The sequence below is a fragment of the Abrus precatorius genome, unplaced genomic scaffold (genome assembly GCF_003935025.1).
Source record: "Abrus precatorius isolate BTA unplaced genomic scaffold, Abrus_2018 Scaffold2, whole genome shotgun sequence".
Lineage (NCBI taxonomy): Eukaryota > Viridiplantae > Streptophyta > Magnoliopsida > Fabales > Fabaceae > Abrus > Abrus precatorius.
In genome coordinates, this window is record NW_020874362.1 from 262,597 (window position 1) to 334,685 (window position 72,089).

General features: G+C 28.4%; 1 protein-coding gene across 1 annotated transcript; it reads left to right on the top strand.

Annotated features, from left to right (window-relative positions):
- The first annotated feature begins 31,332 nt into the window (after positions 1 to 31,332).
- On the top strand, positions 31,333 to 32,058 carry LOC113860223 (probable transcriptional regulator RABBIT EARS). The gene has a single exon (XM_027492919.1). The coding sequence runs from the start codon at positions 31,333 to 31,335 to the stop codon at positions 32,056 to 32,058; it is 726 nt and encodes a 241-aa protein (XP_027348720.1).
- The last annotated feature ends 40,031 nt before the right edge of the window (positions 32,059 to 72,089 follow it).

A 72,089-nucleotide genomic window follows, 5' to 3' on the forward strand; every position in this document is an offset into this window, starting at 1 on the left:
AACCATTTCTTTCTTTATTATTTTTTATGACCAATAATTTATTTTGATATTTTTATTTTTGTAATTTTCACTTTCATTTCATGTTCTTTAAAAAACTTAATATTTATTATCATATAGGATAACATGTTATATAATAATAAAATAATTTTAAACATATTTATGTAATTTAACTATTCAAGTTATATTTTATGAATAATATTTTTTATAATTTCTCCATCATTTTATAGATTCAAACTCAAATATTTAAGCTTAAAAATACATGATATTATGTTATCTTTAATTTTGAATTTTAATTTATGGTTATCATATTATTTTTATTAAAATTATGATCCTATATTATTTTTTAATTAAATAAAAATGTTTAAATTTCAAAATTTATCTCTAAAGCTTAAATTTAGAGTTATTTTATTTTGATTATTCAACCTTAAACAACTATAATACTATTTGAAAAAAAATAAATGCATTAAAGATAACTTTTGTAAATTTCTTTTACATAAATTTAAACTTTATAAACGCAATCTTAAAATTTTTTATAAGAGTCTATAGTAAAAACAAATATATGATCCAAAATATTAAAAAAAAAACAAATTTTAATCTAGTTTTCACATTTATGTTAGCCGAAAGTTTATTCTAAACATTATCCATTTAATAAATTTGGAGTTTATAAGGTGTTGTAGACCTTCTTCGATTTTGGAGAAAGTACTTTTGGTGATAATAAAAAAGGAAAAAGAGGAGTGAGAAAAAGAAAAGAAGGAGAGACGAGAAGAAACTACCACCGTTGACCTGGTGATTGGACGGAGGGGCCTGATTCCTCCTTGGAAGATACACCAACTCCATACACCTCTTTCTTTTCATATCATTCATATTTCATTGTCAACGTACATCGCACGTCACTCTCTTCCTCTCTCTTCTATTTGATTTGGTGGAAAAGAATTAAGAAAATCAATTTAAAAAATATTTCAACTTTTAATTATAATCAAACATATAAAATATATTATTGTTATATATTTTTTATTTTCTTTCCCCTGATGTAAAAGAAAGTGCTCACACTCTTTTTCGAATATAATGAAAATAGAATGAGAAAATAAAATAAAATTGTGATAAGATTATCTATATTATTTAAATGAACTAAGAAACATGCATATATGTTGCTTAACTTGAGCACTTGGCAAGCAGACCTAGGCCTAGCTGATTTCAAGCGGCAGGGCGCTCTCCCGGATTTCACGACTGCCAAGAGTTGCCGTGAGCCGTTCCACTATATATACTAATAGTTATAGGCCATGTAATGCATAAGTCTTTATTTTTAAATAAATGTGTATAATTAATAATAAAGAAGACTTAACTATGTTTTTTTTTTCTATAAAAGTAATAATCTTTGAAATTAGTCCTTAAAAGATTTATTAAAATTTATTAGAATTTATTTTCTGTCTGAAAATGTTTAAAATTAACTCCTACCATTAACTATTCTTTATTAAGTGATAAGTTAGATAAAGAAAAATCTAGCTCATTATTGTCAAATTATTATTACATCATAATTATTTTTAAAATTTTATTATTTAAATATTAATATTTATAAAAAAAATAAGTCCTTAAATATCTTTTACTCTTTTATTACTACCTTCTTCAACCTCCTCCTTATCTTTATAGTCACTGAACATCGTTAGTCTTACGATCTTTCAACAATAAGGCCAATGCCTTTGTTTAACATCAAAAGCAACAAATACTGAAGTTAAAGTTCGGGTCTTTTCCCACTATTGCTTATGTTGTTACACTTGAAGTTTCTCCAAATAGGAACTAATTCAATTTAAATTTCAACAGAAGGAATAACATAATGGTTCGACGAAAACTTGCATGTGAACCCCAATTTATGTTTACTTTAGTATTATTGGTTACAATTTTTATATTGAGTCTATGTTTATATATTTTTAAATTAAACTACACACTGAATTCATCATTTTATTTACTTGGATGAGCACATTGTTATTTACTTGGCATATACATGCACATTTATACTATAGTCAAATCCATTATACTTTCATCGTTGTATAATGGCATCAAGAACTCAATTTATGAACTAGAGAATTTTAAATTTTAATAAAAATTAAAAATACTTCATTCCTTCAATATCAAAACGTGCCATCAGTACGCTACGCGCTTATGTCCAAAGTTCATGCTTGCACAAATTTTTTATTAAATTTAAAGACGATGACAGTGGGTACAACTTGACACATTAAAAATTGATTATCTTCTTTTTTAATTGACTGGATAAATAATTGATCATTACACTAATCTCTCTCCATTTTTTCAAAGTAAATACTATTATGCGAGTCTAAATTAATGTGCAACCTTTGTCGCCTTTCTGAATAATTTAAAGTCAACAACATTTTTATTTTTATTATAATCAAAAGTCATGATCAGGTTTTCTCATTAGATTAGCACATCATCGGAAATCCAAGTCTGTCCCGTTTGCTCATTTTAAAAGTGACATGTTTTAATTATATTAATCGACACTATCATATAGCTATGAGACGACATTTTTGCAATCAAACATTGTCCTAACCTCTAATCTTTTGAGCAAGAAATGAAATATTTTAATGTTTATTATAATAAAAGTCTTATTAATTAGTATTTTAAAGATATTGGTTAAAAAGTTTAAAAATAAAATCTCTTTTTAAATTAAATATATTGAAAATAAAAGTAAATATAATGTTAATATTTTTAATAATTTTTATTTCTTAGTTATTGTTCTTAAGGATGATTGATATTTTCCTGATAATAATAGAACTTGAATGGCAATTAAAAAAAGAGACGCCCAAGCATTAGGTCATTAGCATCCTTGAGCGATCCAATAATCAAGGTGAAACTTCGATATGCAGCTCTGAGCTTACTCACTTTAATTGTTTATGAATTGAAAAACTTGTACATATCAAACATTAGAAAAACATGTACGTTAATGCTAATGATCACTTTCGTTTTCGCTATTCTAACATTTAAAAGAACTAATAGGTTGTATGATGGTATAAGTTGACGAAGGCTCGTAGCCCCTAAGATAAAATGTCTATATAATTAATTGTCGTTCAAATTATAAAATATACACACTTCCTTTAGTTTACAATGTTTCTGCTTTGATTTTGAAACAATTTTGTTATAATAATAATAATAATAATAACAAGAAAGTCAGAGCTGACTACTTGGATCTTTCAATGGCAAAAGTAACATAAAGAAAACAATTTGTTTAAATGTATAACATATGTTTTCCGAATATATTTTCAGTACGCCACCGTACTTTCCTTTTATGTGTACATATAAAAAATCTCAGAAAATTAAATTCATGCCAGCCATAAAGGAGTTCACCGTTATATATAATAATTCACTGAAACAATAGATGGATTATTATTTGAAAATTTTATCGATCAAATATTAAATTGTGTAAAAGGTGGGTTACCCAAAAGCAATTGCATTTTATCTATATGGAACATAAAAGATAGTATAATGTCGGTTTGTTGAAGTGTTTATAAATTAAAATTCTTATTAAACAGTGCAAAAGATTTGAGAAGGAAAACTCATACATCAATGATTTGTTTAGATGAAGGGTGAAATTAAAAAAACTAAAAAATAAAGTAAATAAAGTGTGTTGTTTATATAAGAAGAATATTAGAGAATAAAAAAATATTTATTCAGATAAATAAATAAAATAAATTATATTTAAAATAATTTTAAATTTTTATTATAAAATTTCTATACTATAAAAATATTTAATTAAAAAAATCACAACCCTCCTTCCCTTTACTTTTTTTTTTACCTTGGAAATATTTTTTAAAACAAAATTTCAAAATAGTCATTCTCAAAAATAGGATCCGATGTGTCATGTTATACTTCGTGTGTTAAACACAGTGTATATGAATAACACATAAGAGTGACATATGTCACGCTGTAAATCCGTGAGTATGACGTAGAATGATTTTTCTTGTTCTTATAACTGCCTTGCCTGAAGTAAACCAATTCTATGAAATTTCTTTTCTTTTTTTTGTTGTCATTTTAAAGTTGTTAGATTATTTCTTTTTTCTTCTATAATGATTATTATTTTTGTGATATTAATATTATAGTTGTTATTGTATGTTTAGTTGTTTTTAGTTTAAATTAGTAATTATAATTTATTTTGTTTGTTTAATTTGTTGAAGTAATTATTTTTATATTTAAAAAATTTGAAGATAATATTTAAAATGAGTTAAATTGTTATTATTATATTTTCAAATAATAGATATATGAAAAAATATAAGGTTGTTTTTTTGTTGAAATAACCTTACTTTATTCTTTTTCTAAGGTTAAAATTATATTGAAAAGATCATCTAAGAGAGTTATTTTTTAATAGAGTGGTCATCAGAATTATATTAATACTTTAATGTATGAAAGTAATAATAAATTAAATTCAAATTTTATTTGTTCAAGGATTCTTTGTTTATTTAAATTAAATATTGTTATTTCATTATTCATACCACATTATATATGGTATTGTTTGTTAACAAATTATTAATTTATAATAGAATAATATTTAATATTTTTTAATAGATGGTGAGTCCAGAATTAATAATGATCATTGCATTAATATATATAAAAAATATTAATTTATTTGGTTATAAAGGATCATATAAAAATGTATAAAAGGTAAAACAAAAGACAATTGTTCGTGTGTTTAGTGATTAGAATGAATTTTATGCAATTTTATCAAGATAGTTGCAGCATATGTAGTAGTTTACACCTGATTTAGTGTATAAACTTGAGACTAATAATTATGTTGTTCATAAGCAAATTAATTGTCAATTTCAAAAATTTGAACAAGTGTTTTGAACATTTAAACAATGTGCTTATCCTTTCAATTTTTGACAATCCATTATACATATTGATAAAACTTGCTTATATAGAAAATATCATTCTAATTGACACAACTTAAAATGGTAACAATTGTATTCATCCGATAGCATTTGATATTGTTGAAGGAAAGATATTGTCTATTTGGTCATGGTTCTTAGCTTTGATATGACCAAAGTTAAAATTTATCTTATATCAGACTAACACCAAAGTATAAAATTTGTTGTCGCAAATCCTCACTTGGTATGACAACCTCCACATACTTATCATGTGTTTTGCATATGCTACATTGTAAGTAATATTAGCCAAAAGTTCAAAAATTAAAAGTTACAGAAACAACTTTTGAGGCTAAGTAAAATTATGTTGTTATTATATTTTTTCTTTGAATATTTTATTTATTTATTTACTGTATTATGTGAGTTATACTCCCTTTTAAGATCATTTTTTAAGAAACTTCCAAAAGTTTCATGAGGTGAATCTAGATGGTCAAAGATGAGACAATTATGGTCATATTATACAATCACATAATTACAAACTTGTTAGATACAGTTAACAAAATTTAAAGAGTGCACAAAATTTGCAAATAACATCTTTCTTGAAGTGCACATATGGTAGATTCATTAAATACTTTGTACAACATGATGTTGAAGCAAATGCTCAAACAAATCAATATTAAAATTATTGCTCAAAGTTAATAGATGTCATGAGAAAAAATCAAGATGTTGCAAATTCATATTAAGTTTGCTAGTGTAACATATAATAAAAAAATTCAATAAGCATTTAACCTAGTAACACAAACTTGAGCTAATAAATGAGTTTTTACTTTGTCAAATCACTTTTTGTGAATGTGGCAAATTTATCAATTTATCGACCTTATTTATATGTTGAACCCATCATTAATAATGGATTCGTAATTTAAAAATGGGAGTGAATCAAATACAAGAAAATCACAATATATGTAAATCTTGTCTTTTTTCATTTTCTCAAATATGTATCTATAAAATGTTATATCTTACTTAACTATTTTGAAAGAACAACTTTCTAATCACCAACAAACTCATTAATAAACATATAATTAATAATTATTATAAATTAAAGTAATATTAAAATTATTATATTAAAATGTACCTTCTACCATATGTTTATCTTACCCGTAGAATCCTTAGAATTGTGGGTGTAATGTGTAAGAATATATCGCATGCCTATAATTAAATAAATTGTGTCAGCCTATATTGTCAATATAAATTTGCTAATGCAGTAAAGCACCAAGTTTATTCTCCAATTCATCCAGATCATCTAATTGATGCAAATATCTCATAGGTACTCTAGTACTAGAATGGTCAGTGAATATGATACCTTGAAATAATCTTAATATATATGCTTGAGTAAATCTTTCTAGTTGAATATCAGTGTGATGATTATCATTCACATTACTAAAATGACATAGTAACCAAGTCATCTTTATTGATCTACCATGCAATTCTTCTTTAGGAGGCGAGATCCCCAACATCTGTTCAACAAGTTCAGACTAATTTCGACTTGATGTGCTTCTAATAATTGGTCAACCATTGATGCATAAACTAACTTTAATAACATCTTGTAAAGTTATTGTACACTCTCCTAGAGACAAATGAAATGTATATCTCTCAAGTCTTCACCTCTCTACTAAGGTAAAGACAAGTCCAACCTCAGCTTTTTAAAAGGATAGTTATGCAGTACTTAAAACAATTTATTGCTACAAATGTGGAATAATTTGATGTGGCAAACTATTCATATTCTATCGTAGATGATGTGTTCGCCCAACTTTAGCACCCTATCATTAGCATTGTTTCAAAGGTGCTCAAAAGCATGCATATTATGATATTTCAATAATGATGAATTGTCTAGACTTGTCATAATATGACGTGATTAGAATGAAGAAGAAATCATAACTACAATGACATGACTAAATAAATTATTTAACATAATATTATCTTATTTTAAATATGTGTATGTGCGTTCATTAGAGGGATCAATTGATTTTTTTTTCCAGGTAAACTCCACCTTCAAAATCTTTCCCTCTGTCTAAAGGTTTTCAATCTTCCATTATTTCTACTTTTATCAATGAAAGAATTAGTATTTAACAGGGCATTGCTTTCTCTACATTTTGAGCGGTGTTTTAGTACCTCTTATTAGGTGTCTTACATAATAGGTTACTTAATTATTAATATCAAGTTATTATTTAAATATTTTAAATGATACTTTTTTATATTTTAGTTTTTTTATTAAATTTTGCAATAGAGTCCTTACATATCCTTAAATCTCTCATAACTCTCGTCTCTTCCACCATCTAGCATGGTGAACCTCAACCTTTACAACATTGTTTTCCATCTCACACCATGTTCATCTAAATTCCTTACCTCATCAACTTTTGATTCTTTGTCATCTGCCATCTTCACCATTGTTGTTATTGTTGCCATCTCATCGTCCACCTCAACATAAAGTAGCACTTCAACACTTACCATAACATGAACAACCCCGTCGCCACCCTCTAACTCTATCTTGAACATTGTTGCATTGTTGCGAATAAGCTTTGTGAAATTGAGATGAAGATTATTCGAGTGAACAATGATTATGTTGTAGAAGAATGCTATGGTAGCTCTCATGGCATAATCAAAGTCTGAAAAATGGTGAAGAAGGTCAATGACGATGTAAAATTGGCCATCATAGGAGATTAGAGCTCTGTAACGGAACTTATGGTTGAAGGATTAGGAATTAAGGAGCTTTTTAGCTTCTGGGGCAGGCAATGATAAAGATTTGAAAGCTATATTCAAAGAGGAAGACATCAATGTCATTCAAGGAGGGTTACAATCTTTCTTTCTTACGCTTCATATTTATGAACCTAATGTAATTTCTCTTTTCCATAGGCAAAGTAGGTTTCTCAACAACAATTTTACTCACTTTTAAAGCATTTGAATTAGCCACCACAATATTAACACCATGTTGTTGCTATTATTATTGTTATAATTAGACTTATGCTCTTCTTCACCAAACTCATCATCTTTTTGGGCTATGTTAGCCCAAGATATTCTTTGATTTGAACGCTCCATAATAGAATTCACCTCTATTCCATCTTTCCATCTTCCAAGAGAACATGTATCATATTTATTTTTACCATTGTGTACCTCATTGATGATATCGTTTTGAGGCCCTAAAGTGACTGAAGAGTGATTTGATGTAGCAAGTGCAGAGATCTTAGGAGAGGAAGGGGAGCCACATGGCAAGAAACTTCAAAGTTGTTCAAAAATTTAAAGTTGTGTAGTTAAAAAGAAAAAGATTAGCATTAGAAGTGTTAGGTTGAGGTTCTTCTTGCTCTTGGTATTTGTATATAGAGTTGAGTCAACTTGATTGCACAGTAAAAAAAGTAAAGATATAGTCATTGCAAAGTTTAATTTTAATTAAAAACTTTAACTGTAATTTTTAAATAATAAAATAAAAGAGAGTTACTAAACTCCTCTAATCATATGGATCTAAAAAAAATATTTTATTTAATATTTTATGACAATTGATGAAAAGAAAGAACATGTATGATAACTAACCATAATACTACTATCTTGACGCTTTCACGACCAAAAATATAATAATTTAACCATCGTCTTTCTCCACTTGATTCACTTTTATATCATCTTGACAATGAACAATTGATGAGACTTTTATATACATGTGGCATATTTAATAAATACAACAACTTTTAATATACAATTATATATAAATAGTTATAATTAATTTTATGTAAGTTTACTTCGTTATGAATAATTAAAACTAATTATTCTCCTAAAACATATTAAATAAAAATATTATTTATCAACAATAATAATAATTAAATCTTATTTCATTAAATAAGATTGATTACAAAGATTATATAATGTTATTGAATTTGGTTAAATATAAAATTTTAAAAAATATTATTTATATGTAAATAAAAAATATTATATTAACAAGTAAATACGTAAATAAACTTTTTATATGCAAATTTTTTGTCCCTTAACTTTAGGATAAAATTTACTTTAGTCCTCTAAGTTTTTTTTATTCAATTTAGTCCTCTAAGTTTTATTTTTTTTTTTCCACGTTAGTGCTTTACGTGACAACCGTTAGAGAACGTAACAATAGCGTCTTATTTGGCACTAACAACGTTTATGTTATCCTACCTGAACCTATAAAGGAAGCCTAACTTAGAAGCCATTTCACGTAGAGATTGTAGTTAAGTGAAATACACTTCAAGGAAGAGGGAAACAATCACTGTGTTATAGAGGAAATTTGAGATATTGAAATCGAAATATCAGTTCGGAAAGCAAAATATTGAACAGCTATCAAGGGTTATCAGACTTTCTTATTGAAAAAAGGTTAAAATTTTGAATTGGAACCGAACATCAAGGTTATAAGGTACGTTTCTATTTCTGAAACTTCTTCTCTACATGTGCTGGGTATATTATTTTGTTTTCTTATGTGAGATTATAAGAGTAGGACATTGTTGAATATTTGAAAGATTTCATCTTTTTAAAATTTAGGTTTTGTTGTTATTACCTTTTTTAGGTCATAAGAAATGGATAAATTCTGCGTAGGAGTTCACCATGGTGAGAAGTTTGAAAAGTCATGAAAGACTAAGTATATTGGAGGCCAGATAAGTATTTGGGACTGTGAAGAAGATTTCTAGAGTTATTTTGAGTGTTAGAATGGAGTACGTCAATAGGGATATGATGTAGTTGATAATATATGGTACAAGATTGGTGGAAAATGTCTTGATGTTGGATTGAAGGAACTAAAAGATAATAAAGGAGTAATGGAGCTAGCCACAGTATCGAAGTGTCATGGCAAAGTGGAGTTGTATGTAGTACATCCAGTTTCCCAAACTGAGATATGTATGGATGTTCCATTACTTGAATATCCCATGAATGTTGGTGGTGTTTAAGTTGGGGAGATGGGTGCTAGAGAACAAGTAGCAGAAGAAAATTTTAAAGTAGATAACATGGTTGAATTGGAATAAAAGGAGGTTCAAGTGAAAAAAGAAGAGGGGCATGTAGAAGAGGAAGAGCATCAAATGGAAGAGGAAGAGGTTCATATGGAATAGGGAGATAAGGAACAATTAAAGAAAGTTGATGGTTATGAAAAATCTTCTGCAAAAAGAAAAAAAATGAGTCAGAAAAAAGAAAAAAAAAGGCAAAGGAAATGCCTACCAAAACATCAAGAATAAGTGACAATACAAGGAACAAAACAACAAGATCAAATAAGAAGAAAATAAGTAAAACAATAACAATAAGTGAGAAGAAAACAAACAAAATAATAAGAACAAGTTAGGAAAAAACAAGCAAAACAACAAGAAAAAGTCAGGAAAAACAATCAAAACAACAAGATCAAATGAGAAAAAAAAGGAAGGCAACAACTTCATATGTTGAGTTTCATATTGATTCAAGTTTTGATTAAGACTTTGAAGTTGAATCTCAATTTGAGGTTGGTTCTACTTTTGCTAATCCAATGTCATTTGTTGTTAGTAATGAGGATTTTGATGTTAATGAGGATTATAGCACTGAGCGATTAGAAACTGATGTGGATTCTAATGAGGAGTAAGATAGAAATAACTTTAAATTGTTTAAATTGTCATAAAAAATGACTGATTACAAATGGAAAATAGGTACATTATTTGCACCCAGAGAAGATTTTAAAGAGGCTGTAAAGACATATGTTATTCACTCTGATAGAAACTTATAGATTTAAAAGAATGATGAAAAAGTAAGAGTGGTGTGTAAGGGTGAATACAAATGGATGGCATTCTGTGCCAAGTTACCAAGAGAAGACACTTGACAATTGAAAAAAATTATTGATGAACACACATGCAACAGAGAGTATAAGGTGAAGATGTTAAGTTCAACTTAGTTGAGTAAAAAATTACAAGATGGTGTAAGACAAAATCCCAACATAAAGGTTAATGACATTAAAGAAAAAGTGCAGAGAAAGTATAATATTGGAGTAAGTCCACAGCACAGAGAGCAAGGAGAAAAACAATTGACCTTATTGATGAGAGTTTTAAAGAGCAATATAAAAGGTTGTATGATTATTGTCATGAGACGTTAAGGTCAATTGGTTCATCTAATGGGCAAATGTTGCCATTAGCAATTACTATTGTCAAAAATGAAAATAAGGACTTATGGCAATGGTTTTTACACCTACTTATTTCTAATTTAGGAGGTGTGGGAGTATGCAACAACATGACCTTTATATCTGACCAACAGAAGGTATGACACAGAATAGTTCACATTTCAAGGATTATTACCAGTCATTGAGGAGTTGTTGTCTGAAGTATAACAAAGAATCTGTGTCAGGCACTTGTATAATAATTTCAGAAAGATATATCCAAGTAAACAATTAAAAGAGCTTATGTAGAAGGTAGCAAAAACAACTTATCCACAAGAATGAGAAAGACATATAAAGGAAATGAGGAACATTAATGAAGAAGCATTCAAGTATCTCCTCAAAATTCCTCCAAGATATTGGAGCAAGTCAAGGTTTTCTTTCCAATCTAAGACTGATGTGATGGTAAACAACATGTCTGAAACCTTTAATAGTATTATTCTTGAACCTAGAGCAAAGTCCATTGCTATTATGATAGAAGACATAAGGATTTATTTAATGGAAAGGTGGGGCTGCCAATAGAAAAAAGACAACATTGTTAACAAGAGATATACTGCCAAATATACTAAAAAGGCTACAAAAACATCAAGCTGAATCAAGATGATGGTTTGCAAGGTATAGCTTTCATGATAATTTAACTTTTTAATACAGTTCATTTTAGTCTTCTAAGATTTTAATTAGGCTCATTTCAGTCCTTGAATTATTTAAAATGAATCATTTTAGTCCTTTAACTATTTCAAATTGATTCATTTTAATCTCATATTACAACTTACACTTATTTTCATTTTTATAAGGTGGTCTGGATAACATATGTTTGAGGTCCAACATATTAATTTGAAGGGAGATAAGTTTGTGGTGAACCTTGAACTAAAAGAATGTTCTTGCAAAATATGGGTGCTTACTAGAATATCTTGCTATCATTCAATTGCTTCCATGAACAATGTTAATATCCATCCTGAAGACTATATTCGTATTTATTATAGGAAACAACATTATGCAGCAGTTTACAAGTCTATCATATATCCAGCAAATGGACCTAATTTGTGAAAATCTACCGACTACACGACATTTTACCCCCACTAATCAAGAAACAACTTGGAAGGCCAAAGAAGTCAAGAAATAAAGATGCATATGAGATGGTTGTCAAGGGAAACAAATTGAGAAGGAAAGGAATGACTGTTAAATGTAGCAAATGTGGAGTAAGTGGCCATAACAAAGCTACTTGCAAAGTAACACAACTAAGAAGAACAGAGGCATCAACAAGTCATACTCAAAGTTTAGGTACTTCTCACGTTTCAATTGATAGTCAAACAAGAAGGAAGATGTGTACTCTTTAACGTCCCAAATTTTGTAACAATAATATTTTGATTTATTAATTTAAGTGTATGTGAATTGTTATATGTTTGTGTGTTTAAGATATATGATAATGTGGATATATACATTTGACTGTCTGATGATACGAATACGTGTGTAGGAATATATGTAAATTGATTGAGAATGTTTGACCGGTAGCTGAGTTGAAATGATTGAGAGAATGGACTGAGTGTGTGTTGCAGAGGCATTCTTGTTGTAGCGAGAAGGCCCTAGCCAAGTTGGGTGATTACGTTGCGTTCTTGTTGTAGTGAGAAGGCAACTGAGAGGGTTGCAGTCTCGTTGTAGCGATATTCTACAGAAATCAGAGTGCAGTTTTCTCTGATCTTTTCGTTATAGCGAAAGAGGGTGTTGCTGCAACGAAGGGTTTGGAAATTTCATTTCTCATTCCTCTCTTTGAAATCTCTTATTCTCTCAACCCTCAACCATTTTTTACCGATTAAATTACCTCCAAAGTCATTTGTGAATAAGATTGAAAGATGAGATTGTGTTTGGAGCGTTCAGAGGTAAGTTTTATGGGTTAGGGTTTTTATTTTCTTCCTTCTTCCCTGTTTTCTCAATTTCTCATGAAGATTTTTCATGTGTTTAGGACGAAATCCATGTGAGGAGCATTTCTATTATTGAGTTTCGTGTTGGGTCTTCATTCCAAAGTAAAAGGGGACTTTATCCTATATCATTTTGTTTTGAATCTGTGTATTTACTATGAGTTGCAATGTCATTGAGATAGAATATAAGAATAAGCGTGTTTTGATAAAAGATTCTTAATTGAGCATGATGAAATGTGTAACGCCCTTGATTTTGGTAATATTAATTATTATTATTATTATTATTATTATATATTAACAGGTGTGTTGATTTATTTGATAATGATGTTTACGTGTATTAAGTATATGGATGTGTGTATATATGTATATGTATGACTGGATATGGCTGAAATGGGCTAAGTGCCTAAATGCAGGGCATAACACTGGGCTGTTCTCGTTGCAGCAAGAGGATTCTCGCTATAGCGAGAGGGCCCTAGGAGAAAAGACCAAAATTTTTGCCTTTTCACTATAGCAAGAGATCTCGCTGTAGCAACAAAGCGACAGTTTGGGGTGCATTTCTGGATGCAGTCTAGCTATAGCGAGAGTGTTGCGATCAGAAAAGGATTTAAAGGGGGTTAGGGTTAGGGGAGAGTTATTTCTCCCTCTTCCTTCGAAATCTCTTTGATCCTTTTGTCTCCAAAGCCGTTCAGAAGCTTGATTAAAGGTTGGAGTTGTGTGGAAAACGCTTAGAGGTGAGTTTTAATGGTTAGGGTTTCAATTTTTCGTTCCCTTTCTCTGTTTTCGTGATTTTCCTGGGTTCTCATGGAGTTTCTCCATGTGTTTAGAACAAAATCCGTGAGGAGGAGCATCTCTTGGTGGATTTAGCGTGTGGGTCTTCAATCCAAGGTAAAGGAGGGCTCTACCCTACTCCTTTATGTGTGATTTGCTGTTATTTTGTGTGATATTGTGATGTGGCTGAGTAGAGGATAGGAAATTGTTGAGATATGTGATGTGGGCACTTGTGCCGTTTATACATGTGTGTATATCTGAATGTATATTGTGAAAATGTGAGCCTGAAGGCCGTGTAATATGAATGGAAATAGGCTAGCCGTGTGTCTTGAATGAATTGTGGGCTATGTGCTGTGTGTGTTGTGAAAATGAAATGTGGGCCTAGTGTCGTAACTGTTAAATGTGGGCTCTGTGCCGTATACTAAAATGTGTGACTGGGGCGTGTAACGTCATTGTAATGTGTTGTAAATGGTTCAGCGATACACTGAAGGTGTGGGAGATTAGGACGGTAGAAATACCTTGGGGAAAGAGAGTGGTGGTGACACCGACTGTGGAACGGGTGCACCACAGGCCACACACTCTCTTCCTGACTAGATCTCTGACCAATACTTTTGCTGAGTGACCCGTGACTGCCCACGTAGTATCCGTGAGGCGGGGGTAACCAGCGACTATTTATGGTATAAATCTGTGATCACATTGTCAATGTGAGTGTGGCTGGCTTATGCATAGGTTCATGAATTGTACTTATGGATGTGATGATGTTGCCTGTACTCGTATTTGTTTAATGTATTGGAAATATGCTGAAAGTGAGACTCTATGCTTAATTGTATGTTTTGGTTGTGTAGAGTACTCACCCTTACATTCATTTTTCAGGTAATCAAGACGATTAGTACCAGAATCAGTGAAAGGGGCAGATGAAACTGCTATAGAACTAGGATTTTAATTTGAAACTAATGTATTTGAATGGGTCCTGTAGTAGTGACTTAATAGAGATTGTAACCCCTTTCCTTATTTTAAAATATTTGATGAAATTTGGATTAAAAATGGAAGTTTTATTGTTTAAAAAATTTGCGAAATTTCTTATTTATTTAAAATTAAATTTAAGGTATTTCAAAATGAATATTGGACATGTGTGTGGTGGAATGACTTGATTGTGGTAGGGTTTCTATGAAAATTTGGTGTTTGATTGTAATGTGTTTGAATGTAGGCATACGTGCCATATGTGAAAATGAATATTATGATGAAATTAACAATGTGGTTGAAATTGTGTGGACATGTCATTGGTTGATAATGAATAATGTGAAATGATTGAAATTACGTGTGAATGGCATGATGGTTGTGTTTGAATATGATTGTGTTCAAAATGTTAAAAAAACTATGGATAGTTTAGTGATACACCGGAATGTGGAAGATGATGGCGGTAGAAATACCTTCGAGAAGAGAGGGTGGTGGTGACACCAACAGTGAGCGTGGGTGCAGCACAAGCCACATATTCTCCTCCTAACTCGGCCTCTCACTAACACCATTACTTGGGAGGCTCAGTATCGCACATGTTGTATCAGGAATCTGTTATCACAGTGTTATAGTGAGCGTGGCTATGTGCAATGAGCGCACCTCTATATGAATTGATATGCAAATATGTGTGAGTAGTGTTGAAACGAATAGATTAATGTTTGTTTGAATATGATTTTATCATAGTAGTGATTGTTATGAAACATGCAAGGTGAGTCTCTGTGATTGTGTATGATAGTGTAAAGTACTCACCCTTATGTTTAATTTTCAGGTGACCAAGATGATCAGCACTGGGTTCAGTGAAGGAATGGATGAAACTGTTATAGGACTTATAAATTTATTTTGAGAACTTTGTTCTATTTAAATTAGCTATGTAGCAATAATTTGATTCAAACTTGTAATATATCCTTATTTTGAAATACTTTATTAAACTATGTATTGGTAACTGTTTGCATGAAAATTTTTATCATTCCCAATTTTATGAAATTTATTTATTTAAAAATTAAATTAAGATATTACATACTCAAAGACATCAACACAGTTAAATGTATTATGTAGGGACAATGTATTTTTTCATTTTTGCTTTACGTTTTGTGCAGTTTGGTTGGAAAACATATTATGTGTGACTTGTATTTTGTCATTGTTCTTTTGTTAATGTCATAACAGTATATGTTAATAAATTTTTATTCTCAGTCTCAGCAAAGATTTCTTATTCTTACATTTATATTTCAAGATAATATATATGTTGAAAATATTATTCCATTAAAGATAAAAGAATCCATAAAAAGCAATAACGTAACAGTAGGACCATGACTTAATCAAAATACTCTTTCACAATGCATTTACAAAAATTACATTCCTAAACAACAGTGATTTTCTGCTAAACAACCTGAAAAACAATAACATTACTACTAATGCATTAATAAACACATTAATACTTAAAATATAACTTAAAATCTTAAATTTTTTCTTGCTATTTTTTAGTAAGTTCTGAAGATGCACAATTCTTCTCCTTTGCTTCAGTACAACAATTTCATTATCTTCAACTTTATTGTCTTCCCTCTACTTGAAAAATTCACAACTCTCACCAAACTGAAAAATGATACAATAGATTAAGAACACAAATTGGTTGAACTTGTTTATACACAAATATAAAACTCAGGTATTTAATCTTACAAATTTACCTCATAGTTTCTACATTCCCAAAACTCCTTCCAATATTTGTTATTGTAATTGCTATGCGATAAACACTCTTCGCACCACAGTAACAAAATGGATGGCCAACCCTTCTGCGAGTAGACATCGTCGTCAATGATTATGAGTCCATCAAAGCTTCAACCTTTGTTTTGCTATTTCCAAGAGACGTAGAACCCTAATTCATAGGCCCTAACTCGATTGGAAGAAGAAGACACCAAATATAACATTTTTTTAATCAATTTTCAAATAAAAATTTTCAAGTAAGATTAAATAAACGTCGTTAGTGCCACATAGGATGCGTCTGTTATGTTCTCTAATAGTTGTCACAGAAAGGACTAATGTGAAAAAAAAAAATAAAACTTAAAGGACTACATTGAACAAAAAAAAAAGATAAGAACGAAAGTGAATTTTACCTTAGAGTTACGAGACAGAATGACTACTTTTGCCAAAACTTTAATTATAATTTTTAAATAATAAAATAAAAGAGAGTTACTAAACTCCTCTAATTATATGGATTTAAGAAAAATCTTTTATTTAATATTCTATGACAATTGATGAAAAGAAAAAACACTTATGATAACTAATCATAATACTACTATCTTAACGCTTTCATGACAAAAAATACAATAATTCAACTATTGTCTTTCTACACTTGATTCACTTTTATATACATGTGGCATATTTAATAAATACAATAACTTTTAATATACGATTATATATAAATAGTTATAATTAATTTTATGTAAGTTTACTTCTTTATGAATAATTAAAACTAATTATTCTCCTAAAACATATTAAAATTATTTATCAACAATAATAATAATTAAATCTTATTTCATTAAATAAGATTTATTACAAATATTATATAATGTTATTGAATTTGATTAAATATAAAATTTTAAAAAATTATTTATATGTAACTAAAAAATATTTTATTTACAAGTAAATACGTAAATAAACTTTTTATATGCAAACCCTAAACTTTTTATTCATATGTAAATAAATAATAATAATTTTTTTGGTAGAGAGAAATATTAATAATTAAATCTTATAATAAAATTATATTATAAAAAATAGACAAAATTAGTAGATTAATATTTTAAATCGTGGTTCTATCTCAAGTTGGTTCTCTAATCTCTTTTTTTGTTTTTTTCATTTTGAATCTTTAACTTTTAAAAGTATTTTAAATAAGTTATTTTTTTAAAAGAAATGTTAGTTGTTAAAAATTAATGTTCATTTTTTTTCTCCTTATAAACTTTAATGAATAATATTTTGGTGAATTTTTCAATGGCATTTTTGTTTTTTCCTTCTCTTTTTCTTCCTTCTCTTACCCTTATTGATTGACATTTCTACACCTATTTGTCTTCCTTTTCAAACTCTAATAAAAATTTTCTTTTTTTTCTTTTTCTTTTTACCCTATTCACACCTTCACAAATCATTCTTTAACCATTTGAACTTAAATCATTTTCTATTTTCTGATTGTTTTTTCAATTGGATCTTGGATTCATAGAAAAAGATGGAGAGTAAAGCAACAACAATGATTGGTACAATGTCACTATCATTGTCTAGCTGTTCTTCTTCTCTTATAAACTCAAGATCCAACTGAAAAATCTACCAAAATAAAATGAGATTTTTAAAGTTTAAAAAAAAAAATATGATATCAATGGTAAATAAGAGGACAAACAAAAACAGAAAAAAAAAAAAGAAGAAACATTTTTGCATTGTTTAAAAGGAGAGAAAAATGAGTTATGGATAAAAAGAGGAGAAAAAAAGACAAATAAAAAATTCATTAAAATATTTTTCGTCAATGTTTATAAAAAAAAATTAGATAAATATTTTTCAATTGAGTTAATATTTAACAAAAAAAAAAACTTATTTAGAATACTTTTATAAAGTAAAAGATCAAAATAAGAAAAAAAAAGGTTAAAAGACTAAAATTAAAATAAAACTAATAGTTAAATAACTAATATTCTAATTTAAGCTTAAGAAATATATATTTTTTAAGAAATTACATGACTTCAATTAACTTTTTATTTTAATTATTTCAAATAATTATATAATTTAAATTTATTCTTTAGATTATTATATAAAATTATAATTTTTATTATATATTTTATATATATACGTACGTGTCAAACCTATTCAGTGGTTAAGAAATATAAATTTGTGTTTTTTAAAATAACTTTTTACAACGTAGATTTGGATTGGCTAATTTTAACTGCGATGTATATGTAAAGAGATCACATACTTAGTCGTAGGAGGAAACATGTTAATTTGATTGGCCCTTTGTTAATATATAAATAATGAACTTGAATGAATGGTTATTTCTGAGGTTAGAAGAGGTGACCTTTTGAAAATATGAGGTATAGTATTAACTGGTAAGTTCAAAGGTCACTAATATATAGTAAGGTTAAGGCTATAGCGAAAGGGCAGGGATGCCTAGCTAGCTTTGTGAAACGAGGAAAATCCACCACAAAAGTCACCAATTTAAACATAGAGCGTATATTGACCATGCAAATACAATAAATAATTAAAGCAACATTTTAAAAAAAATGATTTCATTATTCAGGTATAATTTTTTAATTAAAATCAATTTTTTACACTATCATTATAATTTTGCAAAATTTTAAATAACTAATTTTATAACAATATTAACAGAATTAAAGAGAAAAAAATTATACTATAGTATGTTATATTACTTTTACATCATCAATATAAAAAATTATCAATAATTTTATATAGAATGTAATTTTTATGAATGTAACAACTATTAAATTATAATTATATGTTATTTTACTTATCCTTGTTAAATTTTGTTAAAATAGAATAACCATAATAATGTAATCAAATAGTTTTTATTTTAAAATGTTTCAAAAGTGTTTTTGCTGAGAATACACTATCTTCAGTAGTCTCTTCTTTTGTCTTGTAACTGTCCCTTAGGATATTTAAAGATTTTTCTTTTATATGACGTGGAAGAGTACCTGCAAAAAGTACTCTAATAATAAAATCAAGTGTCAATTTAGATAATAAATGATATTTAATACTCATAAGTCAATATTTTTATCTGTACCTCTTACCTTTCTTTTACAGGCAAGATATTTGACTAATAGGCTTCATGACTCAACCTTGTCTTAAACTTTTTGTTTAAATAAATAATTAATAATTATCTAATTTAATCTCTTTAATCATCTTTATTAATTTATTTTAATTTAACTGGAGGGATGTCTGTCCTTTAAATCAAAGAAATATTCAGATTCTTTTTTCTGTTGTAATGACTGAGTAGTGTCTTATCTAGTACAAAATATATATATATATATATATATATATATATATATTATATAACATTTTATTAATATAAAATTTTGCAAAAATAATTTATATGAATAAAATTTTTAATCAAATAGTTAATTTTAAATTTAAATTATTAAATAAAATATTATTTAACAGTATAAAGGTATATATTATACCCGTGTAATTTTGGGTAAAGAAATAAAATTATATTGATTTAAGTTTCCCCAAAAATTATGCCATCAATAATTTTATATAGAAGGTAATTTTTGTGAATTCAACAATTCAATTATAATTATATTATCGTAATTGATTATATTAAATTTAAACATTTATAATAATGTAATTAATGGAACACATTTTCATATATTTTAAAAATATTAGGACTTGTTTGAAAGAACACATGAACAATTATAAAAAAAAATAACATAATTTCAATAAGTATTTTGGTTTAAACTCATCAAAATAAATTATTTTTATTTTATTTCGATAAACTTTTACTTTAAATTTATGACATAAATTATTATTTTAAAAATTTTAACTTAAATAACAATAAAGTGAAAAAAATATAAATATCAATTATTTTTAAATCATATAAAATTTTATAAATATAATTTATTTTATAAAAATTTTAAACTTAATTACTAAATTAATAAAATTTATATTTTAAAAATATAATTTTACTAAATTTAATATATAATATCATCTAATCATACGTGCGTATGTACAGAAACTTTTAATATAAAAAGTAGAAGAAATAAATGTTAATTGTGTTATATAATTTAATATTTTAAGCTGAACTATTGATAACTAATAATTAAACTCGCTTTTAAAATTATATACATATATATTAGCTGTTCCAACTTGTAAAGAACTCCAAATAGGCCATCGAATTGACAATTACAGGCAAGTCTAGGCCATCATTTCGAAGAAAAGCCAGCTTTATAATACTAGTTAAAGGACAACTTGTGAACAACATAAAATTAATATTATAATTCAACACTAATAAATTAATATACTAAATGTTCGTTGTTCCTTAAAAGAGTGGCCTACACTAATAAAATTGTTTTGTCTAAATACACCGCCCTGTTCCAAGCATAGATTCTCTGTAGTTTTATTAAAGAAAACCGTGGGTTGATTAATAGTGGACCACGTGGTGAGAATGACCCAACACTGTAGTTTAATTAACATAATGGCTACTTAGAGTGGTCTTTATCTTCTCAACTTGCGGGTTTTTCGCATTGCCTTTCTCTCTGCACATGCATCGATACGTTTCATGTTTAATTCCATTCTATAATAAATTATGCTAAAGAAACTCAACTCATTGCGCATTATTTTTTACTTTTAAAAAAAAGTAATACCCATCAATGATTGTTCTTATACAATTATATAGCAGGAACATAAATATTATGTTAGCTTCATTTACGTTTTGCATGAATATTTTATTTTAAATCTCATTGATTCGAAGGTGAAGTTTCAGGCAGAGCCTAGTTATCCTTTTTGAATAAGTTAGGACAAATTACTGAATTTGAAACCAGCTTTGTGATTGTCACCCTACGGAGGGAACAATGTATAAATATATAAAATTTTCAACCAGTTTCTCTAAGACTTTAATTTAGAATCTTGACTGAAATTTTAAGTCTCTGCTTAGATATTCTTTTTTTCCCTTTTCATAAAAGGAAATTTTTATAAAAATGTTTTCTTTTGTTCGGTTATATTATTAAAAAAGCATTCTATAATCTTAAATTATTTTCATTACAGTTTTATAATTAAATGGTAGTAAATTAGTTCTTAGTAAATAAAAAATTGAATTTTTAAGCAATCCAGGCTAAATAAATTATCTTAAAATCACCTTTCACTTAAAATATCTAAATATATAATTTATTTTACACAATCAATTATAATAATAATTATTATTATTATTGGGATAAATTTATTTTTAATCCTTATAAATTTAATAAATTTAGACTTCAGTCTTTAATTAAATTTTATTCATTTTTTAATTCTTATAAATTATAAACATTTGATTTTACTTTGTAAACAAGACTAAAAATATTTTTTATTAAATATAAAGAAAATAAATAAAATTAATTAATAATTATAATTTTACAAATTTTATAAGAATTAAAACTATATTTTACCCTTAATTATATCTATAATTTTTAAAAAATAGTCTAATAATAAAGTAAATATATAAGTATCATAATTTTAACCAAAAACTTTATATTTTTAATTTTTTAATCAATAGTTTTAAAAACACTCATTAACATAACTAATTATACATAGAATTCTTTTAAGATGTGTAACATTACAAATAATAAATAATTATAAATAGTAAATTTTTATTAAAAATAAAACTAAATATTATTCAATACTATATTTTTTTATATATAACTTTTTATTTTATGCAACAAAAAGGTCCTATTATATATACAAAAGGGAGGTCAAACAAAGAGAGAGAGTGAATGTGGTGCAATGTGTTTAGAGTGACTTAACATAGGAATGTGGTAGATGAAAGCTTTTAACTTGTGTCGCATCAAAATGGCCATCCTTCGAAGAAAATATATAATTTTGGGTCATAATATCAATTGGGTCCTAATAAGGAAGGCCCATTCGTTCTGACCCTATGCGAATGCATTCAAAATTATGTTCATGCGTTCATCATCTGCATACAAAAACAACGCGGGTACCAAAATTTGATCAAACGCTCCAATTCAAATATATATAATGTGAAACCTTTCTAAAGTTAGCCACGTGACCACGTGCTCTTCGCGGCGCTCAAAAATTTAAGGCCACGTGATACCTTTTTATGATTTTTTTTAATTCGTCTAACATCGCAGTGATAAAAAATTAACAAATAATGTTTTTCTTAAAAATTATAATATTTTAATAACATTAATATCTTATATTATATAAATTTCAATAAAATTTATTATATATAATTTTTTATTATGTATATTATACACATTGAAAAATTAATAAATATAGTAAATTATAACCAGTAATATTTATGTAAACTAAATTCACTGATTTTTTAGGCGAATCTAAGTATACTCTGAATGTAATTAATGACTTTTTATACTCTTAAATATGATATCATTTTATTGCTATTATTATGTCCCTTCCCAGGCTACCATGTGCATCTTCATTCGTAGTACTCGTTTTAAGGTACTTTTATGAAAGAAAATGATTCTCGTACAGACAAAGAATAACTTTATACTGTCATTTTGAACATATTAAGATAGAAATATATACACATGGATATTAAACATGACTTATCATTTTATCACACTATTAATTTTCATCTACTTACTACTTTTTTTTAGTATTTAGTAAATAAAGAAAAGATTCAATATTATATATTTTTAAATTGTAAATATATTTACCATTTAAATTATTATTTTTATAAAGTATTAAAATGATTTAATAAAATTATATTAGGATAATGTATAATTATCTAGAAACTTCAAATTTTATAACATGTTGAACATTATCTCCCCCTTTTTCTTTTTACGTTTATGATTTTACACAAATTTAAAAAAATAATTACTATTTTAGATTTTATAAAACATTATTACATAATTTCTTGTTGCCCCCTTCATTTATTATAGTGACTGCACTTATTTATTATTCTCAACTAAACACATATTAATTATTAAGGGTTAAAAAGGCTAAAGCAAAATTCTCAAAAAAAATTTAAAAATTAATTGTTCGTTAATTATAAAAACAAAAAAAAAATTATTAATATGTTAATAAAAAGACAAAGTAATAAAAAAAATCACTTTTGTATGATATGGGGATTGTGATTTTTTATACAAGTTATAGGATGCTTTTAACCATTTCAAAATAATTAAAATTTTTAATTAATTTAGTTAGTAATATTAAACTTATGAATAATTATATTCATTTTCAAAAATTTCTAAATCTCTTTTCATTTAATTAATTAACGTGATCTTTTTCTTTTTATTAAAAAAAAACTTAATTAATTAACGTGAATGAGAGCAACAATTGTGATTAATCAACTTTTTTTTTAATAAGAAAGTTTAAAAAATTAATTAAGGGGCATGGTATCTATAAATATGAGAGAGTATTCTATAACATGTTTAAATTAGCAGATGTAATTCTTCTAATAGTTTAAAAATTAGAAGATATTAATATTTTTTTCAATTAAACTACTGATCTCACTGTTTATTAATATAAAATTAAGGGTGATAATTATTTCATGTGTAAAAAAGAATACTAAATTTCTCAACTACAAGGAGTGGAGTATTGTTTTACCTTTTTATAGTTGAGAGGATAACCATTCAATTCGTAGCAATTATCTTTAGATTGTGAACATAATGGCCTATCTTTCTTGGGCCTTTGATCAGTGGAAGTTTTGACAGCAAAAGATGAATTAATTTCAGTTGTCCCTTGAGAATTGTCTAGTTCTTGTAGTTTCTCATCTTGCACAACAAATTAGAAGACTGAGCTAATAGGTGGGAATTAGATTCATTAACAAAATTCGGCCACGAATATGAGAAAAGGAATCATTCAAACTCATTAGAAAATGCATTACATATTTCATATGGGCATAGTCCAAGAAAGGATGAATACCATCACAAGTACAAGAATGAGAAGGCTTGTATTCCCCTAATTCTTCCCACAAGGCCTTTAATATTGTGAAGTACTGACTTATTAGTGAGTGATCCTTGCCCCTAGTTCACGTTTGAGTTGAACAAATCTTGGTCCATTTTGCTGTTAAAATATTATTTTCAGTTTTTGCCAACCAATGCCATTTTCATGGCTCCGCTCCATGAAGCATAATTATAACATTGCAAACATTGAGAAATAGAACTCAGATCATCAGAAGGGTGCAGAAAACAAGAACTCAACTGATATTCCATAACAGCCATGGAAGGAGATAAGAAAAGAAAGAATCAAATTCTTGAAGAACAGAATCGGAGTAGACAAAATAAGCAAATGTTTTCTGATACCATATTAAGTGTATAGAAAGAGAAAAATTAAACTCATATTATTAACAAAACATTTACAATATATATAAGTATATGTGTATAAACTTTCAAAGACTTGCTTGTAAAAACAACAGAATTAGTAATACACTCTCAAAATAAATAAACACTAATACTCAAATAGGATAAAATATAAACAATATCAAATATCTTTCAAAGTTCATGGGCTTGTGAGAAAATCTTATTTCTATTTTACTCTTTCTATTATGTTATATCATGTAAAAGACAATAAAATATAAATTCTAAAGCAATTTAGAATAAATAATTTGTTAAAGAAAATAGTAGAATAATGAAGCGTAATTTAGATTTTAGGATTAGTGAGAAAATAAATTTAAATAATAATTATAAAATGCATTTATGAATTTTGTTTAGATAGATTGAATTATTTTTTAAAATTAAATTCAGTTTTTAACATTTTTTATTGGATTTTGACGATTTGAATTGACTTAAATTGGTTTATGATCAGTACTATTAATTTTAAAAGAGGGAAATGACATTAAAAGAAAAAACGAATACCCATTGACTTTAACCAATTGAATAAAAACCGTAGTTCCAATTAAAATTTAGTATTTTCATAACAGTTTGGTTTCACCATCAAATTCGGCCTTGTTTATTTTAATTTAAAAAACTCATCCAAGAAACATAAGCTAAACATTTCAAAATTATCTTTGGAGTTGTTTTGGTTTAGAAAATATTTTTTTTTTTTTTTGAATTATAAAATTTTATTTTATTTTTATTTAATTTTTTACTTTCAGAAATTTATACCAAAAAACTAAATTATTTTTCTAATTTTATCATTTATTGTACAAATTTAAAAAAAAATAAAAATAAAAACAAGCCTCCAAACCCAAAGCAACGAACTTTGTTTCCTCCGAGAGGCAGAATTGGGAAAGCCTCTTATATATTATATATAACCAATTAAAAGCATATTCTGAAGTTTATTTTCTGCTTCAAAAATTCATTCCAAACCACTCAGGCATTGGGTGACATTCATCTTGTAGCTATCAGAAGAGGAAAAAGAAAACTTAAGTCCCCACACTGAATAGATCCCATTTTCATGTTCTTTTGTCAATTTCTGAAAGCCCAGAGTGAACCCAGTCTTAATCTCGAGACTTTGCTGTTTTAGGCCCAATAGAAGCGTTCCATTATTGTATCATAGGCCCTTTTCATAACCCAAAGTTTATTATAAATTCATGTAGAGTTGGACCCAACAAATATTACGTAAATAACAACTAAAAAAAGAGAGCAGTTTACATATGTGAAAATAGTAATTAACTTAAATTCTATAAAATGGGAACCCGCATGCTTTATTGCATTTCCTTGATAAATAGACAATAAACCAATATTTAGAGATAAAATAAATAATTATCTTTTATTTTAACATATTATTTTGCAAATATATACTGTACATGTACATCTTTTGTTTTTATTTGGATGTTGTAATGGAATCTTTGGCTCAATGATTCCATTTTTTAGTGGATCCAATGTTTTGTTTTTTTCCTGTTTGTCGTAATGAATTACCAGAGTTTAATATGTTATAACCTCCAATCAGAATTATATTTAACAAAAAAATGAAAAGCGAAAAAAAAAAAAAAAAACGAACAGACCAGGGCCTTACCATACGAGAATATATTCATTGATAAAATTTAAAAAAGTAATTAAGAAAAATGGCTCGCTATCCTTGTGCTATAAATTTGGATTGGTAAAAAGACTGTGAGATTAAAGTAAAACAGAATGAATTAGTGTTAAGATTTTTTTTTAAATTATAAAATTACGAATAACACATTGGCTAACATACTATTAATTATTGATTTTTCTTTAAAATAACAAAAATCATATAGATGTCACTCTTTTTCATGCCTAATTTAATGTTTTTTTCTTTAATTTATAGTAAATTTTAATTAATACCTAAAAATATGTTACAAAAGTGTAGGTACATTCTTTGACATTCCTCTTTAATATTTAAGGGCCTAGCCTTAGTAGTAACATTTCTGACTAACGAAACCAGCAACCATTTTAGTTCTTTGTATTTAGTGCGTTGTGAGTTGTGACTATCTCTCTTTGCCAGACTTTAGTGGTCCCCTATTGCGCAAATTAAAATGATGTTGATAGATTATCTTTGTTGTACTGAAAGCCCTCAAGTCATGTCAGGTTTATCATCTTCAGAAATAAAAATGCACTCTTTTATTTTTTGGGAGAAAGTAGAGTGAGATCAAATTGTTTAAAAGGCTATTTATTTATTATTACTAAATTGAGTATACAAATTAAGTTTTATGTATTACTTAATCATTTATGTAATTCTTATTTGGTATGTATCTTATTTCATGTAATATAAAGCATTCCAAAGAAATGCTCGAGAAAAAATGGGAAACTGTAACTTCATTGCTGGCTTCTCCATGCATAATGTAATTCTTTTTATTTGTTTTGAGACAGTATATTTCGTTCATATTTGTTTTCTTTCAATTTGCTAATATATATATATATATATATATATATATATATATATATATATATATATATATAATTTTTTTTTACTCGCTTTCCCCAATCCTAATCCCAGATACACACACAGCCAATTACGAATTATGCCAAATAATACTTACTCCAGAAAAATGTATTGACTAACTAATTATATGGAATTAATTAATTAATTTTTGAATAAGTGTTATCAAATTTAGTTTGTTTAGTATTTGTTTAAGCATATTAATTTTCATTAATTTAATCGTTGAATTGAGGATTCCAACTCATTAAGTAGAACAAAACAATTAAACTTTTATATGATTTAAAACTAGTTAATACTTTCTTAATTAATTTTATTTGAATGTATAATATACTTTTTAAATATCAATAAATGTCTATTAGGTACTAGAGTTATGAATACAATATCATGCAATTAAGATAAAAGTTTTGAATTTATATTCTAGATTTATATATATATATATATATATATATATATATATATATATATATATATGTATATGTAGTTAAAATTTACAGAATATATATATATATATATATATATATATATATATATGTAGTTAAAATTTACAGAACAACTGGTTAAGTTTTGAATGTTATTCTTGAATAGTTAATTTTTAAAAAAAAAATACAAATAAAAAATAATTTATTAATATTTTATCATAAATTTTTTAAATCGCTAACTTAAAAATACTAATTTAAGTTTTTTTTAAAGAAAATTAATATACATCATCTTTTAGATATTTCACAATTCTATATATTAGGTAAATACTATACTATACCATAGACAACAAGTTTATTAAGGACTTATATTTTCAGCTTAACGATATAACCATATAACACTAAATAAATAAATTTATATATATATATAAAACTTAAATATAATAAAATTTTAATTATTTTATAAACAAATTAAGATAAAATTAATTTTATTAATAGTATTAAATTTATTAATGATTTAAATATATAAAATAATTCTTAAAATTATTAAAATTTATTATTTTACTTTTTATTTATTCATTTAATTATTTTATCTACATTAAAGAATATTTTTATAAAAAATTAATTTAAGAAATATATAAAAATATTATGACAATTTTTTATAAAAATGTCTTATATTTAACATTACAAATAGTATTGATAAAATTAATAAAATTTATATAGCAAAAAAATTAATTACATTTGTTGAAAAATCATAACATTTACAAATTTTTAACTTTTAATTTATCAAGTCTCTCAGTTTTATAAATTTTAATTAAAAATTTTAAAATGTTAAAATAAATGTGTTAAAATTTGTATAACACTACTCCAGTACAAAACCTCATTGCTCACAGACTTGAGATAATGATAGAAGTTAAGTGTTCGGTTAAGTGTTTACTAAAGAAGGTTTTTTTTTTTTAAATAAAAATTGGGGACTCGGAATGGAATGAATAAGGTTTTTAAAATTTAAACTTGAATAGGATTAATTTTAATAAAATAAATATTAAATTATTAAATATAGTTGAAATATGTGTAGAAATTAATTTCAAACACGTACTTCTTTTATTAGAATGTTTGTTTTTTTATTAAAAATTTTGAGAATTTGTTTTTAACTTTTAAACAAACAAGTCTTTGAAAAACTATTAATACATTAAATTTTATATTTATTTCATAAATAAGAATTATATATATATATATATATATATATATATATATATATATATATCATACATACTTTTAACGGGAGACAATTATATTCGAGTATGATAGAATTATTACAGACTGCAAAATTTGCTCTAAATATTTAACTCAAATTCATTATATTTAATTTTAAAATTAAAAACTATTTTTTAAATTAAAATTAACATATTTCAATACTATTACACGATAAGTTTTTATAAGGTGTCTTTGCACATTTATTAAAAAAACCAATAGTTTAATTACGACATAGCCTTATCATGTTTGACTGTTGGAAGTGAAGGATTAATCAATTGCAATTAAGAGCCCCGTGTTTGGTACAAGGTGGTTTGGACAAGTGGGACGACACAAACAATGATAGGAGAATGTAATATGGGTGTTTCTTGGTCTTTTCGTAGGCGAAGAAATTTATGCCTTCACTGAAATGTTTCTTTATGGGGTTATCTTTCATTAATTGTAGTACTACTATATATCTGCATTCAAGTTATATATATTTAAAGGATCCTAATTGAATACCCGTCGTTATCCCTTAGAAAATGTTAGAAAATTCAATTTGTTAGTATATATCTTTGGAGTAATGGATAATATAAAAATATTAAATATTAAATAAAATTAAAACATTCATTTTGCTTAAAATTTAAAAAAAAATAACTTTTTTAATTATTAAAATATTTAATATGAAATTTAATTACTTCTTAATTAATCGTTATTTAAGATGCTTGAGACACTTTACGTGAAACTTATAATTTTAAGGCTGTCAGGAATGACTACTGTACTCGCAATGCCTTCAGCTGCAGCCTGCATGTAGCATTGTAGTTTCTTGTGATTGAATTTAAGATTTTTTTAAGATCATCATAAAGTATGAATTTTTTTTTTCAATTTTCATATTATTTATACTCAAAACAAGAGCCTTTTTCGCCATCTAAAATTTTTTATGGAGTAGTTTGAACAGTTATGCTATTTGACTTATACAGAATAAACACTACAACAAAATGTTATACATTACGGTATATAATATTAGCCCTTAATATTATTTTTATTTGTTTGAGCAAACTTACGGTATAACTTTATATTAATTGTATAATATATTTATACCAATATTATAATATAGTAATCCACTAATAATATATATTAATGTTTTATTAACAAAATTATCTACTAAATATGATACATCATAATAATTTGAGTAGACTTACAAACATTTATATTAATAATTTAATTCTTGTCAAACAAACAGTGCTATATTTACGTAATATTGATGATTCTACTAACATCATTTATTTAGTTAAACATGTTAGTGTAAAAAACGCGCCAACTTGTATTAAATGTAAATAAATACGACTATGTGGCGAAATAACATTTTTATTTGCATAAAAATATATAATTTTTTAATGTATGTTTAAGGACATATAATAAATAACATTTTTATAAAATATATAGCATTTAATATTATTGAGGTATTAGATTAGATACTTTTAATAAAAATGTATTATATATAAATTTTTATCAATATAAAATAAAAATGTATGATTAATATTGTTTATATATTAATTTTATGGTTTTTAATAAAAATTTAGTATATTAAATTCTTTTGTGTACCCTTTACCACATTGAAAATTTGCTAATCTGAATATAAACCGGTAAATGTTAGTATAACAATGTATTACCTTTGATTCTAAATATAATTTTTTTAAACTATTTCACGAAATTTTAAAGATATAATTAATTTTAGTAATAATATTAAATTTATCAAAAATTTGAATAATCTTTTAAAATTACCCCTCAAGATTATTGAGATTCATTATCTTAGTCTCTTTTTAGTTAATTAATTTTTATCAAGAGTACTTTTCTAAAAATAAATAATATAAAAATTAAATTACAAAAAAATTATTAAAAATATTGTAAAAAATAATCATAATATTATTTCTTTTGAAATTGATTAAAATTTAAAATAGTCATACAATATATATTTAATTAATAATTTTTGTGCAGTGTATAAAAATATTAAATAATATAAAATAAATAAAAAAATTATTTAAAATGTCATAATAAATATTTGAGAAATTATGTTTAAGATTAGAAATAATTTACTGGGGGATTTATTCGGGCAGGGAAGCCAAAAAAGTAAGTGGAGCTCCACAGATATTTTGAAGGCGTAGAAGCCAAAGCAAGGAAATTGTCTACAACAGACCTGGTAAAGAGCTTGTGAGGGATAAGAATAAAGTTATTACTAACATTATTATAATGTGAATCTGACTATGATCCAAATACTCACTGTCAAAACATGGGTGATACATTCGATTGGGGGGTTTAGGGCTTCATTTTGTCTCCTCACTAATGATAACCCACATCCCCTATTTAACCAAATTATATTTATCCTCCAAATTGTTTCCACATCCATCAACTCTCCCATCACATATCCATCTATCTTAAATGTCAGTTTCAGTACCATGGCCGCAGGGATTGGCCTTCTCTCCATGACCCAGATCCAAAATTTGTCACAATCCCAACACCATCAAAATCAACCAAACCCTAACTCCACTAGTCCCACCGGCATGTGGAATCCAAGGGAACAAAATCAAGATCAAGAAGATGACTCTTGGGAAGTAAGAGCCTTTGCAGAAGACACAAGAAACATCATGGCCACCACTTGGCCCCCAAGGTCTTACTCCTGCACCTTCTGTAGAAGAGAGTTTCGCTCTGCTCAAGCTCTTGGTGGCCACATGAACGTTCATCGCCGTGACCGTGCTCGCCTCCACCACCACCACAGCCACCACCATCACCAAGCTTCACCCAACAACCCCACTTCTTCTCTCTCTCAAGACCTTGTTGCAAATGCTGGGTTGTGCCTCCTCTACCACTTGCCAAGCCCTAATAGTGGTGCTCCTTTCTCCACTCTTGGCCACAGAACTGGCTTCAATAATGCATGCGGTGAATCACCCTCCCCTCTTCTCTCCGTCTCTTCTTACCCTCCAAATAACTTGATGATGGTGGTGCCAACTTGTTCTCCTAATTCCTTTGACTTCCCTGTGGCTCGTGCTTCAGGGATCAATGGGTTTTCCTCGTATTCCCTCAGCTCTAGCAAAGTGGAAGAACAACAACCCACAACCTCTTCCACCAACCACGAGGAGCTTGATCTAGAGCTACGCTTGGGAAGTAGATCAACACCAACATGATATAAGAATCGTGATTTTTCTTTTGTTTATTTATTAATTTGTGAATCGCCATGAGGAAGATCAAATTAAGTCCAAACTTCCAAAGAGAACTATTGTGCTTTGCTCTCTTCTGCAGCTTGATGGAGAGATTGATGATCGAGAGTATTGTAATTTATTGATGTTTGAAATTGAAAGATGTCCAACTCTCATAAAATAGCTGAAGCTGATGATGGACTCTTTGTGTGGGTACTACTTTTTTCTTTCTGTTTTTCATTTTTTTAATTTAATTTCTTGGTTTGATTGAAATTATCAGTATGTGGCTGTTTTGCGAAAGGTGCACTTGGAAGAGCAATTTGGTGGGAGGGGATAATAAAGGAGAGAAAGGAGAAGGCAGCACATGTGTAAATTCAATGAAAAGGAAAATGTAAGTTGGCATTAGTTTTAAAAAGAAATTACCAATAATTATTAATATATAGAAGAAAGATTAGGGTTTGAGGGAGACACTGATCAAGGTTATAGTGGAGTGTCATTTTCCGTTTCAGAATTGTCTCAGTACATACATGTCTGCCTGCGCATACATTTTCCGGAGATCTTCTTTCTAGCTAAGACATAATTAAATGCAGTAATATTATCTTCACTGTTCACTCCTCTTGTTTACAAGAAATTACAAATATGCCATTTTCAATTCATTTTAACTATTATACGATTTTCTTACATGTCTCTGTTATATATAAAAAGTGTTTGCTAGCAAGCTAGTGTCATTTAAAGTACTAATTAAGAAATATGAAAATTATATTTATATTTTGCATTTAATTTGGATACTTTTTAAATTGTATAATCAATATCCTCAAAACATATATCATCAAACTTATAAATTTATAATTGGCTTTATAAATGGTAGAGAAGTCATTGAATTGTATGTTCATAGAAATGTTCATATCACCTGTTGAGACACACACGCAGCTACCTTACTCTCACGTAGTGTTTTATTTACTATCTCAATTTTTACCACCGAAAGAAATTTTTTTCCAGCGAGAGAATAAAAATTCTCAAAATATGTGCATATTTTAAAATAAGTTCTGATTCAGTATTGATAGCCAAACTACAAAACCTCGCGTATTGCAGAAATTTACTTTTTTTAAAGCTCTACAACATTGTAAATAATAAGAAGTTATATATAATATTTTTTAGTAAAAATATAAAATTTAATATAATTAAATACATTAACACTACTAAATATTGTAATTTTCAATAAAAATTTACTATATATAACTTCGTATCCATCCTACTTTAAACTTTGATATAGCTCAATTTTTTGTGGATTCCAAATTTTCAATTTATGTCCTTAATTGATCCTGAATTTAAACTCTTTATTTATTTTTACTTAGATTAATGTTGACTTCTGTATAAATAGTTTTTTTATATAAATTCAAATAAATGATTTTTTTATTCTTTTTTCAAAAAATTTAGTTAATTTTAATTTTTATATATTTTAATGATAATAACATGCTATATATTTAATTGTGTCATGTCAATAAGCATTTTAAGTAGTAATAAAATTTATTTTAAAATTATTAAATTTGTAAGAACAAAAATTGTAAAACAAAACTAAAAAATAATCGTATTAATAAGAACTAAAAATATATTCTATTGAATTCAAATTAATTAAACGAACAATGATCATAACCAATTAATATTGTCTCTTTCATTTTCTTGTATTAAACATTTAGGTTGGTCTCTTATTTCCAATTGAGGCTATAAATTATATGTTTCTTTTATAATTTTGAGGGAAAAATGTACAAACTATTCTGTATTTGTTCTTGGATTCGTTCCTTAAAGCTGATTTTAGAATTCCTATATCTTGAAGGTTCCCCTACTTTATTGCTTGATTCTAATCATCCACCCAATCTATGTTTTTATTTTGAAAATTAATTTTTTGAAGTTCTCTTAATTACGTATGCACTATGTCAAACAACTTCATGATTTTCATTAGTAATTGAGATCTAATTACAAGTATACACCTCGCCCCTGTATCAAATTGATGGAAATGTTTTAACACAATAATTATTTCACATCGAGCCCCCATTGTATATCCTCCTGATGTTTCTGTCTCTTTTTTTCATAAGTTATGTGTATATTTAGTAAAATAATTATTTTAATTTGTGTTAAGGACACACAACACACTTAAAAAATTTAATGTACTGATAGTAATAAATATTTTATTTTAATAAAAACATACTGTTTTAAATATTTTTAACACATTTCTTTAGATACACATAAAAGAAAACTGTTAATAAAATAACTAAACGCCATTGATCGATAAAAAAACATTATTTCTAAAAAAAGTAAGCATCCATTTGGTGTAGTATGCGCTTCGCCTTTGTTTTAGAAATAACCTAGTTGTTCACCTAATAAATTTCTTTTACTAAAAGTTAAAATAATATAATAATAATTGACATATACATATATATAGTATATTACAAGACAAAAAAGGACAAAAATAAAGGATATATAGTATTTGCAAAAGGTGCCAAGTAACTTATAAAATAATTTTCATTAACTTATTTTCATTCGTAATGTGTGAATTAGTGACTTGCATATATGGTAAAATTGGATATATATTATATAGTATCAATTTGTAATTTATGCACCCCATGGACGCCACTGTGCCCTCAGATTTTTTTCCTTTTGGGGTAAGTGATATATTCTCTTTCAAATAACTTAACAGTTATATTGGGTTAATCACTCTCCGTTCTCCACACAAAAGTTACATTGCATCTTCCGAGTTGGCTCTAAAGTATAAACGTACGATATAAAAAGATCTGTGTCTGCAACAATGGATAAATTAGGTTTGTATTCTGAGAAAATGCATGACATTAATTAACTTGCTGTTAAGAGCAATCAATTATTACAATAGGCTTTTTATATATAGGATTCTGTGATCCTTTCATTGTAAGTAGTGCTGGCTGGCTGTGATAGTTAAGTACTACAGGTTCACAGCTCAAGTATTAATTTGGTATGGTACATTAGAGGAGGCTTTGTTGCAGTAAGTGGGTGCAAAGAACTTGATTTAATTCCTGTTGAAATCACTTTTATTTATATATTTCTTAGCTTGAAAAAAGAAAGAGAAAGAAAAAGGAGCTTGATCTTTATGTACGGACTTGAGTATGTGTTGCACTCATCACTGTAATAAAAAAAATCTTTTGTTTCTCAAAAATATTAATTAATGGTCTGTTTTGGTTTAATACAGCCTTACCGTGAGGACTCGGTGGGTTATAGCAATTAAATGGTTTAGCAAGCCACAAATTTGTATATGAATATGTCAAATGTCAACTTCCGTACGCTGATTTCTTTTAATAGCACTTTCGTACATTGATTGATCTCTACCAAAAGTATGTTTTTCCGTTTTTGGGTGCAGCTTTTTACTATGTGTGTGTGTAGTTGGACACTTCCCAGTGTTGTTTTGGGGCGGACAATTAATGGCTGTTTGCTACTGGCTTGAAACAAGTTTCTATAATCTTCCGCTTGGATGAGCCTGAGCTTGTAAAATCATAGATTAATATATTTTTTTATGGTTATATTTTTTTGAGTTTTTTTACTTTACTATTTTTAATTTTTTTATGGCTTTAGTTTTTATACTTTTACAATTTTAAGTATTTTAATTTCTTTCAGATACACAAATAAGTGACGCATGATCATTTTAATTAGTCATATTATTACTTCTAGCCTTGTATATAAGAAGTAATAATATTTTTTTGGTTCAAAATATAAAGCATAAAGATTCATTTTTCAATTTATTAATTATTAAATTTTTTATAATTTATTTATTTTGAGATCTGTATTAGCAAAATACACTATTTACTTGCATAAATGAATATATTCATTCATTTAATATATAAGATACTAATTAATATCATTAATATTTTTGAAATAGAAAATAAATTTATAACATATAACTACTTTTTATTAATTTTGATGTATTAGATGTTTGTTTCTCATAAATAAAATTGAAAGTAATATTATTTAGGAATAGCAAAACAAGGGATTACACTAAAAAGCACAATTTACTAACGATTTATTGTTAAATTAACTATGGTTAATATAAGTCTTTTCAATGAAAAATAAACTATTAATATAGACACTATAGATTTATACCAATAATCAGGTATATTATATCAACAAATAATTTTATTATTATTAAAATTGTTAATATACACTACCAGTACATCAAATATTAATATAATGTATTATTATTTGTAAGTATGAACTTTCAAATTTATACTAATATTTTTTTTGTCAGATAAAAAGTTATACCAACTAAAATTATCTTAATACTTGTTAATTTTTATTTGTTAAGTAATTAAAAAATTATATAATGTTAACAGCATCAACTCTGAAAAAAATGAAAACTATTAAGTATAAAAAAAACATGTGACAGAACTGAAACTAAGACTTTGTAAATTATAAAGATAAAAACTATTTATGCGAAATATTCCAATACTCAAGCAAGTTACAATATTAGCCGAGGGAGAATAATTTAGAGCAAAACATTCTTCAGAATGATGGAAATGTTTCTAGAGGTTTTGTTATCAATGATGAATTATTTGTTACATTCATATTTTTGGTTATTATTAATAAAACTAAAGTGATAATTTGTGACTTATTCACTATTATAAATAAGATTATTAATTATTATTTGTTACAATCTATTCCGTCCATATAGGTTTTTTTATATTTTTAATTAAGTCTTCATAGTTTAAAATATTTTAATTAAGTTTTTACAATTTAAAAATATTTTCACTAAATTCTTTACGATCAGCATCATTAAATATGAATGACATAACATTTCTAATTTATTTACTTTTTTATAATTATTTTTCATAAGTATTTTTCTCTGAATTTTTAAATCTTATTATTATTAGTAAAAAATAATTCAACATTAAATTAAAAATACATCTTTTAAACTATATTTATACCCATTTATTCAATATAGAAAAAATTATAATATAATAAATCAATATCCAGTGAACAACAATTAAAATATGATAAATCAAAAAGCACAAAAAAAAAGAAGAAGTTTTGAATCACTTCAAAAATCCTGAAAACTCTTACAAATTAATTCTATAAAAATTTTAGGGTGAGATCTAACTTTTTTATTGTGTATTTGAGTTTTTATACCAAGTTTATATGAATATTTTATTATAATAAATCAATAAGAAATAAAAAGAAATACTTCAAACTTATCTCTATCAAAATATATGCTCTAAGTATGCTAACAACAATTCAACATTAAAACTATCACCAAATAATAATTAATTTAGAGATTGAATAATATTTATGAATATAATTATAAAAAAAGAAAAAAGAAAAAAATAAGTTATCAAATTATATAAAAATATCACGTCATTCATAATGAGAAAAATATAAAATTTCGCTCCCAATTTCCTCGCCTCTAAAATAAATTATAGAAAGATTTCTTAGAAATTTATATTTTTAAAAAAATGTGTCCACAAACTGCCTAGTTTAACTTGCGGGCCTGCAAAGTGATGGCCTAATAAATTTTCAACCTAAAATTGAATTCACCGTACCCAACTAAGCATTAAATTTTATTAGCCTACAATGGGTCAATTCAAATGAATTGAAATGAGTTGAATTAATTTTTTTTTAATTTCTCTTTGCATCATAAAGGAAAATTGCGGAGCAATGTAAAATATAAAAAATAAAAATGTCAATGTTGATTTCCATCAATAATTTAACTATGAAGCTTAACATGTGGACGGATAGATTTAGAATGAACTTCAATTCATTTTCTTTCATGCACTTTGAACACAAAAGACATCATTTTGAACTACACTCATAGAAATTAGAACAATGTTTATCCAATGACTTCTTAAGACCCAAATTTATAATTATTTAAGAGGATTAAGAAAGGAATAAGTATCTATTTCTTATTTAGAGTTAAAAAGTTTTCACTGGTACAAAAAAAAAAGGCTTTCTAAAATAAGATTGTACATCAATTAATAATTGATTAATTTAATAAAAAAAATCAATAATATTTATAAAAATAATAAAACTTTTTAACATTAATTGTCAAAATAATTGATGTAAAAAATACTTTATACATCGGTTAACGTAAAAATTTAAAAAAATAAGAAAAATGTTAAAATTTTAGAAAAAAATATCTAAAAAATTATATGAAATAAACATATAATTTACATAAATTAAAATTATGTGTTAAAAGTTATGTCTTTTTAAAGTCTATGACTATAGAGGTAATAAATTGCATAACTTTTTACATTGATTTCAAAAATAACTAATGTAAAATTAATTCAAAATAAAACCTTTTACATGCACCTGCCAATGCTTTTTATGTCAATTTTTAAAACAAATTATTAGAAAGTACTTTTTATATTAGTTATTTTTTTTAAACTAATATATAATTAATTTAAAATGACACATTTCACAATTGTGTGCAAATGAAATAACATAATTGGACTCTTCCTTATATTCTCAAGCTTATATTAATGTTAGAATTTTTTATCAAGCTATTTACAAACACAAACTTTTTTTTAAATATATCAATAATTTTATTACTCTATTATATGTTTTATTTTTTATTAACTTATTGACACACGACATTGATGAGTATTGTATATTTTTCATTTACAAACTCAATAAATATTAGTGACAAACATTGCATACTCTTCATTTATTATTTTTAGACTCAACGAGTATTAAATTCTGAGTAAATATTGACAAACATTGAAGACAAACATTAATGATATAAATATCAATTAACATTGATACTTTTGAAAATTTGTATGCTAAACTATCAAACAAACATTAATGCTATTGATAAATATTAATGAAAAAAAATTTCTACATCAATTAGTTAAAAAGTTGATGTAAAATATGTACATTTTCTACATTGATTGATTAATTGATATAAAATCTCATAACTTATTATATTAAGTATGTCTACATTAATTCATTAACCAATGTTAAAAATCATTTCTATGACATTTTTTAGACTAAACTCTCATTTTAGTCTCTGAAATAGTAAGCATAAGACATTTTAGTTCTTGAAATTTTAAAAATATTTTGTTAGCTCCTGACTTCCATCTTTGTAAAAAATTTAAGTCTCTAGACTCATATACCATTAATAGATAGTAAGAAAATACTGACATATCACGTTAAGTAACGTATATAATTGATTACATGACAAAAATGACATCGTATGTAGTAATGATATATGTTTTCATTTGATTTTAGTCCATAACATTATTATGCATCAGTCATTTTAGTCTCTAAAATTGTCACTGACAGACATTTTAGTCATTGAAAAATATTTAATTTAATTATTCTTCTTTTTCCTCATTTTTCTAAAAACTACGTACCTTTGTCCCCCACCATTTATGTTATATGTTGGCAATAAAGACATTGCTTTAGGCATTGTTTGGATAAATTTCAACCTCATGATTTTGCTAACTATTTACATATATATTTTAGGTATATATAAAAAATATGGTCAGATATTTCCTTTAATGGTTGTTTCAAGGAGTTAAAAAGCGCTCTTAAACAGTGGTGGTACAAAATCATGATTTTATTTTGCAAGTTGTTGATTAATTCCCATGCAAACATTGCTTCCATGAATGTTCTAATTTAAACTATTGTATTGATATACATTTTGTATTTTCTTTAAGTTTTGACGTTGATGGTATTGTCAATCATTTGATTATGTGAGCTTGAAAATTGTCCTCAAACAATAATTTGTGGAGTTTTGAAGGGAACGACGAAGCCTAAATTTAGAGCAAACATAAACTTGGATTACTAGCAAAGAACATAGATGGTAGCTGACATGATAGTTTTTGGAGATGGAGAATGAAGAAGAAGAAGAAGAAGAATGGATAAATGAAATATTTTAAAAAATAAAAGACTAAAATGTCTGTCGATGATAATATCAGGAACCAAAATGTTTGATGGGTAACAATTTTGAAAACTTAAATAAAATAAAAGCATATATTATACTATATACAACGTCATTTTTTATTAGTAATCAATTATACATAATATTTAACTTAACATATCAGCATTTTGTTATTGTCTATTAATAGTGTCTAAGTCTAAGGACTTAAAATGCTTGACAAAAATAAAAGTTAAAAACTAACATAACATTTTTAAAATTTCAAGAACTAAAATACTTAACATTTATTATTTTAAGAATTAAAATTAGGGTTTAGTCTATTTTTTAATACCAATATTTGGAACTACAACCTTTTAATCTTCAAAGAGGCTAAAAAATGAGGTGCATGTTTGGAGTGGCGATTAGTGCAAGTATTAACTTTTTTTTCATTGAAATTAATGTTGTATATCTACTTCCTCCTATCTCGTTTTTTTTTTTTTTTTGGATAACTAACATTCGTATATCATATGAGATATTTACTTAATTTAAATTTTGAATGATAAAAAATTTAATTAGATTTTTTATTATTAAAAATTTGTAATCTTTTTATTTAATTTCTTTTCAAGTGAGATTCGTAAAATATCTTTTAATAAAATATCATAATTTTTTATTTAATCCCTTATTTTAAGAGAAATGAAAAACATTTAGAAGGTGTTCATTAAGAAATTAATAATAATTTTTTAAAATCATGCTAATAAGATGTTAAACTGACCGGTTGAATTGAGAACTAAAAAATTATTAATTCTTTTATCATTTGCCCTAAAACATGCATTAAAATATTTTATTTTTAATAAATAAAATTATTTTAATTCTTTAATTAATGCTCTTGCCATTTGCCATAAACAAATTGGAGAAGGAAAAAGAAGGGTTTGATTTTCCACTGCTGGACAAAACCGAAGAAATAGCCGAATGAGTGACCCTTAATTTTTTTAGACTAGGTAGGCCTGGTCTGCATAGGCAGATATCTACTTCCTTAATCAAATCGCTTATATTAATTGTCCGAATAGCCATCAGTAGCTGTGCTTTTCTGAAAAAAAGTAAACGACACATTGCCCAGAAACATGTTAAAAGAGTATAGACTAAAAGTTCTGATACTCAAACTCCATTTCTTGCTGCCTTTAATTTCCATATTTACTGTCTATCCTTCACACCTTACTTTCCACACACACGCTACCTCTCTCTCTTCCCACGAATGGCTTGATTAACTCAACAAAGCAAGCTTAATGTGTTGCATTGAAAATGAGTCAGAGGGCTACAACAACTGTTCTGAGAACCCTGTCGAGACATATGCATGTGTTCTTCTTAGCTATGTGGCCGCACTATGGGTGTGCAATCTTTATTGTAAGGCTAGACCCAAGAACGTACATTGGTTGAGCACTTTGTAACGTAGTTACAATTAATTAATCGGCTTCATTCAAGTGGTCCAAACTACAAATATTCTTTGTTAAGTTCATGATGTTGTTTAATTGATAATGTGTACATAACACGAATTTTTTATCATTATATTAAAAAATTATAATTCATTAATAAACAAAAATCATTAAATATTAAGATAGTCTTTATTAGTATAAATTTTGTTTTACAAAAATAAATTATTAATACAAGTTTGTATTATCTACACTAACAAATAACATAATATATTAATGATTATCTATTGATAGTAGTATATACTAATACTTTTTTATTAATAAAATTATTGGTTGATATAATACATTTTATTGTTAGTAAAAATTCAAAATTTTTATACTAATAATTCATTTTTATTTAAAAAAATTATATTGAAAAAATTAATCCAATTAAAACGAGAGTTAATAATGATAAATTGTTTTAATGATAGAAACATATAATATATAGCATTAGATTTCATATAATAAATAATGTATCCAAAAGAATACAATCACAAATAGTACATAGGTAGTAGTGTGTTTGCTAAGAAACGGATAGGCTGGTTAAAAAAGATATTTGCAGCTGCAACTAATCCCATTGCAAGAAATAGTATATTACTAAAACTACAGTATGTTCATAAATTTGTCCTCTAATTAGTGAGGATAGAGTTTATGCCATTATTTAGATATTTGTATTAAATGCTTTTATTTCTACTTCCCTCGAGTTTTGGGTTGACTCTTTTGCTTCTTATATATAATATAACTGAGTAAAATGTTATGTACAGTGCAATCACAGCTTTACATGTATACATGTCCATTGCTAGGGACCATATACTTGATTTTTGTGCAGCTAACCCCACATAGTTCTCCCAGTGTTGCCCTATCTATCCTCATCAAGAATTGATTACTTCTCTAAGATTCGTAACTTAGATAAAAGGATAAGTCAAGGCCACTGTAAAACAGGTACTTAAGTAGCTTTGATGATTTAGTGTTGATGTTGCATTACAATGACTACTATGGATATGCTCCGTATGTAAATTATGGGCAGAAAGGAAGGAAGTTGAGGAAGGAATAATCAATCCTAAATTTGATATGAAATAAGGAAGGGTTATAGATTCATGAATTTTTGCGGGTCTACATGTTTTGTAGTTTTTGGTTGTGGGATGGTAAAAATGAAGTAACTGAACGTTTGTCTCTCTCTCTCTCTCTCTTTTTTTTTTTTTTGGGTTCTTTAATAAAATGATATTATTTTTTTTAAAGAGAAGAATAAATTTTTCAATGGACTATGTTTTATTAAGAGAATTAAAAATAGTTTTATTAACTAAAATATTTAAAACTAAGTTTATCCTTTCAAAAGTAGTAAATTTTATTAAAAAATAAATTATTTATTAAATTAAAAATATAAAGTATAGTAAATATTTTATTTTTAAAAATAAAAAATATTATATTTCAATACTTAAACTCAACTAAAAAAAAGTTAAAGTTAATAAAATCTATTAACTACTTATAAAAAAAAGTGATATACTAGTGGTAAATATTAAACTTATCTTTACTGATATATATTTATCTAATAAAAATTAAACTGTTAATATAATATTAAAAATTTATACTAAAAGTAGATTTAATTATATCAATAAATAAATTTATTAATATATATATATATATATATATAATATGATTATTAATACATTAGTATAATGTATCAAATGGTTAATATAGATTCAAGCACAGCATTTATTTAACTTTTGTTAATTTAAAATTATATTAATGAATTTAACCTTAATATTTTTTTTAAAATCATAGATAAAACTAGAATAATCTCTTGCTAGTTGATATACATATTTGGTGGTATATTCAACCTTAATATTTTTATAATAATTTATGCATTTTTTAATGTGTTTACGTGTGTTTATAATATATTTTTTTTATAAAACTAAATAAAGCAACCTTTTTCATTAAATGATATTAAATAAGGGAGGTGCTAACTCATCTACTACTTTTTTTTTCTTATTGTTACATTCCTTCTCTTTTTTGGTCTATATCAAATAGATAACATTAATTCTGACTAATTTTGCCTTTAATACTCTTCTTAAATTTGATTAGAATGATTAATCCAAAAAAATCATAGATAGTAAAGAAGAAGAGGAAAAAAATCTGTGAAGAACTCCTTGATGCATCTACGCGCAACTTAAAAGTATTGCTTCTATTCAATGATAGATGTTAAAATCTGACAGATGACAAAAATTGTTTGGCTTTAAAGGCTATTTAATATATTTTAAGTCATTCTAATTTAAGGTTATATGTCATTCTAGTCTTTTAATTTTTTTTATGAATAAATTAAGTTTCTTAATTTTAAAACGTTTAAGTCTTTCATTGCTTTTTAAACTTAAAACTTAAATTCTAATTTTTTTTCTTAAAATATTTACAAATTAAATTGTCATCTATTCAAAATTAACTAACAAAAATATAAATTTTCACCTAAAATTAAAAAATATAAAAAAATTCAAATCCTAATATCATATCTTATAATTTTTTTAAAAAAAAAATTATCATATTGATTAGTTTTTTATTTTGAACTTTTAGAATTATTTTATCTTTTAATTCTATTATTTACAAAATGTTGAATAAAAATAAAGAATTGATGATTTTAAAGTTTAAAAAAAAACTGATTGGAGACTAAATTAAAATAATAAAAATAAAGAGATTTAATTATAAAAAACTTGGAGTACCAAAATTACACATAACAAAAATTAGAAAGACTGAAGGTGCAATTAATTAATTTTACATTATGTATATACAAATTAAATTTAAAAATAATTAAATGTTTATATTTTCAAGAGAAGAAAAAATATATATGTTAAAGATTTAAATGGTTTTATGTATTTGGATAATATAATACGATTATATTGGCGAGAGAAAAAATATATAATTTCAATTAAATTTATTTAACAAATCTTATGACTAATTTGGTAGATTTTTATGTGATGAAATATATATATATATATAATTTAACTTTACTTCACATGTATTGTTTATTTGAGATATATTTTTTTAATTTTATCATATCAATTTTTTAATAATACGAGAGAATTCAAATTCATAAAGGACAAAATTTAGAAGCTATTTTTTAAGTGTTGACAATTTATAGATTAAAATTAGAATTTAATTTTAAATAATAAGAAATAATAACAATGCTTTTTAAAAAACAACTATATCTCTAAATAAATAATTTCATGAACTATAAAATAAAAAAACATCTATCAATTAAATTTTACTTGAAATGACAGATTTTTAAATTATAAAAAGTTTTTCATAATGAAACTTTTTATCATCCAACAACACACTTTTTAGTCTTTAGTCTATATAATGTTGTAACATGGGATAACCCCCATCCCTAAAAAGGCCTGGCTACCTTGTTTTTTTAGAAGCGTACTGAATTTGTTAGTATGACTTGTTTGAGAGTAAGCTAACAAGTTAAAGGTTTAGAAAATAAAAATGAAAAACTAAAAAGTCAGTAAATTAGTGAGTTAGCACGTTAATACAGTTAATATAAATTAAAAAAATACAAAAATTAATAATTTTTAAAAAATTAATATAATATTTTATTTTTAAACTTGTAAAAATGAGTCCAACAAATTAGTTTTTTCAGTTCGTGGTTGGCCAGCTTTTTATCAGTTAAACGGCGTGACCCGTTAAGTTAAGCCTAAATCAAGATCTCTAAACCTACGTAACAGTCATTTTGATATTTTGTTGATAGATGGTAGCTTTTACAATATAAAAAATATTTTTTATATTGTATTTTTATCTTTTATTTTATAAATTTAACATAATAGTATTAAATGTTATAATTTTTTGATAAAAAATTATTATATATATTTTACGTATTTAACATGTTATAAATAAAAGTTCTTCTTGACTAATAGTGTTAACAAAGTTTTTCTAAAACATTACACTCAATGTACTCTTTCCATTTTTATTTTCTTCTACATCTAAGGTTTTTATAAGAATTGACAAAATGATTGATATCTAACACTCCTTCTTGTTATACTATTTAGTTATATTAATTAAAATCTCACTTATATATTATCCTCTACCAAACATAATAATTATTAGGTATAAAATTGTAAAAAGATAATAATTATTTATTGATTTTATAAAATGACAATAAAAACTAAAAAATAGAGTATTAAAAATTACAGTGAGGGTGTATCAATAACACATATTTAAAAATTATATATATATATATATATATATATATATTACTTTTATTCCTTAACCATTACGAGTATATTTGCATTAAAAAATGAAAACTTGTCATATGATACTTTCTCCGTGTCATTATTTTATATATTACTTTATACTAGTTCTTTCAAGAAAACAATTCATTTTACCAATTACTAAACATCTTTTCTACCAAAAGTATTACATAAAATTTTCTTTTATTTTTATTAAATTTTTATTTATTTCATCTAATGTTTTAACCTTTTTTTCTCTTATTATTAAATACTTTATATTTTTATGTACTAAATAAATAATTTAATAATTATTTCTCTGAGTAACTTTTTGCTCATATAATTCAACCTATGATTCTTATCACCAAAGAATACTGTGAGGGGAAAAAATGTCCTGTTTTGAGAGATGGTTTAGAGTAAATTCCATCATTTTATGTTTGGTATATAACCATATAAAGTCCGTCCTTTCTTCGGAACGAAAAACTTCAATTTTTAATGTTTAATTATTTACCGACATAATTAAATGTATTTTTAAAATTCAAATTAATCAATACTTAAATTAACTTTTAAATACCGATGGTGTAAAAAAAAACATGTCAAAATGGCAGAAATCTTAATAAAATAGCTACAATGCGTGTTACTTGTCAGATAAAGATTAGACGAGTTCCTAACTACAATTTTATTTTAATCATGTTTCAACTGGTTCATATAAAAAGGTTTCCAGTATAAGTTTTGCAATACATTTTATTACAATTTTTTAAAAATAAGGTTTACAAAACATAAATCATTTTATTATAAGAATAATTTTAACTTTAATTACTATAACTTTAAATTTGTAAATATTCAACAAAACACATACTTAATTGATTTGTGTTCCAGCTGGGGATATACTGGTCTTCTAGAAACTCTTCTTCTGTGAAGTAAGGTAATGTCTTTATAAGTATCTCTAGCTCTTTTTTGTGTGACGTAAGGGGTGTACCTGCAAAAGGCACTCCAATGACAAAGTCAGGTATCGATTTTGACAATAAATGCTATTGAATATTCAAAAGTCAACCCCTTATATGTACTTCTTACTTTCCTTTTATAGACAGTATTTTGGGCTAATGAGCTTCATAAGTTAGCCCTGTCTTAAGCCTTCTATTTGAGTACATAATTAATGATTATTTACTTTAATCCGTTCTAATATATCTAATTTATCTTTAATATGACTGGGTATTTGTCCTTGTGCCAAGGGGGTACTCAAATTCCTTTTTCTGCAATAATGGCTGAGTTGTGCCTTATTCAGTACACTAGTCCCTCAAGTCCGAGGAGGTATGACAGAAAGGTTTTTAAGGTTTGTTGGCCATTTCGGTGTCATGATTCTTCTTTTAGGTGAGGATGGTATGGTCAATTTAACTAATAGAGTATTCAATATTTAAATATGTTGGTGCTCATCTAAATAGGTAGTTGGATTCCTTTTTCTAGCGTTAAGACCGAGTATATCCTTGGTTCAATATGTTGATTTTTTAGGGCCTTCATAAATTAGGGTTTTAGCAAATTAGGGTTTTCTCGTAATTCGTGCTTTTGAAACGAAAAGTTGGTCGTTCATATCCGTTAATCTGAAAAAGATCTGACGGTTGGAGAAGGGTGTGAACCTTCATTTGCCCGAAACCATATGTCCTATAAATATGTGGTGGTTCAGGTATCGTATACGCTTTCTGCTATACACCAAGGGGTATATTCTGCTATATTACTTGAAGCTTTCTTCTTCTTAGGAAGTTTTTAAGATTCCTCCTGCCACCGAAACCCAGACGCCAAAGGGATGTATCCTATCCTCTATTCTAAGCGCGATAGACGAGTACCTGATCAAGTGAAGACAGACTCAAGCTCAAGCGAAAGTTCAATGAATCCTAGTTAGTTAGCTTGGAACTAGGAGTTGTCTAATCAAAAGGCTGACTCGTCTAATGCTTGCAATGATGGCTCTGAGTCAAGCGAGTTGCTACCAAATGCTAGCCTCCCAAGAGAAAGGCCTACGTTTCTGCCTTGTAAAATTCCTTGCTACGAATGGGTGGATAGTGAAGTGGTCATATATTTCTCACGCTTCCAAAAAAATAAGCGACTTCAAGCTTTTGTAGACCATTGTGATATATCACTATAGGAGGCTTTGGACCCCTATCTGATAACTAATAATGTTTGCCGAGGGGATGGGTCCAGTAATTCTGAACTAGTATTTTTGGGGGGATGGTACTAAGATAGTCGACACCTTCTTTGTATATGAGTGTATGTTTAGGGAATTAGGTATAAAACTTTCCTTTGATGATTTTCAAATGGGTGTGTTGAGGATTTTGAATGTTGCGTCGACACAACTTCATCCGAATGGGTGGGCGGCGATGCAGGCATTCAAAATTTTGTGTAAATTTTATTATATAGAGCCTAGCATAGGTTTATTTCTTTATTTTTTCTGTACTCGTCCTTCGAACAAGGCGAGGTAGGTGTCATTAATAAGGCAGGCTGAACTACCACTTTTTAAGCCTTATACTTCTTCGTTCAAGGGTTTTAAAACTGGTTATTTTAAAGTCACCATCCACACTGTCGGTAGAAAATACTTCTTTGATAATGAAAACAAACCTCTCTTCCCTTTTCATTGGACTCGAGTACCTCGTCGATATGATGTGTATCCAGAAAAAATGTTGTTATTGGGAGAGTTATCAACCTTGGAATATTTGAAATCTCTTCCTAAGGAGATTTCTGCCTGAGCCCTAATTCTTTTGCTGAAGTCCCTCCAACCTCGCTTGGATATGGATGGTATGCTTTGTCTTTTGTGTGCATAATTTGGACATCGGATTATATTGATTTGACTTCTTGTTTTCATTGTAGGTATAATGGCTTAAAGGGGACTTGGTGTGAACTATCGTCAGGGTCTGAGACAACGAGCTCCTGTGGTACTTCGACTGCAGAACACCGAAATCCTTGTCTGGATCAAGTTTCAAACTTGGCTGAAGCTCGCCCTCCTCCTCGAGATCAACCCCTTGCCGAAGATTAACCAAAGAAAAGAAAAGATAAAGGCAAGGAGAAAGAATCCGAGAAGGAGAGGAAGCGGAAACATGCTCAAGCTGCAGGGCCGACTGGTCCAAGCAGCTCGTTTGTACAGGCTGTCATCCCTCCTGTCGTCTTTTCAGATTCTTTCTTTTTTGAGGGGGTTCGGGCTACCAAGCTTATATCCTCGTACTTGTTATCAGAAATCGGGAGGGCTGTTGAAAATAAGAAAAATAAAAAGTCTCGATGGCAATGGTACTATAAACTATAAACCCAAGCTATGGTGATGGCGTGCAGCCTGGCATTGGAACCTTTGCTTAAGTTAGAAAAGGTCCAAAGCCAATTCTTATATACCCAGAAAGCTTTGGAAGAAAGTGAAGAGGTTCGATCGACTTTGGCTGATACAAACAAAGCGCTGGAAAATAAAGTGGCTCAAATCAAAGGTCACTTCAACATTATTGAGGATCGGCTGCGCAGAGTCGAAGAGGCTTTAAAGGTAAAAACCTTGGAGTTGGATGAAGCTTTGGCGAGAGAGAGGCAGAAGGCCGATGCTGACATGAAGGCATTCGTTGCCGAGTGCAATGACAAGATAGTTATTGAGCACGAGGCTGGATTTTATCATGCCATGCGGTAGACATTTGAATTTTGCAAGTCCCCACTAACTTTCACTTCGACCTGACGAGAGACTTCTTCAGTGGAAAGTTTTTGTCATACGACAAAGTAGAGCTTGATGCCGAGGCCCCTTGCCAGGCTCACAATACTATTGCCAGAGATGACCGACCCGAGGATGCTGCTCCCATTGGAAATTTTTGCACCTGGACAGTCGATACTTACCACCATCTTATGTCTTTAAAAATAATGCCTTAACCGCCGTGTTGTGTGCACTAATGCTAATACTGCTTTCTCTATTAATTGGTATTGAGTTTCAGCATCATGTAACGTTCGACTAATAAAATACACCAGGACCTGCTTGGGTTGTTCATGTAATAAGACCAAACTAATGGCTTTGTCTGATACGGCTAAATAGATTATTATATCCTGCCCTTGTCTCGGTTTTGTTAAGATGGGAGGGGTTGCTAACATTTTTTTGTACTGAACGAAGGCTGCTTCACATTCATCCGTCCAGATGAATTTTTGGGATTTCTTGAGGAAATCAATGAAAGGTGGAGATCTTTCCGCCATTGCAAGCAAGAACCGAGATAGTACAGCTATTCGGCCAGCTAACCATTGTACCTCTTTTATATTTCGAGGACTAGTCATATTAATAATAGCTTGACACTTTCTGGGTTTTGCCTCAATGCCTCTTTCTAACGGCATGAATCCTAAAATTTTTCCTTCGGCTATCCCATTTATATATTTCTTAGGATTAAATCGCATCTCTTGTCGTCTTGCTTCACTGAATACTTTAGTTCAATGCGCGACATGGCTGTTGATGTTGATAGAAATGGATTTAACTACCATATCATCAATGTGCACCTCCATACACCTTCCTATTTGTCCTACAAAAATCTTATCCATCAACTTTTGATATGTTGCTTCTACGTTTTTAAGACCGAAGGGCATAACTTTGTAACAAAAGTTAGCCGAGTCCGTGATAAAGGTCATCTTCTCTTCATTTAGGGATACATTCGAATCTGATTGTATCCAGAATATGGATCCAAAAAACTGAGCATTTTGTGGCCGACGGCTCCATCAACCAAGGCGTCGATGTTGGGAAGGGGATAAACATCCTTATGACATGCTTTATTTAAATAAGTGAAATCAGTGCATATTCTCCACTTCCTATTTGCCTTTTTTACCATAACAATATTAGCTAATCAAATGGAGTATCATACTTCTCGGATAAAGTCGGCTTGTAATAGCTTGTTAGTTTCTTCTCGGACTACTCGTGCTCTATCACCACCTATCTCTCTCTTTTTCTGGGCGACCGGTTTTACCCCCTAGTAGAATGATAATTAATGGCATAAGAAATTTGGGTCTATACCTAACATATATGAGGTCGACCATGCGAATAAGTCGGCATTGCTTATTAGCACCTTTTGAAGTGCCAGGTGCTCGTCCAAGGACAAGCCTGCTCCAAGATACGTGATCTGCTCAGATTTTTTCCCTATTTAAAAAGATTTCTTATCTTCATTGAGTTCAACCCAAAGCCCTTCGTCTATTCTCAGGTCAAGTTCTACGTCTAACTCTACTTCTGACCGAGGAGATATGATCTTGACATCTCGTCTATGCTCAACGAGCGGTTTTAAACGTAAACTTGCAAAATAGCATTCTCTGGCCATTTTCTGATCTGCATGGACCTTGACAATTCGGCCTTTGTCTGAGGGGAATTTCATGGCCAAGTGAGGAGTGGACACTATGGCTTTCAACTTGTTGACGGATGGACGGCCGAGTAGTATATTGTATGACGTGCTTGCATGTACCACTAGATAAGTTACCTTGATACATCTTCCATCCTATTCTGAACCAAAAAGGGTGTGTAAATCTATGTAGTCTCGAGTTTTTACTCGCTCGCCTGAGAATCCGACAAGTGGTTCATTATACTCCTTCAATTCTTCTTCTAGTATACCCAACTGCTTGAAGGTATTCCAATAAAGGATGTCAGCCGAGCTCCCTTGATCAATTAAGGTCTTACAGACTGTGCAACTAAGGATATCAACACTTATAACCATGGGGTCATCTTGAATTGGGTCCACCCCTTGAAAATCTCTGTCGGTAAATGTGATAGGAGGAATCCGAATTCCACTTCCTAACGATATATGATTTACTGACCGAACATGTCTCAAGTGTCTTTTCCTAGTCGAGTTAGTAGACCCTCATCCAATAAATCCTCATGCTACGGTGTTAATAATTCGGCGAAGGTACTTGCGTTCATCATGATGCCTGACAGACGGCTCTCTCGATCTACTGCGCTGCGTTTTTGTTCTCGTCTCATCATATCTCTTTGAGGGCTCAGATTGGTAATCCTCACCCCTCTCAGTGTGTGTTTGTACAAATCCTTGTAGGTGCTTGGCTTTAATCAGGTCTTCGATACAGTCTTTAAGGGTTGTACATTCTTTAGTGGTATGCCCTTATTTCTGTGGTATTGACATGATTTTAACTTGTCTACTCGAGGACGGGTATTGGCACGTCGAAGGATGGTTAGTATCTCGGTAGCTAATGCTTGCTCGAGTACCCTTGACCAATTAGTATTTAAGGTAGTGTAAGAGGTATACTTTAATCCTCTTGGGGGTCGCTCATCTCCACCTCTTCTGTCCTTATTTTCCTGTCTGTTTTTGAATAGTGCACTCCTATCACCCTCTTTTTAGTTGGACCCCTACTCCATTCAAACTTGGCGTCGATATTCAACCAGCTCTTCTATCTGCATATATTTTGCTACCCGACTTCTCAATTCATTCAGATTAATAGGTGGTTTTTTGCATATACTATTGACAAAAGGTCTCGGTTTCAAAGCTGTTGTAAGGTGATGCATTGCAACTACTAGTTCCATGTTATGGATTGAAAAGGCCACCTTATCGAAGTATTCCATAAACGCCCTAAGTGCCTCCTTCTTTTCTTTAGGAATAGTAACCAGTGCTAATGATGTCAATGGGTGATGACAACTTGTGGCGAACTGCAAATTGAATCGTGTGCTGAGTGTTTCGAATGAACTCAAGGGGGCAATCTGATGAACCAGTTAAGGGCTGGTCCACGAAGCGATGTGGGGAATATCTGACATAATAATGCATCGCTGTCTGTGTATAGGCCGACTTAGGTTGTAAAGATATCTAAATGCTCCTCGGGATCAGATATTCTGTCATACTTTTCCAGCGTTATACCCCTCCAGTTTTCTGGTAACTTGGCTTCCAAGATAAGATAATAAAGGGGCTTCGGCCTGATGTCCTATCTCGTTCAATATGAGTACTTGTTTGCTGGTATGTTTTTGACTTTTCCTGTAGGGCCAAAGACTCTCGTTCCTGGACGAAAAGGGTGTTTTGAGAAGGAATGTAGGTTCTGATCTCATCCCTTAAATTGGCATTTTCTCTCCTTAAGGCCGACAACTTGAGCATCTTTTTCTCTTAACCTTTGTATCTCCATCATTTCAACTTTTAGTTGTTTTACTATCGAAGAGAGATTTTCATCTCCCCCCCTTCGGCCAGAACTTCAGGTATAGGTTGGTTAGGCATGGTCTCCTCCTGCTGATGAGGAACTCCCTATTACTGGCTCTGTCCTTCGTGTTGGTTTCTTGTTAGTACCATAGTTGATTGAAGTTGATATGAATCGTGCCTCATAGTGGGCGGTAAAATGTGGCTAAGGATGCATTGATCTTCTAGAAGCTCCTCTTCTGTGATGTCCTTACAAGTATCTCTAGCTCTACTTTGTGTGATGTAAGGGGTGTACCTGCAAAAGACACTCCAATGATAAAGTCAGGTATCAATTTTAGCAATAACTGTTATTGAATATTCAGAAGTTAACCCCTTACCTGTACTTCTTACTTTTTTTTTATAGGCAATATTTTAGGCTAATGAGCTTTATGAGTCAACCTTGTCTTATATCTTCTGTTTAAATACATAATTAATGATTATTTACCTTAATCTGTTTCAATATGTCTAATTTATCTTTAATCTAACCGGGTGTTCGTCCTTGTGCCGAGAGAGTACTTAAATTCCTTTTTCTGCCATAATGGCCAAGTGGTGCCTTATTCAGTATAATTTGTGTTAGAACTTTAATACCTACCCAATAGGATTGTGAATTTTAAATTTTAAAAAAATTCAAGAAGTAAAACATGTTTTTTATTTTATAATTATTGATTTTAATTTTTTATTAAATTTATTTTTTAAAATTTAAATATCAATTTTTAAATTAAAATAACACAAACGACTGGAGAGTGACTTAAACTAGGATAACTATAACCATACTAGCAATGTTTGACAAAAATAATAATATGATAATAACAATGATAATAATTTTATTTGTGGCGATAGTTGATTAATATTAATAATAATCATGATAACATTGTTGAAAATTGTGTCAATTGTTAATATTGAGATTAAAGAGTTGAGAATGCAATTAATCTAAGAATTGAGAAAGAGCGAGTTAAGCTTAACCGACTTAGTTATCTAAAAAAATTGAGAACTTAATCTTATGTTCATTTTACTTATATACTATTTAACTTTATATTGGCTCATTGATACATAATTTTATCATCCAAACAGACTTTTGACGGTTTAATTTATAATTTAATGTCTATTTTTTTTTCAGAATTTGAGTGATAGCTCAATTAAGAAAGTATGAGAGAAAGTGAATTAAAATTGAAGTGACCTATTTATTTAAAATTGGCACTTTAATTTATAACTCTTTTTTATATCTTTTATATAACCTACTGTTAACTTACGAGGGCTTTGTTATTTAATAAAAACTACCAATTATTTAATTTTAAAATTGAGCAATACAAATTTTAAGAAAGAGATAGATATTAATTTAATTTTATCTTAATTGAACACGTTCTGTAATAAAATTTGTATTTACAAATGGAAAAAACTGAAGACTTTCAATCAAGTGTAGTAGACGATAGTGAACCGTATAGTATTCCTCTAAAATGAAATTTTAATTTGGAAGTTCTGACATATCTATTATCTAGGCACCGCTCTTGGTCAATAGAACCTGCATGAGCATTTTGATATCTATATACAAGTGCAGCAAATTTATATGCTGCAGCTGCTGCTGCGAGTGTTTTCGTACGATTAAAGAACTGCTTCATGTTTGTTCATTGATTAAGCGCACGAATCAGCTTAGCGATATTGCAAATAAAACAGTGAATTATTCCAGTACCTTAAAGAGAGACCAGTCTACAACGTTCACATGTAGAAGAGAAGAATAGCTGACCTGAAAACAAACCTTTTAACTTTTATCGTTGATTTACTTTTGTAGATGCAGATGCGATATCTTTCTTATAATTAAACGTGATATAGTAAAATTTTGTTAAATTCAATCCTTCGAATTTAGTAAATCATTTATAAATAATAAAGTTTTATTAAAAAAGTATTCATTATATTAAAAACACAAAATATAATAAATATATTTTTTAAAATTTAAAAACTGACGACAACAAAATCAATATGATAACGTAGGTGTCTGAGTTTCCACCCATGAAATAAACATAAAATTACAACATAAGAATACATGCTGCACTAGACGAGTTCTTCTTGTCGTGGACCCCTCTAAAACCATAGGAGGACAGGTAGCCAGCTAAGAGAAGCACAAATATTTATAGGCTCTGCATGACTCCTTCAACTCTCATTTGGCACCACACTGATGATTTACCCTTTTATTATGTGCTCTGAACTTTGGTCCCCTCCTCTAGCTATGCCTCCTCAAACATACCATACCTCTTTCTTTTATCATTCTGCATCTTCTGATCATTGCTCTCTCTCTCTCTCTCTCTTCTGTGACTGATATAGATGCCCAAAAATCTCACAACCATGAATTCAGTGTCCACTACTTTTTACATGGTATGTCTCTGTGTGTGCGCCTTTGCATCCGTATGGACATATAATTATATAGGCCAAACCAGGAATGCTTTTAAGAGAACAAACCCAACATAGCTATAAGGACAATATATACACCATTAGGATCATTCTATGTCGTTATCTTGTTATTAATTTTTATATTAATGTTATTAATAGTTTATTAAAAAATAATTACACAAAAGATAAATAATTAATTATATTTTTTTTAAATTATCAAATTTTAACTTTTATGAAATAATTTTTATTTTAAACTATATGTTTAGAAATTATTGATTTTGATCTTTCTTATTTACGTTACTTCATTTGAGTTAAGTCATCGTTTAACAGTGATTAAAAATTAAAATCCTTAAAACTAAAAACGTAATTTTATAAGAATCAAATTTAAAAATTGGCATATTTTAAGAATAAAAATATATTTAATATATTTTACATTTTAAAAATATAAAAAAAATACATTTTTATTTGATAAATACAATTTTTTTAAAATATTCTTTTCTCTATTCTTCTTTATTTATTATTTAATGTCATGACACGAATTAATAGATATGATTAATTTTTTGCAAAATAATGTCAATTCATTTTTATTAACTTTTATCTTATCATGTTAAATAATTTTTAAAATTAATTAAATCATTATTAATGATGGTAAAAAATAATTATTTATTAATATGATAAAATAACGATTAAAGCAAAATAAAAAATATTTACTGAAATATTATTAAACACAAAAAGGAAAAAAAGGGTGACTCGCACATAATTGATTATTAATCTGACAGGGGTTAATAATATTAGTAAATAGGGACCAAGATTCGGACAGTTAAAAAGAGTTGGAAGTGGGGTTTGTAAAGCAAAAGCGTGTGAGATTTAAGTTTAGTCGTGGTCAGTGCATGGGCTCGTATACCCAGTCTCTCTAATCAGTAATCATTGCCTTTCTCTTATCCTCATCTGCATGGAAACCTGTCTCTTTCCCTTTAACTTCCTTCTAAACAATTGACTGTTCTTAACAGTGACACTTCCAGCCCAGACATAGACTAGTGTAATTTTGAGACTCTTTACACATGCATTCAGATTTTTGTGCACCCAAAACCAGAATATGACAGTTCCCACTTGAACGTTTTTTAATTTTTGTTATCGGGTTGATTTTTGTTTATCCTTTATCATGTTATATGAAATACTCAAAACAAATCCTTGCATTGTTCTTGTATTGATCAACCACTCGTCCAACCTGGAATATATATAGGAATAGATATTATCATTTGACTGATCTAATACGTCTTTATGAATGATTTTCAATAATTAAATTTATAAATTCTTATTCTGTGAAGATTTATTAAATGTAGTGTGTAAGACTTTTTCTTAGAGTCAATCGATTCAATTCTTATACGTGGATATGTGATAATATGTATCATTATCTGAATCTTGTTATGAATTTAGTGGCTAAATCTTTTTCTTTTTTTTTATGATCTTGGTCCTCAACAATAGTGTAAATGGGGTTACACGCAAAATAAATTTGGATACTTAAGTTAGTGAAGGAAATTGCAAATATGAAAGAAAGATATTAGAGTACAGTGTGATCTCTTACCTAGGAGGTTGCTTCTGCTTCCTATCATATACTGCGATCTCTTATTATTTACAGAACTTAAAATTAATGGATAAGGCAAATATCTCTTTAATAAGATAAGACAAGTGAAAGAATAAAATTTTATCGTCTTACCCATTAATTACAGATAAATTCACTTAATTAAGATCCTTAAAAAATTATCCACATTACGATCCACAAAAATATAATTAATATTGGCAAAACTTTGAAAACTATACTTGGATAGCTTAAGATTTATTTTAGCGTAAAGCGAAGGCTACTGTATACGTAAAGAAAACATAATAATGAAAAGCAAAAGTGATGTTTTGGCCATTCTTTCCTTTTTACAAATTAAAGGAAATCTAACTTTGATAGTTGTTTCTTCCGTTTACTCTTAAATTGCGTTGTGAAGTTGAAATGAAATAATTTTACTCTCATAAACTGATCATTGTAGAAATAGAAAATTATAACAACGGTAAGAAGCAATAATATTGATTAGGAATGAAAATGTCAGAGGCAGCATCGACAAAGACTTTTTTGACTCAACTTGAATTAAGTGTTGGACTTAGTTAAAAAAATTATGAATTAAATCATTTAAAAAGTCTTTTTTATTGTTCTTTTGCTGCGTTCATTTTTACTATAATTTTTTAATCGTTTCTTTTTAATTTATTTGAAAGTTAAGAATCATTGGCTTACATAAAGACTTAACTAGACCTATTAACTTATTTAAAAAAGTTGATTCGTTGGCCTATTTATTTAAAAGAATTTACAATAAAATAAAATTTCAAATAACTTTTAATTTGTCTGGATCAAAGTTTTGAAAAGGTCACGTAAATCTTTTTTAAAAAAAATACATATATTAAATAAATAACTCAAACTAGCTCAAATATTAAATTTGAGAAATAGAACAGGCTGAACTAGAGTTAGGACTGACACATCAATTTCTACCCGATATGGATTCAATCCAAATCCAAAGTATTATTCTACAACGTTGAATAAAAACAAAAACAGCTAGCACCTTAACTAAGTGTTTCATCCTTTTTTTCTAGGCACCTTTTATTTTTGGATGTGCCACTTTTTTTTTTTTTAAGCGATTCATAGAAGAATGAATCAAGAAAAAAAATATCCCAGCTACAAGAAAGGACCTCAACCCATTTTAGTAGAAGGGCGTGCTATTTGTTTACATCCATTAGTTTGTAAGGGATTCAATGCAGACTTTGATGGTTTCTAGGCACCTTTTATTTTTGGATGTGCCACTTTTTCTCCTGGGCATTACTATCGTCCTTTTTCTTTTTTCCTTAGAAATATTGTTGTTTCTTATCAACTTTTTTCGTCTACTCTTCCATATCAACGTTTTTTTGTTAAGTTTTGATCAACTTTTGTTTTTGTCAACTTTGAAACGGACGGTGCTTTACGTGAAGACAGTTGGGTCAATGTTGCACATGGAATGGGCTTTTACGAAATAACCAGAAGAGGTTAGGGAGACCGAACCTGACTAGTGCTGGTTTACATAGTTGGCCCAAGTCCAACCATAATCTGGACGTTAAACCTTTTGGGTATATGTTAATGTTATGCCAAGAAATTGCTGACCCCAGAAAAATAAAGTCCAAAATTAACCAGACTTTTAGCATTGGACTCAAAACAAGAAAAACCACTGTGAACTTGAATCAGAACCTAAAAGCAAAAAAGTAAAAGACAAAGGACTTTTTAAGGTTTACGTTTTTGTTCAATGGACTTTTTAAGTTTTAACTGAATATAAAATCAGTTTAATTTTAGTTTTCAACGTTGCTCTTAGCATATTTGGTTTCACCATAGAATAAAGGTGGATTATATTTACATAAACCTACTAATTATAGTTTTTCTTTGGTTAAATTCATGTTTATAGGCTTTTCAATGTGTTTTTAAAATCATATACTTCAATTTTTTATTCTTACCTACTTGGTGACACCACTTTTATGTTATCCATCATTTTTAGAGTCCTTAATTACAATAATACTTTATTTTTGATGATGGTACACATTTTATCTCTAATGTCTACTAGTGTTTATCTGTTTTTGAATATATATATATATATATATATATATATATATATATATATATAATCTTTCTCTCTCACACACACACTCATTGAGTATGTTCATCTTCTTAATTTTTCATCTAAGATAAAAATTATTTAGGATGTAATCCAAATGTTGACTTAGTCTAAGTTTTAGCTCAAATTTACTCGAACTGAACCATCCAACCTTGTGACTTGCTCAATTGATGAACCATTTTAATTAAAGTAATTCATATTGCAAGGGCCTTTCATTAAATATGTTACTAATATCTCTTTAAGAACAATTAAGATCCCACAAATGATTTAAATATAAGAATAAAAGTTTATCTTTTAATTTAGCGATGACATATTCTACTAGTAAAAATAATCTTTATATTATTTAAATAAGGATATATATATTTTATTTTCTCAAATTCTCTCAACCCCCTAACCAAAAAGAATCTTGAAATGAGACACTGTTTCCTAAAGCTTTGAAACCAAAAACTCTGCCAACCCCTACATGTTTGAACTTGGTTAAAATGGAAGTTTCGGGAGATCACAAGGCATTTCATATAAGTGCATTTTCCCTATCTATCGTGATTCTCATTCATGCATTTGAAACTAAGACAACTTACCCAAACCATTAGTATCAGTTATATCAAGAATAAATTTGTTGGATTCTTATTCATTGGAGTTTGAGGATGTGGCTAGTCCCCTATATTTCTCCATTACATTGGTCAGTTTGTTGAGAATGTTCCTCTTTTTATTTGGGACAGTGAAGGTCACATGTTCCAAACAAGTTATGTTCCTTTTGCTAATGTCGCAACACGAGATCACTACAACTTTGTACTTGTGATATGTTTCTTGAAGAGATCTTCAAGAAAGACTAAGAATTGAATCTCTAAGAGGTAAAATCAACCGCTGTTTTGGCTTGATTTAGGCTTCAAACTCACGGATTCCAGCAAAAAGAAGAAAATCATAGGCAAGAATCTATGATAAGAGTAGTGTTATCAATTTTCTAAGGAAAAAATTTAGAGAAAAACCTCAACTCATATGGGAGGAGAAAAATGCACAATGCATCAAATGAATTCTAATATAAAAATTTATAAAAGAACTTAGCCTATATATGCAAGCTAACTCAAGGCCTAAAAATGTCTCTAATGGGTCACCAAAATAAGGAAAAGAAAGGGAATGGGCATTAGGCTGAATACATGCTTTGAAACATGGCCTGATATAAGCGCAAACAAAATACAAGATACTTCACTCCATAGCCCAATGGGCTACCCAAGTCCATGGCTAAAATACAAGGCCCGAAATTAAATTAAGTTAAGCCTTTTTATTTTGTAGTTATACAATTACAAATAAGAGTATAAAGGGATCCATGGCTCTTAGGATCACATCATCATCTCCTTCTTGGAAAGAATTCAACCACAAATTTGAAGTATCCTTAAGCTCCTCATGCAAGCCATCAAGTTTGCCTACAAAGCAAAGGAGACAATATAAGTCTCAAGAAATGTGAAGGATAGGAATCAAGTATATAGTTATGGAAAGAACTCACCTGAATCAAAGATTAGTCTCTTGACCCTTACTATTTTATTACAAAAGCTCATATAAAAATTAATGAGATATATCCATAAGAAAGCACATATAAAACTATTAAAGACATGATTATTAGTAAATAAAGTGAAATGTCTTAACAAAGTTGGAATATAAGAAAGGTGAGATATATGCATCCTTCTTTGTGGTATGAACTCATCATTATGCACAAGATCATGTGTTAATACGATTGCATTATTACCTAATAAGAAGACACTTGACTTATTGCTTATCATGCCTACTAAATTAGACCTCAAATGTAGCATGTCATAATTAAATGGAAATCGGATCAAGTTCATACTCAACATATATGTTCCTAAATGCCTAGACTCAAACTATAACAAACGATCCATGTCTATAGTACCACAACTCAAAAAAATATAAGAAAATCCTAATTCTACCAAGTCTTATATGTACAAGGAATAAGATACATGAAATCTTAAGGGGGAAAAAGACACTTGATATCCAATCTACTTCTTGTGTCATCCCCCAATTAGGTGGTAGTTCTTTAGGAAACACAACTGTTCAGAGGGCAAGTGTACCCATCGAGAAGTAATAAAGGGTTCTTAAATTAAGTTTCCGAGATATCGTCCCACAAAGATTGATTTCCAATTACTAAGAATTTTCTAATTTAATTATTTAAGCTTCAAAGATATGATATTAATTAAAAATAAAAATTTATAAAATCAATTGTAAAACTAAGAGCAAGGAATACAATACATGTCTTGGTTAAACTTATCAGAGAAGAACCTAGGGCATATGAGTTTTCTCATTCAATCTTTTGTGTTATTTTTCTATTTAACTCTAAATTCGATTTCCTTGTAATTACCAATCATTTATACGAATACTATTAATACCCAATAGTCATGCAATATTAATATTCTTTTTTCTAAATTAACATTCCCAATGGTCATGTAAGACATCAATTTAAGAAAGCTTAAGGAACCTATGAACTTGTTAATTTAATAACGATTAGAAGAGAAAGATTGGTTTAGTCCACCTAATCCTTTGTCTTGTTTTACCCTATAGATCTATTGATTAACCGAGGTATGGTTGTCTGACGATATAATTAATTAGGATTAAGAAAGAAGCGCAATAGGATAAAATCTAATCACAAAACGAAAATCAAATTTAGATTCAAATATCAAAATTTCATAAATTCATGAATAATAGTTCTCATAGCCCTAGCTATGGACTTAGTTACTCATGCTAAAGAAAAGAACTAAAACAATCATAAACAAAGCCATAGTCAAAAGAAATAGCAAAGAGTATGAGATGTGTTCCCGGTCTTCAAGTACAATCGTTTGAATCTCCAAGTGTCGCCAAGCATGTGCCAAGGATCCCGTGCAAGAGAGACGAGATCAGATGTATTCTAGAGTCAAAACCAAGATGTAAAAACAGTTCTTTTACGATGCCTGAGATCTTCTCTTTTATAGGATTTGAAAACCCAAAAAACTCCTCATAAATGGGTTTCTCGCAGATGAGCACGGCCGTGCAAGGCCTTAAGCACGAACGTGCATGGGCTCGAAGCACCCTCGTGCTTATTGAATGGGTTTGGGCGTGTTGACTTCTGTGAAGCTCTAATCTTCTATCAATTTGGGCTCATAATGCACCCAAAATCCACTTGCAGTCTCTTTATACCAAATTGCACAATTAATATATAAATTAGTATAAAACCAAAATAAAATAAAGGTCAAATATGAATATATGGGCTGTAAAAGAGGGCCTAATTACAAATTTATCAACAACCTCAAAATTTCGTAGAAAAGTCTTTACTCTTTTATCCAAAGAAAAATGAGTAATGACAAGAGTTAAAGGACTTATATGGCATTTTTAGTACAATGGTTGGCTACTATAAAGAATTCTCTTCACATCTTGCATCTTGGCAAGGAATCCCTCCTTCTTGAGACTTAAGGCAAGCTTATAACTCTCTTTTTACATTTTTCCTTTTCCTTAGGCCTTCGGCCTCCAAGTAAGCCCATGGCCTCCTATCTTTGTCCCTTTTTAATTTCATTTTTAATTGGTCTTTCATTACCTACTTAGGAGTTAGAGGAATCAAAGCAATCCTCTTAAACTCATAGACAAATGTTATTTTATTAGAGGTCTCACTATGGGTGATATTCTTGTCTAATTGTCATTGCCTTTTTAACAAAATATGGCTGGCCCCCATAAAAATTACATCATACAATACTTCATCTTTATATTTACTTATGGAGAATCTTATTTTGGCTTGTTTATCTACCAACATCTCACTCTCTTCATTTAGTCATTGATGTTTGTATGGCTTAAGGTATGGGTAGTCTCTGATCCTAGTTTCTCCACTAACCTCACACTAGAAGAATTGGTACTTCTCTCATCCATAATTCGAGCACACAATTTACCTTCACATAAAACCTAGTGTGGAAGATGTTTTCTTTTTTATATTCATCTAAGTCTCTTAGATGGCTACCCTAAGAGTCTCATAATAATTAAAAGGTCTCTTTCACTCCCACAAGCTTTCTCTCTACTAATATATTTTGTTCCCTCACTAAAAGAAGAGGAATTAATTCTTTCTCCAATCCTTGCTCTTATATATCATGATTTTCTTGGTTGGGCATTGTGAAACTATATGTCCTCTGCCTAAGCACTTAAAACATTTAATGAAGGTGATCTTTAAACTACATTTGAGTGAGGCTTGTTAATTTGGGACTTAGGATATTTATTATCTTTTTTCTTAAAATATAATATAGACTTATGTTCTTTTTATTGTTCTTTTTCATTATCCTCTTCCCTATTCCTATTATATTTCCAATTAAAGGTCTTGCTATTGTAGCTTGATGAGGAATATTTTTTATATGAGCCATTTCTCTTTAGTTGTTGTTCCACCTTCATGGCTTGTTGTACTACATCATCTAGGTCTACATAGGGTAGAAGTTCAACTATATCACCAATTTCTCTATTAAGGTCTCCTAGAAACCTAGCTCTAGTGGTTCTCTCTTCCTCATGGATGTTAGCTCTCATTATGTAAATTTTCATCTTTCCTATATTCTTTTACACTTTTGGAGCCTTGGGTAAGCCTTTGGAGCTTGCTAAGAAGCTCACAGCCATAATATGAGGGCACATGCCTCTTCTTAAAAATGATATTAAAGTCTTCTCAATTTTCTATGGGTGTTAACACTATATCTTTTCTATCACAGGTTTGGTTTGTCCACTAGAATAGGGCATAATTTTGGAACCCAATGATAGCTATCTTCATCTTTTTTTTCCTTTCTCAATGTTGTGGCAAAGAAGAGTTATTCAACCTTCATTTTTTACTCCATGTAGGTCTCTATATCATCTTTTCCATGAAAGTGAAGTACTTCTAATTTTACTTTCTTTAGCCTCCCTTCTATGTCTACTATTTCTATTTTTTTTCTTTCCTATACCTGTCTTCATCTCTAACTCTATTTCTATCATGTCTTTCCCTTCTAGGGCTTCTCTCACTATTGTCACTATACTCATTAGCCTTATCATTTTCTCTCATTCCTTTTTTCCTATCCCTTCCATTCTGGAGATTTGCTATTTCTCTCCTTATAACTTCCATTTGAGCTATTAGGTTAGACACATAAGGGGGGGTGCTACCTCTTCTCTTAAGGTCATCACTTTGGTTATTATCACTACTAGCTATTCCAAATTAACCTAGACCACACATTAAAATTAGCATTAAACAAAGTATGAAGGCAATAAAAAATAAGGCTATCAAAACTAGTCGTTACTAAACTCAAGAAAACTAGAGAAAATTTAGAATGAGAGAAGAAAGGTGTGAACTCTTACTTTACATCTTAAAATCCTAAAATAAAATGCAAAGAATAGAGGGAGTAAAGGATTGGAATCTTAGTTCAACACCTGAATTATGCAATGATCTTAATTGTAAAGTTTTAAAACAATTACACAAGCCTAAACTAGCATATACTAGTTATGTGTAAAAATTAAACTAAACCTATGCACAATTACCCTATAACTACTTAAGCCAAAGTCCACTTATAAGGAAAAAATTCAACCTACTATAAATGAACTACTTGTAAGAATTGTAAATTTTCAACCTTAGGCAAAAATAATTATCTAAACATAAGGAGTAAAAGAAATCAAAACTGTCCTTTCACCCCCAAGTTACAAGGCTTTGCTCCAAGGAAAATTACATGTCTTCAAACCAAATTGCCTCCAAGTAGGATCAATCTCATAAAGAACATACTAAGTTAGTATAATCACAATTAATAAGGGAGTATATATGTAGTGTTTAGGTACTCTCCACTCAATTCACATGTTTACACTCAATACATACTTGAGTTATCAATGAAATTCTCAAAAGAAAATACATAACCATTTAACTCTTACTCTATCTTTTATTATGCTATTACAGGTAAGTAACAACTAATGCAATTCAACAATCAAATGAAATGGCAGCAAGGTATGTAGACAAAACTCAAAAAAGCCAATAAAGACAAGCAAATGTTATCACAAGAATGGCAAAACTCAAAAGGAGTGTGTGAATGTGACAAATAAGAATAAATAATGACAAGCTAGAATTAAGACACCTTTACAAGTTAGCACTCAAGAGAAAATCCTAGAACTCTAGAATACAATTCATTTGATCAAATTTAGCACATAATCAGCCGTGCAATTTAATGGTTTACAAATAGCCAATATGAGCATATTATCATGCAAGAACATGCATGAATTACACAACATACAGTTCTCAGTTTTATCTCTCTCTTTTTTCTTCTTTGTATGCTTTTACTCTTCCTTTTCTCATTTTTTTTATACTATCTCTTTTCAATATTCTTGTATCTTTCTTTTCTTTTTCTTTGCACATCCACACAATTATGGTACTAATGTTTTTTTGTACTAATTTAGCCAACTATTCACTAATTTCAGCAAGGTACCAATAACACCTAACAATGAATTACACCAAAATTGAATCAATCTATTGTTACATATGGATTTAATTTAGACAAAACTGAACAAGGAACAAAACACATAGCCAACAACACTTGCTGGAACAAAATTAAGACTCTAAGAAATCATCAAATCTAATAATCTAAAGCACAAAAAATGAATTAAATGAAGTTAGATAATGCAATAGAGTTTAAGCCAAGATAAGAAGCAATTGACATATCTATTGTTTTAGAAAATTCCAGCACACCACAATTCACATTCACACAATGTACTAAACAACTGTCCAGAATGCTAAAATATGAATCAAACAGCTAGAATTACAAGAAAAATAGCAAAGAACACAAAAATAATTATGCAAAATTTCGGCGCCAAGAACTAGTAACTTAGTTTTGTGTGCAAATTGATGTAGATCAAGGTAGATTTTAAAAATTCCTTGTGGATCAAAGTAGATCTAAGTTTTACTTCAAAATAAATTTTGGCAAGAAAAAATTGAAATCTCATGAATCCAAAAATTGAAAATAGATTTGTGTAGAAGAGAATGTGAGGATGAAGAATTCACAATTAGATTTCAAAAAAGAAAGCTATAATAGTGCAAATCTAAGAATTTCGTACCTCCTTAGACCATGCTCATGATACCAAATAATGTGTTTCTTGAAGAGATCTTCAAGAAAGACTAAGAATTGGATCTCTAAGAGATAATATTAGCTACTATTTTGGCTTGATTTAGGCTTCAAACTCACGAATTCTAGCAAAAAGAAGAAAATCGCAAATGAAAAACATAGAAGGAAAAAATATTGATGTAGCACAACTTCAAAGAATTGAAGATAAGCAATAGATTGCACTCACCACATGAAAGAATTCATGATAAGAGTAGTGTTAAAAGAAAAACTTAACTCACATGGGAGGAGAAAAATGCACAATGCATCAAATGAATTATAATATGAAAATTTACAAAGGAGCTTAGCCTATATATAGACAAGCTAACTCAAGGCCTAAAAAGGTCTCTAATGGGCCGCCAAAACAAAGAAAAGAAAGGGGAGAGAGATTGGGTTGAATAAATACCCTAATATAAGCCCAAATAAAATCAAGAGACTCCACTTCAAAGTCCAATGGGCTGCCCAGGCCCATGGCCAACATACAAGGCCCAAGACAAAACTAAGCTAAGCCTCTTTATTTTGTAGCTATACAATTACAAATAAGAGTATAAAGGGATCATGTGACTCCTAAGATCACATCAACTTGAACGCAGAAAATATTAGTCTTCATTTCAAATTTGTCATGCTTGATAAACACGTGCTATATCGTAGGTTCATTCCTTTTATGTCAACTTTTAATACCAGAGTTTTAATAAAGTTAACAAAGTGGATCAATTTAATTAAGTCAATCAATAATTTATCTGTGTTTGTATTACAAAAAAAATTAACATATAAACATTACTATTCATTTAGGTAAAAAAAGAATCATTTCTCCCCTCCTTCAATTTTAACATTTTTTTTACAACTCCAATATACATTTCTTCTTTCACTCATTTAATTTGACATTGCATTGTGTCATCTCTATGAATGTAATTTATTATAAAAATTCAATTACTTAAGTATTAAAAATATTTTATTATTACATATACTATTCATTATTTTAAATATTAATATTTATGTTTGAAAGTGTAAAAAAATTTATACAATTAGACAAGATTAATTAATTGATAATTAAGTAAAAGTTACCTAAAATTTCTAGTAAATTTTTAATTTCAAATATTATTTTAAATTTGAATTAAAAAATTTTATTAAAACTTTATTTTATTCCAAGTAATTATTATTATTATTATTATTATTATTATTATTATTATTATTATTATTATTATTATTATATACACCTTTTTAATTTTTAGTGAAAAAATATACAACTACTTAAAATTTTACATATTTATATAAGTAATATTAATTTATTTTTTATAATTCATCTCATTAATCCTTAAATCTTTATTAGCTAGTAATACAGACCAACTCTTAGAAGATAATTATGATCAAACCTCTACAACACTACCGTGGTCAAATTAATGCCTCAATATAGGATATTTTTTCTGTAAAGATAAATGAGTGCTTACAATACTTATCTTATCCAAGCACAAGTGCATAACTTGTGTATCAAAACTTCTGGTAAGTAGAGGACATAGCTGCAACTTAAAGATACTAAAACATACTTTCAACGTGTGGATACTCCAATTTTATTTAAAAAATTTTAAATTTTATTTTAAAAAAATATGAATTTATTTTTTTTATAAAAAATAAGAATAAAATATTTTAAGAAAATTAAAGTTTGTTTTAACAAAATAAGAAGTTTTAAATTTGAATTTGAAATTGAAAAAGAAACATTGCAAATAATTAAACTCATATAGCAATGCTCGCTTTATATATAAAAAAAGAAAAAATTCATAATTTTTTACCTTTCATGGAAACCCTAAAAGTAAAAATCATACCAACATAAAAAAGAAAAGAAACCATGGAATGAGGAGACATCAAAGGGAAGCTAGAAAACTTTGAGATGAGACATTTTTGAGATAGAGAAAAAAAAAAAAGATGGAAAGAAGGAGGAAGTAAATGGTCTAAGAACTTCAAGTAAGTCTCTCATACATTTTATCAATTTTTCATGTATATTCAAGCACATTCGCACCATAAGTATGTTTCATATAATAAAAATATTAAAACTCTTTTTTAATTATCTCCAATATTTTAAATCCACCGTTAAAGTCTTTTTTCTCCACAGCTTCATTTCCTCTCTCTCTCTCAAGCCACCATTTTCATCCATGGAAGTTCATCTCTTTAACTTATCTTCTCTCCCTCAATTTCTCCCTTAACCCATTACTCTCAACAATGAAAGTTTTTACTTCTCAATTTCAACTCATCACCTCAACCATAAAAGTTTCTTCTTCTTAAACTCAACACATCACCTCAACCATGAAAGTTTCTCCTTCTCAACCTCAACATATCACTTCAAACATGACCTCTACCAAACTTGTCTCCATCCTTTCCATAGCCTTTCTCTTAACAAAAAAAATAAAAATAATTTGTTATCCTAAAAACTCAACTTCTCAAATCTGAAGTTTATTTTTTGGACCTTTTTGCCCTTTTAATAAAAAATTTATTTTTAAATCTAAACATTTTATTTTTTTCTCTTTTTTGGTAATAAGTAGTCTAAATTATACTAAATAATAATTTTTTATTTATTCAAGGTGTATTTTTATTTGTAAAATTTATTTCATTCTAATAGTAACAATAAATTCTCTCCATAATTTTTCATGTAATTTAATTGTTTATGTCTTAATTACATGTTAGTTATTTGTTCTTTAGAATTAGTATCTTTTATTTTATTTATTGTATAATTGTAGAATGTATGATTTAGTTTTATATTTATGATTTACTTTCTTTTATTTTATGCATAGTAAGTTATTATTTTTTATAAAAATGAATAAAAAATAACATAATTGTATTACTTTATAATACTAACGTATAGCTTCTCTATCATCATGTTATAAATTGATGAAACCTAAGTGTATCTATGTTACCTTGGCTTTAGCCAAATCTCCTTTGCAGTCTTTTTCTCTGCAACACTATATAACACTGAGTCTGTCAATGCTAAATGCAAATTAGCGACAGCATTGTTATCCATTTTTCTCCATTTTTCTTCTGAAATATCTACATGTTTGCCTTCAAATGCATCAAGACAATTGTCTTTCCTCAAAATTGCTTTTATCTTTAATTTCCACAAGGAGAAATTACTCCCATTAAACTTCTCTATCTCATATTTTGCTACCATGATTTCTTTCTTAATTATCTCGATTTATGCAACTTTAACTGTGAATAGTACTATCTACTGGAATAATAATGATGGTAGACCATAATACACACCAGATATGCACTTTTACACTACCAAATTGTATACCCAGTAACAAGAATAATTCCTTTTTGATGTGACAGATCAAACAATACTGCAACCACAGAGAATACTACTAATTTTCTCTAGCATTATACCAATATACACTGCAGCAAAATTATATAAACAACCTAAAAGCTTTCATACCACTGTTGGAACTAGAGTAACACCATAATAACTCAACTAAAATAAGAGATGGCAAAATAAGAGCTAAAAGAAAGAGACAATAAATACAATATTGCAACTTTAGTAAAGAAAGAAATTACACTACTTCTAACTCAAACTACTACTACAACTACTAAGAACAAGATCTTAAGGTAAAAAAAAAAAGAAAAAGAAGAAGAAGAAGGAATTTTTTTTGGGATAATAGAAAGGGGGACCCCAAGGCTTTATTTATAAGCTAAGAGGGGTCCTATCTTTTCTATCCCACACGATGTGGGACTAACATTGAATTCAGGGACCGAAAAGCTAGCTACTTTCATAGGACCACTATGATTAGAAGGCAAAGAATAGAGTGCTCAAGCTATAAGATGAGAACGATGTTTAGATAGATGGTAAAGCTAAGTTAGAGAATTTAGCTACAAATTTTTATAGGAACTTTTTCACTACAGAAAGTAAGTTTGCAGAATTTTGTTTGATGAAGTCTTTTCCCCAACTATCTATTCACGAGCAACATGCCTTCGAAAGGACATTTTCTGATCAGGAGATTTATAATGTTGTGAAGAGAATGGGAAGTCTCAAAGCTCCTGGGCCTGATGGTTTCTGGGCAATCTTCTACCAAATACAATGGGATAATGTTGGACCATCTCTATGCTAATTACTTCATGAAATTCGAGAAGATCCTAGAAGGTAGTTGATATTAATCAGACTTATCTTACTCTTATTCCTAAAGTCAAAAATGTAGTCTCCTTGAAACAGATGAGACCAATAAGCTTATGTAATGTGTCACATAAAGTGTTAACCAAGATATTGGCTACTAAACTAAGAAAGGTGATGGAGGGACTGGTAGGTCCAAATCAATGCAGCTTTGTGCCCAACAGACAGACCACAGACAATATTATTATCACATAGGAAGTAATACATTCCATGAGATAGGAAAGGGAAGATAGGCTGAATAGCCATTAAAATTGATCTTGAAAAAGCTTATGATAGGCTAAGTTGGCCTTTCATTAAAGATACCCTAAATGATGTTAGATTTCCCAATTCCTTTGTTGAAATGATGTACCGGTGTATTTCAACCTCTTCAATGTAGGTTCTTTGGAATGGAGGATCCTTATATGCTTTCAAACCTTCTCGTGGAATTTGCCAAGGTGATCCGTTATCACCATATATTTTGTCTTATGCTTGAAACGATTGTTTCATTTGATTGACATTGTTGTGACTCATGGCTTGTGAAAACCTATCAAACTTTCAAAGAAAGGACCCCCTTAACTTATTTGACATTTGTGAATGACTTAATTCTCTTCTCTAAAGTCTCCTTAGAACAAGTGGAGTGCCTTGATCTCTTTTGCACAAGTTCAGGTGTGAAAGTCAGCCAAGAGAAGACATGTGTGCACTTTTCAAAAAATGTTGGATGGGCAGTTAAATCTGAAATTAGTGATGCATTGGGATTCTAACGTACAGACAATTTAGGGAAATACCTTGGGGTATAATTGCACCATACTCGTGTTAGCAAAAAGGATACTTAATTCAATGATGGAACATGTGAATAGAAGATTAAATCAATGAAAATTGAAGAAGCTTTCTTTCGTTGGTCGTCTTACTCTCACGAAGTCAGTTCTAGCTGCTATTCCATCATACAATATGTAGATGATTTACTTTCTAAGTCAATTATATGATGAGCTTGACAAGTCTTGTAGAGTTTTTCTGTGGCGCCATACCACAGACCAACGTCGTATCCATGCCATAAATTGGTCAACTATGTGCAAAAATAAAAAGGAAGGCGGTCTCGGAATAAAGGAATTTTGCAAGGTGAATATCACCTTTATGATGAAAAACTATTAGAATATATGCACACTTTCTGATACATTATGGGTTTGTGTCTTTAGATCAAAATATGCTTGTGGAGATGGAGTAATTCCAAGGATAACTAGTAGGCATGTGACGTCGAATGTTTGGAGGGGAATCTCCCATGCTTGAGAGAAGGTTCAACCCATGATAGCTTGGAATATTAGGGACGGGAGGACGATCAAATTTTGGAGTTACAAGTGGTTTGCCTCATACAACATACTGATTGGTAGTGCTGACCCTAGACTACCAAGTGAAAAGAGACATAAGGTAGTAGCTAAGTATATTAATGCATATGGGAATTGGGAATTAGAGGAGATTCGTCATTTCATCTCAACATATTTATTTTGAGATCCTGAGAATGGCTCCACCAAATGAAGAAAATGAGTTGGATTGCATTGTGTGGGGAGGTTCAAGGGATGACAAATTTACAATCAAGTCTGCTTATGATTCTCTTCGGCTTTTTGAGGATGCCAGACATAACCCGTTGTTCTCTCTAATTTGGAGTTGGACTGGGCCGGAAAGAGTTCGCTGCTTCCTTTGGCGAGTGGGCCATAACAGCTTCTGCACAAATGCTTGGAGATTTTATTGTGGTTTAACTACGGATGCAATTTGTCCTATGTGTTTAGAACAGTGTGAAACTGTCATCCATGTTTTACGTGACTGCAACTTTACAAAATCAGTTTTGCGTTGCCTTCATGCAGAAACAAATGATCAAGATTTTTTTAGCTCACAGATGCAGGAATGGGTTCTCTTCAACCTGGGTTCACCAATAAATCCATGGGCCACAACCTTTGCAATGAGCCTTGACTCATTATGGAAAATGCAAAATATGGTTTTATTTAACCAAGTGGCAACACCTGTTTACCAAGTAGCCTATGAAGTGA

Excerpts from the sequence above, each read along its gene's own strand:
- LOC113860223 (XM_027492919.1), top strand. The coding sequence starts at position 31,333 with ATGGCCGCAGGGATTGGCCTTCTCTCCATGACCCAGATCCAAAATTTG.